This window comes from Gorilla gorilla, chromosome 16, assembly GCF_029281585.2.
Source record: "Gorilla gorilla gorilla isolate KB3781 chromosome 16, NHGRI_mGorGor1-v2.1_pri, whole genome shotgun sequence".
NCBI lineage: Eukaryota > Metazoa > Chordata > Mammalia > Primates > Hominidae > Gorilla > Gorilla gorilla.
The window spans coordinates 17,662,466-17,734,554 of NC_073240.2; the positions used below are offsets into that span (position 1 = coordinate 17,662,466).

The window sequence follows — 72,089 nt, forward strand, 5'->3', positions numbered from 1 at the left end:
CAGTATTAGCATGCGGATAAGTTCTAGGGTGAAATTTGAATGCAGATCCAGAGTGACTGTCTGCCTCTCAAAAGAATTCTGCTGAGATGTCCAGAAGTAAGTAGAGTAGCAAGCAAATATCTACAGCGCATGTCTCTTTTAAAGACAGAAAAACAAAGTGGTTTCTAAGGTGGGTGAATCTTGGCATTTCCAAGAAATATCAGAAGGCTCTTAAGGATAGAATGACCAAAACAATGAGGGCTGTGATAAAATAAATTGGGGGAGGTATGGAGAAGGATCCCATATTGTTGCTTTCACAAGCAATGACAAGGTTTTGGGTTTTACTTTGAGAAGGGGAACAATTAGAAAGCTATGAGCAAGACTGAAATTATTTGATTTATGTTTTATAATCATTCTGACTCCTGGCTGAAAAACAGCCTCTAGGAATGAAAGTGAGAGAAACAGGGTCATCATTTATGAAGCTATTCCAATGATCCAGTGCTTTGGCAGTTGCCTGGACATGGCTAGTAAGAGGTAAAAGTAATCTGATACATCTTAAAGGCAGGTGTTCATGGATTTGATATGGCAAATGAAAGAAGCCACTATGTGTTATATTCCTTGAGCCAAAATTGAGGTGTAAAATAAACATGTCCACATAAATGGTTGATTATGTTCTTAAATGAAGGAGAAAATAGTTGCAGTGATGTTAAGTCATCAACCATTTAAAAAGTTGCTTTTGAAAGAGATGAATCAAGGAAGGGATGGACATGAATTTTCCTTACCTAAAAAGCTAGTGAAAATTAACAGTGACATGAACAGGATTAAAACTTTATTTTATAGTGGTACTGAGATGAAACATCACACTATCTGACTTCATAGCTTAAAAATATAATCACCCCAACAACTTCTCACTCTTTTCAAGGATTTTGTGAGTAACCAGCTTTACTTTGGAAAACCTAGACTCCTACATACAGATTGTTGTTTGTGAGTATGATTATTTCTATCACTTTGTTTTACATTGTGCTTTATAATTCAATAATTAATATCTATCATTTTCCATTAACTAATTTATTTTATGAGCATTTATTATTATTATTACCCTATGGTAGTCAATAATTACTGATACATATTCCTTTGTTTTTTGGGATTTGATATAGAATCAGAGAAGTTTGTTGCCAACTCCGTTTTAGTTGAATATATATTGTTTTTGTCTTATATTTAGTTTTTGTAAAACTTCAGATTTTCCATCATGCCCCACTATTTATTGCTAAAAATCATATCCAAATATGACAAGGTTTAGGAACACACACAGTTAATGAACACATGTTAGAGTATAATAACACAGAATACATTTTTGAAAGTAAGTTTATTAAAATTAGCAATATATTTCTAGTTATATGCATAAGGATATACCAACATGGATTTTGCCTGCCCAATATTAATTTTCTCTTAATGTCTTACTCACAGAACTTCAATTTGGTCATGAGTCTAAGCCCCAAATTATGTTTGCTGTCATGTACTCATGACAGCTCTTTTTCTTGATTTTTCTAGCCTTTATCCATTTGGAAATGTGAACCACCTTTTATAGGTGACATACAATATAGCTGAACCCTTCTCTAAAGGTTTCTGTAAAAAAGCATAAATGTACAAGCCTATCATCCCGATTCTATTTAGTTTGCCTTGAATATGAATGTGATAAATGAAGTAAGATCTCACATCTTGCAACATGAAGTGGGAGAAGGGTCAACATAGAAGAAATGTCAGAAGAAATGAACCAGTAGAAAATTCCTCATTTGCTAAATTTTGTTAAAAGAAAAAAATAGATTTTAATATTAATCTGTTCTACACAGGCAAATGTTAACTGCAATGAAAATGTCTTTTAGATAATTCAGAACACTTTCCATCCTTGGTAAAAGTATTCATTTTACTGACTCACTATTATATATTTTGTTAAGTTAGAAACTCATATTCAATCAAAGGAAATAAAAGTTCCCCCTAATTTCTAGGAATATAAAAAAATAGGTACACATAGCTTAGATAATATTTTCTATATTTGTTCAAGTAAATCAGTTTAGTGATTGTTTGAAATACTTCCAATTGATATGAGTCCAATTTTAGAAGGAATTTTAGTTGGAAGTTTTATTCTCTTTATGAAGATGTAAATGGCTGTGTTTACTGGCCAATATTTACATACACATACAGTCAATGAATTTTAATTTGCACACAGTGGCATATATAATTAAAAGTTCATTTTATTAGTTAATTTAGATATGGTTCAATGAGAGTTTCAAACTGAAGGCATAGAGTCATATAACATACTCTAGAAGAACAACTTCTCACAAAAACTAAAATAAATTGCTTTACCACGTTTGCCTTTGTATTTCACTTTTTCTGTTCTGAAGAATGAGCATGGTAAAATTTACATATATCTAACACATATAATGGGTAATGTATGAATTATTTTACAAATTACTCATAACCAGAAGAGTTCTGTTGGATTTTACCGTATGGCCAGATTCATCTTGCCTTTCAAACTTATGTAAGTAATTTTTCCGAATCTCTTTTTTTCCCATAACATACATGCTGCTGAGTCCACTCCTCCAAACTAAGTAAAGATAGGAATGCTCAGGGCCAAATCATAAGTATAGAAATTGACTTTTGAACTGATGAAGACTTTCTTCTTGTCTACACTTTAGTCAGGCTTCTAGGAGCACTCTTTTTGATTCTACTTTGTCCTTGGGCCCTGTCTTTACACTGCCTAGTCCAGCTGTTGCAAGAATGCTGCTAAGTCAGTTTAGAGAGAATCTCCCACTCTTGATATCTGATCACTCTGGCTTGCCTTCAGCAAGAATCCTCTTACGTTAGCTAACAAGAAATCCCCTACCCTTGATGTCTCCTGTTAGTAATTTGTGTTCATCGACAACCCTTCACACTGCTCATTAGCTGCACTTCCCAGATATCTTTGCTGTGTTCAGAGTTGAACCTTATCTCTCTTCCCTATTAGAATCATCTTGATACCTATCATTTTAATCTTAAATAAAGTGATCCTTAACCATTTTAACAAGTGGTGGAAATTTTTTTATTCAGCAGAACTAACAAATTGTTTGTGAACTATTGAAATAGAACTATTCTATTATGGCTTGCAGATATTTTTCTCAATTATAATTCACTTTCATACCGTAAAAGTATCTTTGCTTTGTGTATATCTTTTTCATATAAAACCTTTTAATTTGGCAGGGAACAGTGGTTCATGCCTATAATCCCAGAACTTTGGGAGGCCCAGACAAGTGGATCACGTAGGTCAGGAGTTGAGACCAGCCTGGCCAACATGGCAAAACCCCATATCTACTAAAAGTACAAAAATTATCCGGGCATGTTTGTGGGCACCTGTATTCTCAGGTACTTGGGAGACTGAGACAGCAGAATCGCTTGAACCCAGGAAGCAGAGGTTGCAGTGAGCCAAGATCAGGCTGCTGCACTCTAGCCTGAGTGATAGAGTGAGTGAGACTCTGTCTCAAAAAACAAAAAACAAAAAAACCTTTCGATTTATTTTCCAGAGGTCTATTTTTAATTTAGTAACAAGATTTTTAAAAATATTTATAAAATTAAATAACAATAGAATGTTAGAACTAGGCCCTATAAAATATAGAATTGTCAAAATTGGTTAGCATGATTGTAGCTTCAAGGATCCTATTGTTAATGTGGCAACTTCTGAAACCAAACATCATCATGCTTGGCATCAAGAGCTAAAGTAGTCATGAGTTAATGGAGAAGAACAACTAAGGAATTGGCTGCTGAAGTAAAGTTTATGCTAAATTTAAATGAAATGAAATAACAAAGTAGTTTGAAATGAACATTCCATTGATTATTTTTAAAATTTTATTTATTAACAAAGTAGCTTATACTAACTGCCCACTGTCTATCCCAATAGTTACAGCAATAACATATAATTAACATTTGTAATTAAATATTTCATTTCATACAAATAGTATTTTAAAATTCAAGTGTTGATTTTTAAGCCTTTGAATGTTTGGCTGTTTAAAATTTAAGAGCATATAAAAATTGTAGAAAAGGGTCATTATTAATAAAATATTCAAAATATGGTAAATTTTGCATGATGATTTAATATATGCAAATTGACAAGTGATGTGAATAGTACATTTGAATAGAGAAAATATGTACATAAATGAATGGTATTTCAGAATCTAAGCAAATTGATGACTACATTGTGTACTTGTCCCCAATGTAAATGAAATATTAATTAGAAAACTTTTTTTTTCACTAAAGGGCTGAACATAAAGCGTGATGGCAAATTGGTGTGTTCTTGTATTTCTTGTCATTGGGTATTCTTTTCAGTATATTTTCACTTAATGTTTTAGCAACATTTTTCATCATTCTTTTACACTTATAGCTGGACTATGCTTAGTGATACAAAACAGTTATATAATGGGATTATACTTGGCCATATGAATTTGATGGTATGATTTAATCTGTGTTTCATCTTACTTGTGTCTACTTGTAAGTCATTGATGCTAATGTTATTAGTAATTTTTAGAGGGTAGAAATGTTTTCTATATGACATTTTTGAGAAAAGGAAGTCAATAAATCCCATTTGATATGCAACAGAAATAAAGATCTCTTATTTCAATTTTAAAATGCTTTATAAGTTACATTGCTTTGTTTTATGCATTATTTGTTTTGATCAGATGCAAAATGAGTCAGTAATGTCATCTAACCACAACTTTGATACATTTTTTTAAAGAAAAATTTCCAAAATACTATATCTGAGCAATAGGGTAATACTTCATAAATTAAAATATTTAAATATTCAATCTTTCTGAGTGGATATTTGTTGCATATCTGATAACTTGACCTAATTCTGTAATTGGGATGAGAACTGCCCAATTTTATTGGTAACCTCTTTTCTGCTCTGCAACTTTGGAAATACTATGGAGGACTCCAAATTCATTTGAGACAAAAATATTAAAAATGTAACCCCTGATTAGGATTTCAGTTCCAAAGCTCTCCTTGGAGGGATATAGAGCTGGAGAAAATCACATTTATTTTTGTCTCTTTAATATCGATATATAAAAGTCAGGTTAAAATTAGTATCAAAATGGGAAGCCTGCATTGTAAACCAGCTGGAATAATACACTCTGCAATATGAAGGAAAAAGGAAAAATTTAGTTGATTTATTTACCTAACTATAATTTTTTAAAGAATTTTGTTTCTAATAAATTTAACTTAAATTTTTAATTTTCTATCTTTCATTTAGTACCATCTATATAAACTTTTCCAGGCTACTTCTCTGAATCACCTGGCAAAATCTTATAATTTGCCACCTAATTGAATAAAACACACACACACAAAATAATCTATTTTGAATAATAAACATTATTTATAATTATCTTGTTGAGTTTGAGAGTAATCATCAGGTGTGGAAAAACTATTGAGGAAATTTTAACAATTTAAAACGTAATAATCTTTTTTGTATTATGTGTGCTTTATACTCAGAAGTGCATATGTTTTATAAAATTATGTGAATTTATAAATGTGGTCAATATTAATATTAAATTGTATCTTTTAATAGTATCTTCAATTATCTTTTTTTACTGCTAGATTCCATTTAGAAAAAAAAATGTTCTATATAGCAGTGTTGCTTTCTTTTTCTTTTCTTTTTGCTTTTCTTTCTTTTTTCTATTGATAAAGTATTTACTTGATCTTGGGGAAGAGGTATATAATCAAATGACCACATTTTTCTTTGTTACATATTATTAAAAATTTATAATCAATCTTTCCAAATTGTAATCGGTCTGAAACCCATTTGCTTTACTCAAATTATTTAGTGATTGTAAAAGTTTCAGAAACACATGAAAGTTACAGATTAGCTTTAAATGTGTCATGTTTAAAGCAGTTGTTTTAAAAGCTAAGTCATTATCCATTATTATGTAACTAGTATTCTAAATATCACATCTTTGCATTGTTTGACTTTTAAGGCATATGAAATGTTTTGGATCAGAAAAATCATTTGCTTCACATCCCTAAGAGACAGACTCTATGGGTACTGAGTCGTGCTAATAGTGGCAAAACCTGACAAACAATAAGCATCATTTTCAAATATTGTATACATTTCACATAAAAATTTACTTTTAGCATACATTGAAGCCATCAAGGAAGCCTAAAGTAAGGAAAACCTCAGTGAAATATGATGAAGTTAATAAAAAGAAATAGCCATCATTTTATTTGTTTAAATTGCCATTATCTCTCATATAATTATGTACAATATGTAACATAGGATAATTAAGTCAAACTGTGTACCTACAGATATGGAGAGCCTTTTATTTTAGGAAAAAGTAAAATGTAAATTAACTGGTAAAGATGAGATTTTCAATCTATAAGGCATAGACACTTTTCCTTGGTGGATTTGAAAAGGTTCTTATAAATCTGAAAATAGGATAGTTTTTCTATAATAAATGGTAAAAAACACTTTCACATCTTAACCTTATCATAGTATCACAATGCTGGAATGTTTTTACTAGGAAATAAGTAAGCTAATTCAATTATAAATTGCAGTAGAGGAAAGGATGAAGGTTAAAAAATACTATCTATTCAAATCCTTAGTCATGAGGTTGAATTCATTGAATCAGAGTGTGAATATATATCTATATTTGAGACAGAATGTGTATGTATGTGTGTGAGTGTGAGTGTGTGTGTACAGTCATTAGATATTTGCCTCATGGACAGCGGAGGAAAACATTTGCTGAGCTGCTTTCCTACCTTAAAGGTTTAGAACTGCACTGTTTTCAAGATATACTTTTTATATCTCAAATAATTTAATATATTATGTTTAGTTGTTGATATAACAAGATATCTGAATACACCATAATTGAAATTATACCTGGAAATAAATACTTGAAATACTTGCTTCAGTGACATTTGTGGAAGTATACATATTTAAGTTCAAATTATAGGTATATTGAACAAAATGATATTGGATTCTTCACTGGCTGCATACTTCTGAAACTTGTAAATAATTTGAAATTAGTTTCCAAGAACAGAAAGACAAATATTAGATAGGAAATACCAAATTCTTAAGATTCATACATATAAAAGTGAAATAAAAATCAAACTTAATCTTATCATGAATTTTCTACTGTGGCTTAATTTTAGAACTTGTTATAAAAATAGAATGCTATTAATTTAATTATATTTATTAAAATCTAAAAATAGGTGATTATAGCTAGGACATTGACAAGTGTAACTATACATGAGTAAATATAACTGAGGATAGCAGCACATGAAATATATCATAAAATTGAATTATTGTATAAATAGTATTACGTCTGTATTACTTGGAACTTGATTCCACTTAGAATGTCCCTGCTTTTATTTATTTATTTATTTTTGTAAACAAAATGAGCAAGAGGTTATTACACTTCATTCACTGCGAAAAGGTAACACTACATCAAAGATAACTCACATACTTGCAGAAATATGGAAGGTATTTCTTTCTTTTTTTTGTTAAGAAATAGGGTCTCACTATGTTGCCCAGGTTGTAGTGCAGTGACTATTCAAAGGGGTCATCCCACTACTGATAAGCAGAGGAGTTTTATTCTGCTCAGTTTTTGAGTTGACCACTCCTTAGGCAACCTGGTGGTCCTCTGCTCCCTGGAAGCTAACATATTGATGCCAAACTTAGTGCAGACACTTCATCAGCATAGTGCATACAACCCAGAACTCCTGGGCTCAAGTGTTCCTCCCACCACAGCATCCTGAGTAGCTGGGACAACAGGTTTGTGTCACCTGGCTGAAAGGTATTTTTAAATACAAATGTTGTCCAGGAGTGACAGAAGCTGGAGAATTGGACTACTTGATGGAGGCTTTGTACAAGCTTTGAACAATAATAACAACAAAATTGAAACGCCAAAAATATTGTTTAATTAGCAGTTAAACCAGCCATTTTGCACAGAGGATTTTGGTAATTGATTGTGTGATTCAAGGAAATAATATTATTAGGTGTGTATTAGTCCATTATTGCATTGCTATAAAGAAATACCTGAGATTGGGTAATTTATAAAGAAAAGAGGTTTAACTGACTCACAGTTCTGCATGCTGTACAGAAAGAATGTTGCATCTGCTGGGCATCTGGGGAGGCCTCATGAAATGTATAACCATGGTGGGAAAATGAAGAGGGAGCCGGTGCTTCCTATAGCTGGGAGCAGGAAGAAAAGTGAGAGGTGGGGAGGTGCTACACCCTTTTAACAACCAGATTTCATAATAACTCACTCACTCACTATCATAAGAATAGCACCAAGGAAATGGTATCAAACCATTAAAAAGAAACCACTCCACAATCCAATAACTTCCCATTAGGCCCCACCTCCAACACTGGGGATTACAATTTGACATGAGATTTGATTGGGGACATGGATCCAAACCATATGATTTTGCCCTAGTCCCTCCCAAATGTTATGTCTTTCTCAGTTTGCAAAATATAATCATGCCTTCCCATCAGTCCCCCAAAGTCTTAACTCACTTCAGCATTAACTCAAACATCCAAAGTCTAAAGTCTTATCTGAGATGAGGCAAGCCCCTTCTGCCTAAGACCCTGTAAGATTAAAAAAAAAAAAACTCCCAAGATATAATGTATAATGGGGGTATAGGGATTGGGTAAATACTACGATTTCAAAAGGGAGAAATTGGCCAAAAGTAAGGGGCTACAGGCCCCATGCAAGTCTGAAACCCAGTAGGAAAGTTATTAAGTCTTAAAGCTTAACAATCTCCTTTGACGCCATCCAGGGCATACCACTGCAAGGGGCGAGCTCCCAAAGCCTTGTGCTGCTCCACTCCTGTGACTTTGCAGGGTTCAGCTCCTACAGCTGCTCTCAAGGGCTGGTGTTGAGTGCTTGCACCATTTCCAGGCACACGGTACAAGTGCTGGTGGATCTACCATTCTGGGGTCTGGAAGATAGTGTCCCTCTTCTCATAGCTCCCCTAGATAGTGGTCCAGTAGGGACACTGTGTGGTGGCTCCAACCCCACCTTTCCCCTCTTCAGTGCCCTCGTAGAGATTCTCCATCAGGGCTCTGACCCTGCAGCAGATTTCTGACTGTACATCTAGGTTTGTTCATACATTCTCTGAAATCTAGCCTCAACTCTTATACTCTGTGCACCCTCAGGCTTAATGCCACATGGAAGCCATCAAGACTTATGGCTTGAACCCTCTGGAGCAGCATCCTGAGCTGTACCTGGGCCACTTGGAGCCATGGCTAGAGCTGCAACAGATGAGATGCATGTAGTAGTGTCCCAAGGCTGCATAGGGCAGTGGGGCCCTAGGCCTGGGCCATGAAACCATCCTTCCTTCATTGTCCTCTGAGCCTGTGATGGGAGGAGCTGACACAAAGGTCTCTGAAATGCCCTGGAGGGTATTCCTCATTTTCTTGGCTATCAGCATTTGCCTTCCTTTTAGTTAAGCAAGTTCCTGCCGCTTGCTTGAATTTCTCTCCTGAAAATGGGCTTTTTGTTCTACCACATGGCCAGGCTACAAATTTTTCAAGTTTCTACACTCTGCTTCCCTTCTAAATATAAGTTTCAGTTTGAGGTCATTTCTTTGCTCACACACATCAAAATAGTTTGTTAGAAGTAGTGAGATTACCTCCTGAATGCTTTGCTGCTTAGAAATTTTTTCCACCAGATACCCACCAGAACTTGAGATAATCTCAAGTTCAAAATTCCACAGATCCCTAGGGCAGGTGCACAGTGCAGCCAACCTTTTTGCTAATGCCTAACTAAAGTGACCTTTGCTCCAGTTCCCATTAAGTTCCTTATCTCCATCTGAGACCTCCTCAGCCTGGACTTCATTGTGTGTCTCTATCAGTAGCTTGGTCACAACAATGTAACAAGACTCTAGTAAGTTCAAAACTTGCCCTCATCTTCCTGTCTTCTTCTGATCTCTCCAAACCTTTCCAATCTCTGCCCACTATCCAGTTTCAAAGCCACTTTCACATTTTCTGGCATGTTTACAACAATATCATATTCCTCTACCAATTTTCTATATTAGTCATTTCTTACATTGCTCTAAAGAAATACCTGAGACTGGGTAATTTATAATGAAAAGCAGTTTAATTGGTTCATGGTTCTGCACGTTATACAGAAAGCATGATGCATCTGCTGGGCTTCTGCGGGGGCCTCAGTAAGCTTACAATCATGGCAGAAGGTGAAGGGGGAGCCAGCACTTCACATGGCTGGAAACAGGAAGAAGAGTGAGAGGTGGGGAGGTGCTATACACTTTTAACAACCAGACTCACAATAACTCACTCACTGTCACAAGAACAGCACCAAGGAGATGGTGCTAAACCATTTAAGAGAAACCGCCCAATGATCCAATTGCCTCCCAACAGGCCCCACCTCCAACAGTGGGACTTACAGTTTGACATGAGATTTGGGTGGGGACACAGACCCAAATGATATCAGTGTGTTAAAAGGAAAAGGAGATAGCAGTGGGAAATGGATATTCAACTTCAGTTTATGAGTTTTTATTTTAGAGTTCTAAAATTATGTCTTATACTACCTATACAAGTGCTAGAATAGTTTCTGTATTAAGTGGTAGATATTAATATCCAAATATCATACTTATTTCTTTGACCTTGCAGTTTAAGAGGGCATTTTAAGAAAGTAAACAAACACATTGATTTTTTTTAAAGGAGACATTTTTCAGTAAAGGATATAAGTATGTTAACATGAGAGATATAGAAAAATTATAGATGGACAGACAATCCTACATAGAAACTTAAGGAAGTATTTAACTCAGACACAGAGATTGAGAAGAGTAAAGTGGGTGAAATCTGGGAAAGAGTGCTTCCAGTAGAAGAAACAGAATATTGAAGGAACAGAGATTGATGTCAAGAGTTCAAGGAAACAAACCAGAATAAGAATGTTTAGACAAAAGGCTGATGGTAGAAGGACATTGAGACTGAAAGTTATAGAGAGCACAGGCTTACTCGAAAATTAGTAGACAAAAGAACATCTGTAAGTTCAATCATGAAAGAGTGCCAGAATTAAAGAGAAAATGAGGAAATAATAAAGAGAAAATAAGGAAATAATAAAGGGAATCTTTTGATGTGAGGAACCAATTGGGCTACCAACTCAGCCTGCCAGCCTGCCATTCCAGTGACAGTAGGAAATAAATGTTCTGTAAGTTATTTGGAAATTAGAGGACAAAGTAATTTTTTGTTCTATAGGTAGAGAAACATTTTTGTAAATGATAATACAGCTGTTTTACTGATTTCTCTTAATTTTCAAAATTTTTGAAGGGGTACACTACATTTTCATGATTTGTTCATTCTGATTTCCAACTCATATTTGTTCATCATTTTCTCTTTACTTTTTAAAAAGTTGAAAGACATTCGTATCACAAAATTTTCACAGGATAATTTTTCTAGTTGCAACTGTAGATTTATGTGGATATATACAAATCTCTCTAGTGACACATCTAAAGATTAATGTTATGTTCTATTCCATAGGGAGCAAACATATCACATGAAACATTGCAACTATGAATCTAACTAGACTGTATGGGAAACATATATTGAAAAATAAATTAAAATTATAAGTTCTATGAGAAAACACAAACATTTGAGTAAAAAAATGAGAAAGGTTTAGTGGTGCCTTCTTCCCATATTAGAAAAAAGGATTCATAACGAACAACTTTTTTTCATGTATTTCCCACAATTGAGTAAAATAATGGGACTAGGTAAGTTTTCTGGTTTGCATTTTTTCATCTAGGTCTGGTTTTTCATTTCAATTGTCAGCCATTGTATTAACTACTTTCACCATTCAAAGGAATGAATGATCTGCCATAGTATTTTCTGCAGTTCCATCTCTTGTTTTCAGTATCATTCCAATTCTGCATCTACCTAATTTTTATCTCTGTTCTATTTATTTTCCTGATTCATAACATTTTGCTTTGTGCTGAGCTCCTAATTGTCTCTCTGTCATTTTCAAAATTTTAGCCCTATGGTCTAAAAGATGCCCAAAAGAATGTAGCATATTCTAGTATATCAGTGGGACAACATAAACAACTTGCTTAATTGTTAATCTATTTAAAAATGAAACAGTGTTTTTCATTTTTTCAATCAATTTAATGCTGACTAGATCCTATAACTACATTCTACATTTTATAACTAAAGAACTCCAGAAAAATAAATGTAATACCTTTGCTGGAAAAGATTAACTTTACAATGCCTTCCTAATGACCTTACTTTTTTTTTTTTGAAAAGTGTTTTCTGGTATACAAAAATAATATTCTGAAATATCTCTCTGATATTTGATTGCCGGATTTAACCTACATGCCTCTGAACCTTGATTTTTCAGACATGCAAACTGCTTAACAAGTTCCAATGCATTAATCAATGCACCATTGCATAACTTAGAGTAAGAAAAGTTGGTAGATATTTCAGCAATGCCATAAAATATGCTTCCATTTAACACTTTGAGACAACCAATACACTATTTATATTATTGAGACAAAACAAACCTAACATCACAGAAAAATATTTATTTTAATAGAATGGTATTTAAGTAGATAGTTTTTTTGTTGTGTTTTTGTTTGTTTGTTTGTTTGTTTATGAGATGGAGTCTCCCTCTGTCGCCCAGGTTGGAGTTCAGTGGCCCAGTCTTGGCTCACTCTAACCTCCCCTTCCCAAGTTCAAGCAGTTCTCCCTGCCTCAGCCTCCTGAGTAGCTGAAATTACAGGCATGCACCACCACACCTGTTTAATTTTTGTGTTTTTAGTAAAGATGGGATGTCATTATGTTGGCCAGGCTCGCCTGGAACTCCTGACCTCAGGTGATCTGCCCACCTTGGCCTCCCAAAGTGTAAGTAGATAGTCTAAATGATTATGGGTTTCAATAGGTTTTATTAATTTGTTTTAGTTAACATACAAGAGCATTACAAAACCACATTATTTTATTTTAATTTTTATCAATAAACTTCATTATATTAAAGGCCATATTGCCCACTGAATATGATTTTGATATGCACAACTTCTATAATTTAGAACTTACTGTATATGGTCTAATATAAATTACATTTAGCTATCTTGAATAAAAGATACAAATCCCCAAAAACTTAATATATAAAATAATTTCTACAATCAATTAAGCCACATGGGGCCTGGTGTGCAAGGGCTGCAAACAGCAGCATCCTAGGTAGTGTACAGCAGCCTGTTCCTTGTGTACAACAGCCTTTGCCATTGGACATTTATGTCTTGGATCTAGTACTTTCCCTAGTCTAGGTTTAAGACCAGATGTAGTATGCCTTTGGAAAGCCTCAGGACCCAGAGGTCAGAGTTCACATTGGCCATGTTCATCCATACCAAGCTGCAAACCCTGGAGCATGTGACTGAGGCCTTATTTAGGGCCAAATTCAAGTTCAGTGAATGCCCAAAAAGCCACATCTCAAAGAAGTGCGATTTTACAAAGTTTAATGCATATACATTTTAAGACTTGGTGGCTGAGAAACAACTCATCCTGGATGGCTGTGGGGCCAAATATAGCCCTGGAATCATGGGCCCCTGGACAAGCAGCTAGCCCTGCATTAGAAAAGAGCTGCCCCCTCTTTACGCATGCCCACCAGTGAATTCTATTTCCTTGTACATCTAATAAATCTATCTATCTATCTATCTATCTATCTATCTATCTATCTATCTATCTATCTATCTATCATCTATCTATCTAAATAATTCAATAACATGCAGTAGATTAAAAAAATAAACACAACTTGATGTCTAAGTACTGTGGATATATTTTGTCAGTTATTAACATTCCCCTATCAGGTTAATATCAAGTCAACAAAAATTTGGAGTTCTCTTGACCCTTTCCCCAATGTGTAAATTAGTAATATGTCAATATTCAGACAGGCAAATAAACTAAGCTCCCTTCGATGAAAACGACATGCAGTAATGCTTCCCTACTGAGAATCATCTTAGTTTGTGAAATCATAATCTGGAATGGCTATATCTGCAAAATACATTAAAAGAAAGAAAATATGAAAAACATAATCTACAATACTTTTATGTATATCTAATCATTTTATATTTCTTTTTTATTATACTACCTGAAATACATACATAAAGGACAAAGAGTTTCAACAAATCTCAAAAAGGAAACCTAATTATGTAAAATAATCTGACTGATTTTGTTTGCTCACCAAATTGAAATTGAAAAGAAAAAATACAGCACTCTATAAAAAAAAATGATTTCAAAATATAATTATTGTCTCCCTTTGAAAATATAAATGTTTACATAATGGTGAAATAGAGAACATAAACATTCACAAATATTACATATCCATTCAACATTTTCAGGTATTATTTTGTTTTGTTCAAACCTCCCCTTCTGTCATTTTTCTCTCCTTTCTTTATCTGTAGCATAACTGAGCTGCTTTCCAAACATCTATAGTTATACCGGACATAGCATTTTCCAACATCAAACATGGTTTTTCTTAAACACCAGCTCCAAATATTAATTCCCAGGGAAAATGACATTTTCCATATATGAGAAATATTGGAACCAATACAACAAAACTCATTAACATTTATAACATTTGAAAATAATTTCACAAAAGTTTTATTTAAAAAAATTATATTGTAAATTTACGTAAGAAATTCTCTATCCATTATATGACTTGTATAACATCCACAGTATACTAAGAAAATATTTTTAAAATATAGGATAAGGTGTCTAAATAATAAATTTTTAAGACTGCTTAGAGCCACTATTAAAAATCTGAGAATAAGGCATGAATATTTTTTGATCTTTAGAGATTATATATCAGCATGCCGGCATTGGCTTTTATTACAGAATCAGCATTTTAATCTTCATTCACTCTCATCAATTCACTATAGAAAGCAGCTTAAAAAAAAAGACCATCACTTGTAGAAAACAGTTAGTATTTCGATGGTTTACCTGGAAGTTTACCGGGCATAAATTTATAAAATACATTTATGGATGGAAATAAACTGTTTTACTAAACAATATTACAGAATTCTGAATAGATGCTGATTAAGCAGCAAATCAACAAAACTGTTTATTTACCAGTTTGGTGGCTATTATGCTAATTAGATCATCTGTTTAAAATGTGTCCATATGGACAATTTTTCTGTAAATGTTTTCTTTATCTCCACATTGTGTGGTAGTATTTTCATAGAACCAAGTAGAAATTAAAAATTAGTTATTTAAAGATGACAATAGAAGGTTTTGAACTTTGAGTTCCAAAAGGCAAGCAAATATTTCTGAAATAAAATATATTATATATATTTAATTTCTAATTTAATTTACATATAAAATATTTTTAAAATTCATATGAATTTGAGATATTTTCACATTGGACTGTTTTTGTACCTCATTTTGCTTGGTCACACTAAAGTGAGGTTCATCATCTTGTGGCACCAAAGGAAAACTAGTGTGATTATAAGGAAATTATTATAGTTAGACAGCTGTGCATTAATTTCATCATTAAGGACCATACATGTATACAGATATAAATACTTTTCTTAATACATTACTTGCAACATATGCACAATTATGTAACAATTATGGTGAACTAAGTCTCCTAGAAATTTCCAAAATAATTTTTTTGCCTTTTTTTAACCTCTAAATCCATATAAATCAAGGGAAAATATTCTTGCACATATGTATATTTAAACATGAACCTAGCCAAAAGTAAGAGAAATTTAAAAAAGTATAACATACCAAAATGTGGAAATTTCTGTGTTTAGGGAAAAATCTATCCCATTAAGAGCTTGCATTAGAAAAGAAAAATTACCTTGAAATTATGATGAAAGCTTCCAACTTGTTATTATAAAAATGAGAACAAATTAATTCTGAAGCAATCAGAAAGAAGAAAATAATAAAGGTTAATGAAGAAATAAACAACATTAAACGGAGAAAAATTATATAGCTAAGTAAATTAAACTAAATTTAGATCTTTGAAGGGATCAATAAAATTGTTAAATCTCTGGCCAGACTAAGGAGAAAATAATAGGAAATAAATAATTGACAAATTTTAAGAATGATAGAAGTGGCTGGGGGTGGTGGCTCATGCCTGTAATCCCAGCACTTTGGGAGGCCGAGGCAGGCGGATCGTTTGAGGTCAGGAATTCCAGACCAGCCTGGCCAACATAGTGAAACCCTGTCTCTACTAAAAATACAAAAATTAGCCGAGCGTGATGGCGCATGCCTGTATTCCCAGCTACTCGGGAGGCTGAGGCACAAGAATTGCTTGAAGCTGAGAGGTGGAATTTGCAGTGAGTAGAGATCAGGCCACTGCACTCAAGCCCGGGCGACAGAACGGGACTCTGTCTCAAAACAAATAAACAAAAAAAAAAGAATGATAGAAGTAACATTTCCATTGTCCTACAACAGTTTAAGGGTAACTAAATGAATACCATGATGAAATTTACAAATGTAAATTAGTTAATTTAGATTGTGTATAAATCCCTCAAAAGATACAAACTACTAAGGCAAGCTCAAAAAGAAAGCAATAACATGAACATCCCTATATATATGTTTTAAATTTATTAATACCCACCTAGATAAATGAACTGACAAATTTTACTAATATTTAAGGAGATATAATTTATACTTTACACAAAAGTTTAAGAAATAAAAAAGAGGAAACACTTTTCAACATGTTTTATGAGTCTACCATTATCCCCATACCAAAACCATAAAAAAGACATTACAAGAAAATGTCCTGTAGACAAATATGTATTTAGATGATGAATTTAGATTTCAAAAACTTCAGCAAAATATTATCCAATTAAATCCTCTCATGTCTGTGTGTGTATGTGTGTGCATGCACGTGTGTTTGTAAAATATATCATTACTAATTGGCGTTTATCTTGGGAGTTCAAGATGGTTTCCATATTCAATCAACCCATCAATGTGGACTATGGTCACTTGAAAAGACCAGCAAATCCTCTACACAAAAGGCCACTAGAAATTCATTAAAACAGCCTTCCATCACTCTCTAAATTGACCAAAGCATTCAACTACCTGAGAAATATTTATGTTTGGAAAGCTATTGAAATGCAATTAAAAATATCAGGAAACCTGTTTTTACCTTTTGTCCTAATCTTGCTAAATCCTTCTTAATTTTATGAGACACTGCTTCTCCTTCCACTGTTCTTTTACTTTCTCCTTCCCCTTTGTTTTTGCCTCACCCTTCCTCTCCCTTTTCTACATTCCTTCTCTCTCCTAAATGCTGTATAAATTTCTACATATATAATCATATTATTTACAAATAGGAACAGTTTTACTTATTTCTTTCCAGTCTGCATTTATTTTATTCTTCCTTTTTTTCCTTACACACTGGATAGAACTCTAAGTATTATGTTGAAAAAGAGTGATAAAAGCAAACATCTTTGCTTTATTCCTGAGCATACATGTGGAAAACATTCAGTGTTCCACAGCTAAATATGATGGATTTTTTGTATGCTCTTTATCAAGATGAAGGAATTTTCTGCTATTTCTGGTTTGCTGAATTTTTATCACAAGTAACTGTTGAATAGTGTCTTTTTCCCCTGCATTTATTGAACTGATCGTGCATTTTCCTATTTTAGGATATTAATATGATGAACTATATTATTAGATTTTTTAAAATATTGCAACTGTCTTGCATTTCTGTGTCACTTTTTACATAGTGTGGTATTCAAGTTGTAGAGGATTTTGCATCTAGGGTATATTTGTAGATTTGCATCTAGGTTATGTTGGTCTAAAGTTTTGTTTGTTTGTTTGTTTTCCTTTTCTTTTTTTTATCATCTTTGTCTTCTTCTGTTTAAGTGTCAAGTTTGCTTCATAAAATGAATTGAGAAGCATTTCTTCCTCTTCTGTTTCTCGAAAATTGTAGAGAACTCTTGTTTTTTGTTGTTGTTTGTTTGTTGTTTTGTTTTTTCTTATTTTTATCCTCATACTGAGAACCAAACAGTCTGGAGTGTAAAACATGGTTCCTCATTCCAGTTAAATCTAGTATACAATGACAACAACCCTCTTGGGTTAAGCATTGGCCTACAAACAGAAAAAAACCTTCAGGGAGATAGATGCTGATCTAGGCATTGTGAGAAAAGCTGAATTCATTTTTAATCATGAATGGCTTTTAAGGAAAGAAGATTTATTAACTAAAATAAATAGATTAGAGGGAATTCTCATCTATGAGAGAGGAAGGGATGGGATTCAACCTGGAAAAAATGATGAAGTTTTAGTGAACTTGGTAAGGTAACTCAACAATTAATGATGGATAATGCTAGGACCCAACACTGGTAATGAGCTTGTATTATGACTCAATAGCATCACTTTATCACTTTAACACAGATGGAGGCCTAAATAACCATAGGGCAATGGTTCTTCTTAGATGCAGAAGGACACATTTATATAATCTTAGGGACCCCATCTCTGAGGTCACTCATAATTTATATTAATTCATTGTTATTGCCATTGTCCCAAGAATAGATAAGGATAAGACATCCTGTAGTACAGGTAGCAGAGATATTAACTATTCTTATTCTTGTGTCTTGTGTATAGGAAGGAAGTGTATCCTGGTGTATCACAGCATATAGTAGAGACCATTGTCAATTAGGGCCTGTGAACTGAGACAGGGTGACTGGCTAAGTCCACAACCCATCAGAAACCCAGAAATAATCAAATCATGCTGAGTAGTAATAACACTTATTTATAATACTATATGGTATAAAGACAAGAACCAATTACGTTGAGTAGCTGTAACAAATAGCTCCATCATTCTTAATAACTTTTTCTGTAATAAAACTGAATTGTAACATGATCATACTGCAATATGACATTACACTAGCATTGTTGGTAAGATTCAACTAGCTTATGTAGAGAAGTTATATAATGCTTATATTGATAATCAAATGTATTAAGATATTGAGTTAAAGCCTCTTCAGAATGTAATCTGGGTGAATAATAAATGGCCTGAGAAAACAGAATTTAGCTAACCATTATCTAATTTCAATGCTAAATAGTTCTGCACAGATTTATCAAAAAGTAAAAATAAAAGCAGATTGAGAGGAGGAATGAGCAATTTCATTTGTACAAAATATTAAATTGTATGTAATGGCCTTGTAGGATGCATTAGTAATTTTTAAAAATCAATCTTTACCCTACACTGTGTCCATAAAATTCTAGGCATATTCATGTTAATATTACTGTTGTTACTGTCATATAAATGCCATATTCAATGTAGATGCTCAGAAAAATATGATTGTTTTGCTACAGGAGAGATTAGACCAGGGACAATAAATATGGATTAGGCAAGAATGTGTTAACTCAGCAGGCCAGGGTTTCTTCAACCCTGCACATTCAAAGGTAAGGTTTGTTTTTAGGACTAGCTAGCCTCTGAGTTCTGGAAATAGTCTTACCGTGAAGAGTGTTTTTGTATATCTGAGGCCTTGCATTTATGGTGAATGACTGACTTTATATGCCTGAGGCCCTGAGCCATGCTGTATTTATTTGAACCATGTGGTATCAATTTAACCAGATACGTTTATTCTAAGATATGATTTATGCTGAATGCCTGGTTTTGTTCTAGAGGGATCATGGAAAGGAAGCTGAATTTGCTAAGTTTTGCCACGTGGGCATTGCATGCCTATGTGATTAACCACCAATAAAAACCTGGGACATCAAAGAATAAATAAGCTGCTCTAATTGCCAAGAATTCACATGTGGTTGTATGCAGCATTACTGGGAGATTGAAGTGTATCTGCATGTGATTCTGCTGTGATGGACACTTGTAAGTTTGTGCCTGGAGTCTCCTGGACTTTGCCCTAAGAATCTTTTTCCTTTGTTGATATGACTCTGCATCCTTTTGTTTTAATAAACTGTAAACATGAGTATAATTGCTTCTCTGAGTTCTGAGAGTTTTTTAAATAAATAATCAAAGCTGAAGAGCAATGGAGACCCCCACCAAAACATCTTCACACATTTCAATTTTGTATCGAAGTAAATTTTATTTTCTTTTTTATACCTCCCATATATATTCTATTGTTCTCATTGTTATTTATTTTATCCCAAATCTTTTATCTGTGATCATTTTCCTTTGTTTGAAATTTGTCTTTTGAGATTTCTTTGGAAGGTGCTTTCGGATGATAAATTTTCTGTTATTCTTTGTCTAAAATGTCATTATTTTGACTCATTTATAAAAGTAGTCTTTGTGTTTTATAAACCTCTAATGTATAGAAGTGTGTCTAAACTCATTGAGGATATTTTCCAAATTTTTTCCTACATTTATTGCTGTTGATAAGAAGTCAGTGTTGGTATTTTGACATTTAAGTTATGTGTCATTTCGTTGTGGTAGTTCTGAAGATCTTCCCTCTGTTTTATATTCTCCTTCACCTTTCATAAATGTACTTTATATTTATTTGGTAATAAATTTTGAACATATACTATGCTATAAAGATAATCTAGGCCCTTTGGTTACATCTTGTAAATAAAATCAACAAAATCTGTTTTGAGATTATATTGTAATATAAGATACCCAAAGTAAATAGGATGTGTACCATATGTTTGAAGGTGGTAAATACGATGAGAAAAATAGATCAGGTCAGGAAGAATGAAGATGATTGAAGGTACAGGTTATGATAAAAACTTAGGTGTGCCGAGGAATGAATTCATCTTATGTATCTTGAGTGTAATGTCTTATTTCTCCTGAATCCGATAATTTGATGTCTTTCATTAGGGATGTCAGTAAATCTCACTAATGAATATATTAGACTCCAGTTTAATATATGATAGTCATTTTCATTCTGTCTTTCATATCACTGAATCCTTTCTCTTTATTGTTCATTTTTATACAGCTCTTAATAGTCAAAGTGAATTTAACTATGTTTTACGTTATGTGGTTATTCTCACTTTAGCTATCTCTATTATGAATGTGTCAGTTGTGTGTTTACTATTGTTTGAATTAAACTTTTAAATCATTCATTTTAATTCTTACTTAATTCAAACTTGTTTGTTATACATTCTTGTAATTCCAGTATCTGGAGTCTTTCTTCATGTGATTCTTTTATCTCTCTGTTTTCCTCCTATATTCTTTTCATGCACCATCTTTCTCTGTGTGTTTTGCTTTGTTTTACTGTCAATTCCTAACTAATAGAAGTATATTTATGCAAATAATTTTAGGATAGAATTGAAATAGGGTTCCCAAAAGGATTATATAAATTTGTTTGTACCAAGGGCCCAGGGTTATAAACAGAATGAGATCACTTTAAATTTCTGTCTTGAGGATTTTCAAGTTACACAGGTCATATTAGTGAGAACCCCAGAAAAGGGCATTCTTTTTTTTTATATATTTCACTTTACGTCCTGGAATACATGTGCAGAACGTACAGGTTTGTTACATAGGTATACATGTGCCATGGTTGTTTGCTGCACCTATCAACCCATCATCTAGGTTTTAAGCCCCACATGCAGGTATTTGTCTTAATGCTCTCCCTCCCCTTGCCCTCCACCCCCAACAGGTCCCGGTGTGTAATGTTCCTCTCCCTGTGTCCATGTGCAGAACCTGCAGTTTTGTTACATAGGTATACATGTGCCATGGTGGTTTGCTTCACCCTTCAACTCGTCACCTACATTAGGTATTTCTCCTAATGTTATCCTTCCCCTAGGCCCCCACCCCCTACAGCCCCTCCCTGATGATCCCCTCCCTGTGACCATGTGTTCTCATTGTTCAACTCCCACTTATGAAAACATGTGGTGTTGGGTTTTCCTGTGTTAGTCTGCTGAGAGTGATGGCTTCCAGCTTCATCCATGTCCCTGCAAAGGACACAAACTCATCCTTTTTTATGGCTGCATAGTATTCCATGGTGTATATGTGCCACATTTTCTTTATCCAGTCTATCATTGATGGATATTTGGGTTGGTTCCAAGTCTTTGCTATTGTAAATAGTGCTGAAATAAACATACTTGTGCCTGTGTCTTTAGAGTAGAATAATTTATAATCCTTTGAGTATATACCCAGTAATAAGATTGCTGGCTCAAATGGTATTTCTAGTTCTAGATCCTTGAGGAATCACCATACTGTCTTCCACAAAGGTTGAACTAATTTACACTCCCACCAATAGTGTAAGAGTGTTCTCTTACTACACTTCCAATTTGGCTGGACTTTGAGCTTTGTCTCTGGTCCCACGCTTTTTACAGTCCCAAGAAACATGGCCTCATCCTTATCAGGACCAGAGAATGCTCTCAAGGTAAAACCTTAATTTTCATAAAATTGTTGTCTTCTTGCCTGGTCCTTGTGACACTAAAGCAAGATTTTTTTAATGTTTCATCCAACTTTTAAGAATTATTTTACTGGTAGGACTGAGCCAGGTTTCTAATCCACACTACTGCAGGTAAAAAAATGACGAAAGGTAACTTTCAAAAATAGAGGCCGGGAGTGGTGGCTCATGCCTGTAATCCCAGCACTTTGGGAGGCCAAGGCGGGCAGATCACGAGGTCAGGAAATTGAGACTATCCTGGCTAACACGGTGAAACCCCGCCTCTACTAAAAATACAAAAAAAATTAGCCGGGCGTGGTGTCGGGTGCCTGTAGTCCCAGCTACTCGGGAGGCTGAGGCAGGAGAATGGTGTGAACCCACGAGGTGGAGCTTGCAGTGAGCCAAGATCGCACCACAGGACTCCAGCATGGGCGACAGAGAGAGACTCCGTCTCAAAAAAAAAAAAATAGAAATTCATCTTTTTTTCATGAAAGATTTATTATACATTCTAAATAAAATGGAGATAGAAAGTTAGCATTTGAACTTTAAAGTTGTTAGCATAAGGAGCAATGAAAACTAAATTTCTCCTGGGAGTTACTCATTTTTCTGGGTTGTAAATGAATGCCATATTGTTTTTTGATGTTTAATGTAAAATATTATTGACTGTAATAATCCAATATGATCTAGGATATTCAGTCTTACACAACATAGGGATACAGTATAGGTTGATGTACATCCAAAATTGTAGACACTTTGTTCAAACACAATGCATATTACATTTTCCTGTAGCTCAAATCTGTGTTATCTGTATTATTAAGAGATATAAAGAGAGGATTCAAAATAACAGCTGAAGAATTCTCACTAATTTTATGAATCTAGTAGATCAAAATGTTACTCTACCATTAATAATTTCATAATACAGACTGTGAGGCTTACATAAATCTGTTTCAAAAAATGTATAGCATTCTTTAGCTTTCATGTTGTAAGACATTCAGAATATAATCCAAAATAAAGTTGTAATAAATTATCACATTTTAATGAGTATTTTAACATAAAATGTGAGTTTGTGATTATTATAAATCCAAAGACACATAAACTCAGTTTCTAAAAGATATGATTGAGGGGAAATCAGGATTTATTATATCTTCATTTTATCAAAAAAAGACACAGTTATTATTTATAATAAAAATCATTACAATGCACACATACTCTTTTGTGAGTTGCCACAGAATTTTCTATTACCAAAACCTGTCAAGTTCAACACATGTCTAGAATATGTATAAATAAAGGTTGATCTGTGATATTAGATATTATCAAATAAAAATATTCTTATTGAAAAAAATGTGATTCCTTATGATAACTTCAGGGCATCTTCTATTTGCCCCCTGTTATCAACAGGGGAGATTTTCTTTCCTACGTTTCTCACTAATCATTTCTGACAAGTAGTTGGCAAGCTTAACTATAAAGGGTCGTCCATAGGGTTCTAGGTCAACCTTACCCTTTGGGAAGAAAGTACACATGATGTCTATGGATAAATGCCCTCCAACAAAGGAAAAGGACAATGCTTTATATAGTGTGTGCATAATCATTTTTCAACATAATTAGCTTATCTATTTGTGACATGATTTTACTGTCATTGCAGGTGTTTGACATGACCCACGTTTTTTCTTTGTGCCAAGAAATACAATGGTTTTGTATTACATTAATACTTTAGATCATCTATAATATGAGTCAGGTTTGGTTAAAAAATATATAAAAATAAAAATCTCAGTTCTATTGGAAATACTAATGAAAGTGTCTTACCAAAGTAAGACATTAGCAATGCATTGTCTGTCACTTGGTATTTTGAGTGTTTGCTCATTTCAACAAGGGAAAGGGAATTAGAAAATTGGAAGAAAAATATTTAAGTAATTCTTGTAAAAGTAATATACATACTAAATATCATGAAGGGTAGAAACAGAGTTAACATTTAAAATGTTTATAACTAATGTGTAAATTTAATTGAAAGCCAACTGATTGCTCTGAATTTTTATGAGGAATAATCACAATTGTACAGAAAATAACTGACACCGAAAGTATCTACCTTTTCACATTTAAATGCAAGTGACTTTTTGTTCATTCATTCAAAAATTATGGATTATTATACTTTAGCTTAAATGTTTGTCTCCCCTCTAAAAGCCATTTTGAAACTTAATCCTCAATGCAATAGTATTAAGAAGTCAGGCCTTTAGGAGTAATTAGGCCATGAGGACTCTGTACTCATAGATGGGATTAGTGCATTACAAAAGGGCTGAAGGAACTAGCTAATGTAAGGACACAGCATTCAAGTTACCAATTTAGAAGCAGAAACTGGGACCTCACTTGATGCCAAACCTGCCAGAACCATGGTTTTGAACTTTTCAGCCTCCTGGACTGTGAGAAACAAGTTTCTGTTCTTATCAGTCTCACCTATTTTGTTACAGAAGCACAAGCAAACTGAGACCTGAGATGGGAGTGTTTATGTGTTAGGTATGGAGCTAATTTCTGAATAAATAAAGATGAATACATTCTATGACCTCATCATCTAGTGCCTGTTACAGTGACACAGTGGATATTTTTTCTTGCCTTCTTATTACTCATTTTTGCTCTCCTCACTAAATATTGAGGAAAACATGAATGCGTCATCAGTTTTTCCACTGGTACAACTGTTTAAGAAGTACATATGACATTATATTTTTTCTTTCTGTATTCTGTAGACTTACCTGTAAAGTGTAAGGCTAACATTGACTTTATGCTAATTAGTACTGTGATCATTTCAGATGTGTAATATGCCTTGTACAAATATAAATATATAAAACATTAAAGGTGCTACTACTCAAAACACACAGGGAATAAAATATTCTATTTGAAACATCAACATAGAGTTTACACTGAGGGAAAATTTTATTCATTAGTTTAAATGGGGCAAAAGACAATAAATATTATTTGGTTAAAATAGAGAAAGTTAAGTGGAAAGATGAAATGATGAAGAGCCCAGAGAAAATTGTTCAGTTTGCATACAAATTGGGAAATTAACACCTAACCTGCCTAGGTAGAATTTCATAGCGTTAACTAAAATAATTACTTAAACTTACAAGATTTATTAGAAAAATATGAATAGAAAAATAAAATGCATTGTTGCATTTTATGTAATTTTACTTGAACTTAGTTTATAACATGTACATAGATTAAGTTGATTTAAATATTTTATGTACAAAAAACTATATTGTTGAAGATTCTAAGAGCTTAAAACTAAAATACAAGATAAACATTTACTTTACAAAAAGAGTAAATAAGATGAAGAATTTGAAAGAATTTAAGAATTAATTTCAGTTTCTTTTCCAAAATGTATGTGGTTAGCCTACAATGCTTTTACAATCTGTTATTTTATGAGTATGAATATTGATTTTATTATTACCTAAACATGTATTATTTTTAAAATATGGCAAAATAATTAAAGTTCTATAGTTTGACAAAGCTGTAAAGCAGATCAATCCTTTGACAGCTTAATGAATAAAGCATGCATGTAGTTGACACTAATTCATTTAATAAACATTTGTAGAAATATATGTGTAAGAAATTGTGCTAAGGAGATGAATGGCACATTAAAATAAGAAGACAAGTTTCCAGATACTAAGGAGTTTATGTAACTGTAAGGTACATAAAACAATACAAATGAAAAGGTTAAAATAAATCAGAAAATGAAGGGAAGAAAACAAATATCCATATTAAGTATACATAATACTTCAAATATTCTTTAAGATGTCTTAAATAGATTTTAATATTTAATCCTAATGACAGAATAATCTGATTTATTACAGATGATATAATTGAGGCTAATACAAATCTGTTGACTTTAAATTTTCAAAGTCTTCCTGAATTATTTGACTGTATAATATTTTGGTAAGCATAAATAAGTGGATACTAATGCATTGAAACAGAAACAGAATACTGTTCAAGAAATAGAAAAAAATGAAACAATAGAAAAGATCGAATTTGTAGTATGACTACAATTTAAGATTTAAAAAAGACAAAAATAGAAACCAATATGTAGTTAGGAGGATAGAAAAAAGTACAGTGGACCCTCCATATCCATAGGTTCTGCATGTGTGGATTCAACCACCCATGGATCAGAAATATTTGGAAAAACATTTATGAAAAAGTGAACACATATGGAATTCTGCCTTGTCATTATCCCCTAAAGAACACACTACAACTACCCACATAACATTTACATTGTACTTGGTATCATAAGAAATCTAGAGATGATTTAAAGTATGTGACAGTGCGGATGTAGGTGTATAAAATACTATTATACATCATTTTATGGAAGGGTCTTGAGCATCTGTAGATTTTTGTGTCTGAGGGTTCCTAGAACCAGTACCCCACAAATACAGAGGAACAACTGTAATGAGTTCCTAGTAAACTAGGCTGAAGTATTATCACTGTACACAAAATAATTTAAGGCAGAATGATTAAATAATATATAGCAGTATGTATAAGAAGTGAAGATCATTGAAAATTAAATTGATAGGAAAGACATGACAAATATAATGAAATCAATGGAAAAGTTAAAACTTTAGCAAGATGTACAAGCAAGGATTGGGTAGATTTCATCTGAAAGATATAATTTCTAATGACAAAGTACTTTAATAGTCTAGCCTAATATTTTATTGTATCTTAAAACTTCCCTCTGGCTCATTCTGGTCTGATCACACCAGCTTTCTTATGGCTTCTTTTATCTGCCAAGAATTATGCTCTGGTCTAATTGACCTCCCCAAATTTGTATATTAAAATTCTCACCACCAAGGTGATAATATTAAAAAATGGGCAATTTGGTAGGTGACTGGATCATGGGAGTGTAGCCCTTATGAAAGGTGCCAGAGAGACCCCTCCCTCTTCCACCATGTGAGGTTAGACTGAGAAATACATCTCTGTGGTTTATAAGCTGCTCAGTCTATGGCATTTTGTTATAGCAGCCCATGCTAATGAATACAGATGACCGTGTGTCTGCAGACCTTCCTAGGAAATTTTGAGTCCTTCATTGAATACTAAACTGTGAATACATGAGAGAAAATAACTGAAGCCTGGGGTAAAATGCCAACACAAAGGGTTTGAAGAACAATTCTCAAAGCTCAGAAAGCTCTGCAAATATTATTGTTGCCACAAACCACAGTAGAAGACAGGGTAATATATGAGCTACTAGGTAGAATCTTTGGACGAATCCTGTTTTTGTGATGGAACTGACTCATTCCTAAACCTAAAGCAACTCTACATCTTCTCTAAGAAAATTTTATAGTAATCTCTAAAAGCATCAAACTGATTCCAAATAATTTAACTGTGTTTGAGAACAAAATACAAATATACAAAAGGAATTCAACAAAATCCATCACATAACAATATAGAATTCACAATACCTTGTTTTGATGAACATAATAATTAGTGTTGAAACATGTTAATTCAGGTGTTAAAAATATGCTTTATTTTTTCAAATAAGATGGGAAAATATGTATATTATGAGAAGATAAAAATGGAAGAAATAAAAACAAGCAGATTCCTAAAACAGAAAAAATAAGTATATTAGATTAAAAATGTATGAATAAATTTAACAGCACTTTAAGCATTGTAGAAAAAACACCAGTCATTTTGATAACATAGCAATATAAACTATCCAAAACAGAAAACATAGACACATTTGAAAAAACAACCACACTGTGTTGGACAATATCAAGCAGCATAATACAAGAAGAGATGGAGTCCCAGAAGAACACTGAGTGGTTGTATGTGTGTGAGTATGTGGTAGGGAAGAACAAAACCAAAAATTCGAAGAAACGATTGCCAAAATGTTATTAGAATCACAAATAAAGACAAAATGGCAAGGTAAACTATTGTCTAATTTCTGAAAATCAGTGATAAAGAGAAAAATCTTAAAAGGCATCAGAGATGAAAAAATAATCCACATCAAAAGAAATACACACACACACACACAAATACGGGCAATTTTCTTCAGAAACTATGAAAGCTTGGAGACAATGGAGCAATCATAAATAATTAAATAATAAAAAACAGCTTTATCTACATTTTTATAACAAGTAGAAAATTTTAAGCACTAAAGTAAAATACGGCTCGTTTATTTTTAGAAAATTAGAAATAGGTTTGGAACTAGGGTAAAGTAAATGACACAACTAGGTCCCAAAACCTAAAGAGCTACTCACTTTCAGAGTTATATGTTTGACATTGAGAGTGCAAGACTTGTGCCTTGTGTGACCCAAGAGAGTGCCTCATTAAGTTTTTCACCAGAGGTAATTTGCTCATCTCAACGTTGTCTCAGCACTGAACAAAATCTAAAGAATTTCATTGTCAGCCATCCTCCATTGTCATTTATAAGAAAGATTCCTGAGGCAGAAGTAAAATTTTATGAGATGTATATGTGTGTCTGCAGAAAAAAACTGGCAATGTATTATACTGCATATCAAGTGATATACTGTTATTTGAAAGTAGGCTGTGATGAGTTAAGTATTTATATTTTAAAACTTAAAGTAAAAGTATTTATATTTTAAACCTTAAAACAGAAGTATTTATATTTTAAACCTTAAAGCAGAACCTAAAAAAGAAGTACATTAGTAAACCAATAGTAGAAATAACATAAAATAATGAAGTACATATTTAACTGATCTACAAAATGTAAAAAAAGGATAAATAATTGAACAAGGAGCATATAAGATAAATAGAAAACATAGCAAGAAGGTATATTTAAACCTAAGCTTATTCATGATCACATTACATTACATGTAAATCATTCATACACATCACTGAAAAATCAGAAATCTAATTCTGTCTACTAAAATTCTACTATAAATATAAATACATAGGTATCTGTGTGTGTAGTACAAACATGAATTTATAGAAAACTAGAGTTACTATATTAATGTCAAACTAAATATATTTCAGAACAAAATATATTACCAGTGATAGAAAATATACTCACTGATTATAAAGGGGTCAATTTATTAAGATAACTAAACAATATTAACACAAAGAAACTATACATGTTAAGGTGATGAATATCAGAATCCTGATTTGATAATTTTACGTCATATGCTTGTATGCATATGTACCCCATACATATGTGCAACTATTATGTATCCATAATAATTAAAAATTTTTTAGAAAAAAAGAATTAGATAAATGTAATAGTGCCATGTGTTTATGTTAGAAAAGAAATAAGAATCTATTCAGTTCCTAAAGCAAATTAAACCCAAACAAAACAGAATGCTGTTGTCTGAATGTTTGTGTCTCCTCGAATTTCCTATGTAGAAATCCTCACTCCCAAACTTATGGTATTAGGAGATGGGGTCTTTTGGGAGATGCTTAGATCATGAAAGTAGAGATCTGGGGCTCTTTTATAAGGGTACTAAATTAGTACTACATTAAGGATAGTAAATGAGTAGTTTTCTTACAAAAGAGACCCCAGAGAGCTACCTTGCTCTTTCCGTTATGTGAAGATGCAGAGAGAAGGAACCCTCTATGAACCAGGAAATGGGCCCTCACCAGACATCAGATCTTTGAGTGCCTTGATTTCAGACCTCTCAGCCTCCAGAGCTATGAGAAGTAAATTTATAAGTTTATATTATTATAAATTATAAAATTATGTTGTTTATAAGCCACAACAAAAAGGTATTTTTCTATTGCAGTCGAAATGTACTAAGGTACAAAGAAATAATAAAATACATATAAGAACAAAAATCGATAAAAATTGAAAGAACACCAAAATGGAATATCAATAAAATAAAAAGCTAATTTATTAAAAAATGAAAAAATTCTAGCTATACTTAACAAAAAAGAGAAAAAATACTAAATACTAAAGCCGGTAATGAAAGACTGTCACTAAATATACTATAGGTTATAAAATGATAGTAAGCACACAATGTTTAAACTTTATGCAAATACATTTTAAAAGTTTGGTAAACGGACACATTACTTGAGAGAAAAGAGGTTACAAAATTCACTTAAAAATAAAGAGACACCATGAATAATCCTGCATCTATTAAATACATTAAATCTACAATTTGAAACTCACACACAAAATAATTCCAGGTCAGGAAGGTTTCACTCTTGTATTCTCACAATGTTTAAAGAATAAATAGTAACAATTCTATGCAAAGTCTTTCAGAAATAAAAGAGGAAGCAACCTTAACAGTACATTATATGAGGTACAGATTACCCTTAAAGGAAAAAAATAGGTAGAGACTAACAGAAAACTACAGACCTACAGTTTGATGTAAAATTTTTTTTTTCTTTTATTATTATACTTTAAGTTTTAGGGTACATGTGCACGTTGTGCAGGTGAGTTACATATGTATACATGTGCCATGCTGGTGCGCTGCACCCACTAACTCCTCATCTAGCATTAGGTATATCTCCCAATGCTATCCCTCACCCCTCCCCCCACCCCACAACAGTCCCCAGAGTGTGATGTTCCCCTTCCTGTGTCCACGTGATCTCATTGTTCAATTCCCACCTATGAGTGAGAATATGCGGTGTTTGGTTGTTTGTTCTTGCGATAGTTTACTGAGAATTATGATTTCCAATTTCATCCATTTCCCTACAAAGGACATGAACTCATCATTTTTCATGGCTGCATAGTATTCCATGGTGTATATGTGCCACATTTTCTTAATCCAGTCTATCATTGTTGGACATTTGGGTTGGTTCCAAGTCTTTGCTATTGTGAATAGTGCCGCAATAAACATACATGTGCATGTGTCTTTATAGCAGCATGATTTATAGCCCTTTGGGTATATACCCAGTAATGGGATGGCTGGGTCAAATGGTATTTCTAGTTCTAGATCCCTGAGGAATCGCCACACTGACTTCCACAATGGTTGAACTAGTTTACAGTCCCACCAACAGTGTAAAAATGTTCTTATTTCTCCACATCCTCTCCAGCGCCTGTTGTTTCCTGACTTTTTAATGATTGCCATTCTAACTGGTGTGAGATGGTATCTCATTGTGGTTTTGATTTGCATTTCTCCGATGGCCAGTGATGATAAGCATTTTTTCCTGTGTTTCTTGGCTGCATAAATGTCTTCTTTTGAGAAGTGTCTGTTAATGTCCTTTGCCCACTTTTTGATGGGGTTGTTTGTTTTTTTCTTGTCAATTTGTTTGGGTTCATGGTAGATTCTGGATATTAGCCCTTTGTCAGATGAGTAGGTTGCAAAAATTTTCTCCCATTGTGTAGGTTGCCTGTTCATTCTGATGGTAGTTTCTTTTGCTGTACAGAAGCTCTTGAGTTTAATTAGATCCCATTTGTCAATTTTGGCTTTTGTTGCCATTGCTTTTGGTGTTTTAGACATGAAGTCCTTGCCCATGCCTATGTCCTGAATGGTATTGCCTAGGTTTTCTTCTAGGGTTTTTATGATTTTAGGTCTAACGTTTAAGTCTTTAATCCATCTTGAATTGATTTTTGTATAAGGTGTAAGGAAGGGATCCAGTTTCAGCTTTCTACATATGGCTAGCCAGTTTTCCCAGCACCATTTATTAAATAGGGAATCCTTTCCCCATTGCTTGTTTTTCTCAGGTTTGTCAAAGATCAGATAGTTGTAGATATGCAGCCTTATTTCTGAGGGCTCTGTTCTGTTCCATTGATCTATATCTCTGTTTTGGTACCAGTAGCATGCTGTTTTGGTTACTGTAGCCTTGCAGTATAGTTTGAAGTCAGGTAGTGTGATGCCTCCAGCTTTGTTCTTTTGGCTTAGGATTGACTTGGCAATGCGGGCTCTTTTTTGGTTCCATATGAACTTTAAAGTAGTTTTTTCCAATTCTGTGAAGAAAGGCATTGGTAGCTTGATGGGGATGGCATTGAATCTGTACATTACCTTGGGCCGTATGGCCATTTTCATGATATTGATTCTTCCTACCCATGAGCATGGAATGTTCTTCCATTTGTTTGTATCCTCTTTTATTTCCTTGAGCAGTGGTTTGTAGTTCTCCTTGAAGAGGTCCTTCACATCCCTTGTAAGTTGGATTCCTAGGTATTTTATTCTCTTTGAAGCAATTGTGAATGGGAGTTCACTCATGATTTGGCTCTCGGTTTGTCTGTTATTGGTGTATAAGAATGCTTGTGATTTTTGTACATTGATTTTGTATCCTGAGACTTTGCTGAAGTTGCTTATCAGCTTAAGGAGATTTTGGGCTGAGACAATGGGGTTTTCTAGATATACAGTCATGTCATCTGCAAAGAGGGACAATTTGACTTCCTCTTTTCCTAATTGAATCCCCTTTATTTCCTTCTCCTGCCTGATTGCCCTGGCCAGAACTTCCAACACTATGTTGAATAGGAGTGGTGAGAGAGGGCATCCCTTTCTTGTGCCAGTTTTCAAAGGGAATGCTTCCAGTTTTTTCCCATTCAGTATGATATTGGCTGTGGGTTTGTCATAGATAGCTCCTATTATTTTGAAATACGTCTCATCAATACCTAATTTTTTGAGAGTTTTTAACATGAAGCGTTGTTGAATTTTGTCAAAGGCCTTTTCTGCATCTATTGAGATAATCATGTGGTTTTTGTCTTTGGCTCTGTTTATACGCTGGATTACATTTATTGATTTGCGTATATTGAACCAGCCTTGCATCCCAGGGATGAAGCCCACTTGATCATGGTGAATAAGCTTTTTGATGTGCTGCTGGATTCGGTTTGCCAGTATTTTATTGAGGATTTTTGCATCAATGTTCCTCAAGGATATTAAATTTTCATCGGATTATTTTATTAAAAGTAGAAAAGCATTTGATGACATTTTACACATACTCATAATAAAGACTTACAGAAAAGTAGGCAAGAGAAACAAATTATTTCAAAAGTAATAAACATATATAAAAATAGTTAATATAGTGAAATACCAAATGGTTCCTCCTACTATAAGAAAGAATGCAAAAATATCCACTATGAACCATTCTGTTGGATACTTAGAAAACTGCAATACAGTGCTGAGAGACATTAAGGCAGACCTAAATAAATGGAGAGATAAACCAAGTTCAATAATTTGAATGCTTTATAGTGTTAAGAAGGTAGTTCTACTAAATTGATTTCTAGATTAATTGCAATATCAGTCCAAATCTCAGTAGGCTTTTTATATAAATAACAAATATTTTTTCAAAATTACCATGTAATGTTATAAAATATTATAAATTAATATTGAAAGTATTTTACATGAAAGTTCAAATTTCTGGAGCCTTTTAAGATAAGAGGATGGCAGTGTTTCTATGGTATAAACACTAAGTATATAAAAACTGAAGACTTCTATTAATATCAGACAAAATGGGCCACAAATCAAGAAATATTTTTAGCAGGATAAAGATCAATATAATTGGTCCAATTCATCAAGAGAACCTGATAATGCAAAATGTTTTTTCACACATTAACAATTCTGCATTTAAAATACTCAAGCCAAAAACTTACAGAATTGAGAAGAAAAATATACAAATCCACAATATATTTAAAGATTTGAAAAATATTTTCTGATATTATTAAACAAGTAAATAAAAAACTTTAAAGAAAATATCTACAAATTTAATGACGTTATAGCCTAACAAGTTCTAGGATGCATGGAATATTATACTCATCACCAGCAAAAACTCATTTTATTTTCCATGTGCACTGATATTCATCACATGTTAGGCAACAAATAATAAAGTTTCAACAAATTTAACAGGATTAGATCATGGAGAGTATGTTCTCTGACCCAATAGAATTAAATTTAAAATAAAAAACAAAAACAAAACTACAATGAAATCCCCAAATATTTAGATATAATAAACTTCTAATGATGCCTTGTAGCAAATAGTAAATCAAAAGATAAATTAGAAAGTATTTTGGTCTGGATAAAAGTAAAAACACTACAACTTCAGGATTCCTTTGGATAAATATGAAGTTTTTAATGTTTGTATTAGAAAAAGGAGAAATGTCTAAAATTAATGACACAAATGTCTACCTGAAAAAGTGAAAAGAAAACCAAATTAAACAAGAAGTAGAAAGTAAAATATAGAGAAAAACTAAAATTTTATAAAGACATAACAGAAATACAAAAAGAAAAGATGAAATATAAAACTGATTCTTTGATAAAAGGAATAAAATGAATTAAACTCAAGATAGTCTGAGAAAGATACAAAGACAAAAATCTGTCAGCAACCACTTTCAGGAAATAAAGTGGGCAAGGTTGGGAAGACGGTGGGTGTTGTAAAGATACTACCAATATCAAAATGATAATAAATTATAAAATCTTTAGGCCAATAAATTTGATAATGGTTGAATAAATTGAATGGTTAGCAAAATAATCTTTACAATTACTCTAGAATAAATAAAATTTCTTCATATCTTTAGATTTATTAAAGATACTGAATTTTAATTTAATACCTTCTTAGGGGAAACAAATTCCAGACTCAGGTGCCTTCACTGTTAAATTTCATTCTTTTTAAATAGGTAAATATTACAGTGATTATTACTTAAGTGTATACCCTGAGAATTTTTACATTAATTTGTTACATAGATTAACTTTTTTTCTTCAAAATACAACTAATTTACTTATTATACTTTTTAGGTCTTCTATTAACATTATTAGCAAAATTTAGAAAATTTATTCATTTATATACAAAATTAATAGATACATTAAATACTCTGTGCCACCCAATGCCCAATTCACTGAGAGCATTTTACTGAATAAACAAAAACTTTTGACCCTTGATTACCTTATTGTTGGAGGTAACAAACCATAGAAGATAGACAATAGTCAATGTAAAAATAAATAAGTGGTTTTGACAATGGACAATAAGCAAAAATACCTGTTCACTTGTCGTATTGGTCCGTTCTCACACTGCTATAAAGAGCTGCTGGATGTTGGTTAATATATAAAGGAAAGAGGCTTAATTGACTCAGAATTCTGCAGGTCTGGGGAGGCCTCAGAAAACTTACAATCATGCCAGAAGGGGAAGCAAACCATGTCCTTCTGCACATTGTGGCAGGAAGGAAAATTGCAGAGTGAAGGGGGTAAAAGCTTTTTATAAAACCACCAAATCTCATGAGAACTCACTCACTATCACGAGAACAACATGGGAGAACCACCCCATGATCTAATCACCTCCCGGAGGTCCCTCCCCCAACACATGGGGATTATAAATCTGATTATAATTCAAGATGAGATTTTGTGTGGGAAAGGAGCCAAATCATATCACTAGAATAGATAATATATATAATACATAAGTAAATTTTATAGTATACTAGCAGATGGTTAATTCTACTAACAAATACAGAAAGGTAAAGGATGAAAGGGATCTCTTGCTTAAGAAAGGGATACACATTTATATGTATTGATTGTAAGGAATCAACAAGGAATGATTAGCAAGACTTGAAGAGAAACGAAAAGCCATGTGAGCCTCTGGGGTGGAATGTTACAGGCAAAGATAAAAGCCAGGAAAAAGCAGACACTTCCTATATTCCTGTATTCATCCATTTTTATGCTACTGATAAAGACATACCCCAGCCTGGGAAATTTACAAAAGAAAGAGGTTTAATGGACCTATGGTTCCACATGGCTGGGGAAACCTCACAATCATGGCAGATGGCCAGGAAGAGCAAGTCATATCTTACATGGATGGCGGCAGGCAAAGAGAGAGCTTGTTCAGAAAAACTCCCTCTTCTTTAACCATAAGATCTTGTGGGACTTATTCACTATCATGAAGATGGGATGGCCTGCCACCATGATTCAATTATCTCCCACCTGGTCCCTCCCACAACACATGGGAATTCAAGATGAGATGTGGGTGGGGACAAAGCCATACCATATCACCATCTCTGTACAAATGCTCTCTCCTATTTAGCTCTGCAATTCTAGCTAAATTTTCCTTTCTAAGCCCCAATCTTCAGTTTCTCAATATACAGGGAGAGTTATCCTTTCTTTGGATTATCCTTTCACTGTGTCTTCTGGAAACTGAGAGAAAGCTTGGGATAAGTCAGATTTTATTTTTTCTTTTATCGGGGATCAGCATCCTCAGCTTCTTGTCAATGGTTAAAAAATCACTGTTGATTATATTTTGTCTGCAGTTAGTTTTTATTTGTGTGTGTGTGTTTTTATTTTTTGTTTGTTTGTTTTGTAAAGAATTTAGTTTAGTTCCTCTTACTGTATCATGGCGAAGTACAGCTATCTTCAACCAATTTTTTCTGACCAATCTTTGTCTTTATATTGATTTAACATTACTTTTTAAATTTAGTCTTAAAATTCTTACTTTAAATAGTAGTTTTAGACTACTTATTTTTAATATTGTTATCTATATTTTGGCCTTAAATCTACTATCATAAAATTTATTTTCCATAAAATTTAGTCTGTTCTTTATTACTATTTTCCACTTTTGATGCTTTATCTTGGATTAAGTGTTCAATTTTGAATTTTATTTTATTTCAACTAATAAGATTATTAGTCATATGTTTTTGCTTATTTTATCCTGTTGGGTGTTCTAAGGTTTATACTATGTATATTAACTTCCCAATAACGTTAAGGTGACTGAATACTTTTGCCCTAATACCTAGAAAAAGACAAGCATGCTTGCTCTGATAAATTCTTTTGAAGCTTATATTACACGTCTTAGCAATGCAATGAGAGAGGTAAGAATACATACAATTTAGAAAGAAAGATGTCTTTCTTCACAGATATTATTATATTCTGTGCAGAAAATAAAAAAGATATTTGCAAAAAAGTTAGTAAAATTGTGTGTTTATCTAGATCACAGGATATAATAATAATATACAGAAATCCAGTATATTTTGATAGATTTGCCATGACCATTCATAATCTGAGATAAAAAAACAAGGAAAATAAGCGAGTGCTCAAATGCTAAGAGAGACATGTTAAAAGAGCTGAGAAACTTGAATAGTTCCTACTAGCAAAATTAGCAAAACTGAATCAATAAAATAAGTAAAGAAACAGATCATGGGCCACTGAAAGAAATAGGAATCCATGGGTCCACGTGAGATAAATCCATGAATTAATGAATGAATAAAAGAAGGAAACACTATTATTTTCCCGCAGAGTGCCAACCAATAAAAGGAAAAGGGTTGATATTGTATGTTAAAAAATTATCATTTGAAAATCTTCACATTGTATTTGATTGAGTGTTGAGGCATCAATGGATGCTAAACCTAGTGGGTAAATGTTGGAGAAGAAATAGGATATTTTCACAGTCTCAAAGTATCTCTCCACAAAACACTTAATTTTAGATTAATTACATGTATATAAACATGTATACGATAGATAGTCTGTATATAAAATATCATTTTATGTCGTTATATTAATATAAAGAAAATGAGGAGTACCTCTGCAATAGAGAAATCTGGAAGACATTACCTTTCAAATGATCAAAATTAAAATCACCACTGATGGGAAAAATTAATTTCATATATAACCTGAAGAAATATGATAAGAAAAGCATAGCATCATGTTGGTGATTTTATTGCCAATAATGCATGTCTTGACATCTCATTATGAGAAAACACCAGACAAATTGAAATTGGGAGACATTCTAAAAATAGAATCCATTGGAATATTACCTTCAAAAAATTTTTAGGATGCTATGAAGGTTGAAGAAGGACTATGGAATGCTTCTGATTTAAAGAAGTTAAAGAGACATAGAAACCAGGAACAACACATTATCCTGAAGTGGATTTTTTTTATAAAAAGCATCAGGGCAGTTTGTGAACTAGAATGGGTCCTCTCTTGGTGATTGTTACATGACAGCTGTTTGCATCACTTTAGCAACTTAAAGATAAATTGCTTAAAGATAAATTGGCGTCGTTTCATACAAACATTAAAGAAAATGGTAATGTCCAACAGGCACAGAGTGCCTGCCTAATTACTGTTCCAGGGGTCCTCAGAGGCTGTTTTGTTACTATCTTCTTGATTTTTAAAATATATTTTAGTTGATTAGTTTTATTCATGCCATAATTGGTGGAAATTAATCATTGATTCTATAAATTGTTACCTAGTCAGTTTCCAATGTTTTTTGTTTGTTTCTCTTTCCTTATTTATTTATGCTTTTCTTTTACTTTTTTTGTAAAGTGGAATAAGTTAGGAATGAATATATTATGACCAACTAAACTGAGTAGTTTTATGTCAAGTTGCAAATTACGTTAAGTATCAAATATTTGATTTTTCTTAGATTTCAAAATAGTCACGTTTTCAGAAAAAATCATTAGTAGTTTTCTAAAAATAAAATCCTCTTGATTCAACAAAACATACTTGATGTGGTTTTTCCTCCCAAAACAGGCTCCTCCTTGAGTTATTGGGAATAAGTAATGCTTCTCAATAAAGCTTCGTGTCAACAAATCTGAACATATGACATCTCAGCTAGAGCAAGTTACTAAAAATAGGCTCAATTTGTAGCTTGCAGTCATGCCTTCATAACCGCTCTTCAATTAATCCTGCTTAATTCAGAGAATGTATAAATATGTAATTTTGCATCACTTTTAAGGCAGCCATTTTATTTTGAAATGCAACTAACGTTATATGCATAAATTCAATAAATATAAAGCTGTTTTCAAAAATTGAATGTTTTTACTTGTAAGTTATTATTTCAATAATAATAAAGAGATGATCACTAGTCATTTTATTTTTCATAGTTGAATTGATTTAGTTGAGCTTCATTGGGTGTTCTTATGTTTTAGTCATGAGTCCATGCTCTTTAACAAGCTAAAGGAAACCATATTATATGCTAAAAGATGTCAGTTTGTGAACAATTTAATGAATATATAGAGTTACAACATTTTTCCCGATTGGATGTTGGGGTTTACTATAATTCTTTGTTACTTTATATGTGAATATACTCACTACTCACTATGTTTATGTAGGAAACATGCTAGTGATGAAAATTCAAGCAGTTATTACCCTGGTTTTCTTTCATTAACAAAATACAGAATAGAAATTATCTACTTATTCTTGGAGGTCTTAAAATATCTTTTCAGTTGACTGATAATTCTGCTATCAAGAGCTACAAGTAGGTGCTCTGGCCGTCTATATCTGTATTTCCATATATTCAATTCCTTACTATATATTTCTCATTTGATATTCTATACCCAATTCAAACAAAACCATTTCATGTATACAATGTACTTTTATTTATGCTTTTCTCTATCATTAAGTAGAAAGCCATTTGCACCTTAGTCTAAATCTGAAATGTGCCTCTACCTAACCTTTCTAATATATTTTCACTATTTCTTAGTTATTAGAATAAATTTGCATAATTTCTGAAACAACTTTCTCTATGGAGTATTCCCTTTAGTTTCTTTTCCCTTCCAAACAATTTAATGAATTACAAATATGGGGGAGATATTTTTTCAATGGGTAAGACTTGACTTCTACAAATACATGTTTAATTCCTTCTCAAAATTATTTCTACTTCCTTTTATTCAACACTGTGCTAGATTTTAGGGATATATAATAAGACAATATATGAGGTCCTTGCTGTTGTGAAAGGTACATTCTTATCTTTGGCAAATTGTAGAATCTTTAGCTTTGGTATGCAAGGGCATTGGTGTTTGGTACATGCTTGGCTCTTTGCCTTAAGAATTGCCTCTTTCCACCATGCATATTTCACTTGTGTGGGAATTCTTGCAGATGTCTATATTATTGATAGCCATTTTGCTCCGACATTTTATACAAAGCTGAATCAGCAACAGTATGACTAAACACAACCAAAAAAGAAAGCTAGAAAGATTATATTAGACACTTATGTGTATGGATCATTATGGTGAGGACTGCTAAAAAAAAAAAAAAAAAACCTTCAGCCAAAATAAATTTACAGTTTAATTGAGTAATGAATGATTCATAAATTGGAAAGCCCCCACAATCACAGCACACAGCAGATTCAGAGAGACTCCAGGGGTGTCTCATGGTCAGAATGAATTTATAGACAATACAAAGTAAAGTGACGTATAGAAATCAGAAGTGAGGTACAGAAACAGCTGGATTGGTTACAGCTTGGCACTTGCCTTATTTGAACACTCAGCTGTATGCGACTAGTTGAAGTATGGCTGCTGGAATTGGCCAAGACTCAGCGATTGTTACAGGCGCATATTCCTAAGTTAGGTTTTAGTCTTGTGTACCTATTGAGTTAGGTTGCAGTTCATTCACAAGGACTGAAATATAGAAGTATGGCGTTTTCCTCAGGCCATATTTAATCTGATTTAACAGGACTTTGGGTATTTCATTGTATTTTACTAATATATTTTACAAACACCCCATGTTATCTTAATCTATTTAAGTTCACACTTTTTAATCAAATTTTACTTTAAATGTATCTAACCTCCTAAATTTCTGCCTTTGTGAACCAATAATACTTTTTCCAAATTCTTATTCTAGCACATATCAGACTATATAGCTACAGACACTTTGGCATCATTGTTTTCCCATACAAAACACAATACATTTAATGAATTAATGAATGATGCATCAGCAAAGAAGGTTTTACTGAAAGTAAGAAAAATTATAAGCCAGTTTGGGTTTCCCAAGAATCAGACACCAAGATGGAATTACACATATAAGAGAGTAACCAGAGAAAACGCCTTTGAAGAATAAAAAGAAGATAGAGCAAAAGGAGGCTGCAAGAGCCTCCAGATCATGATGCAAGCCTGGCACCTCAAAAGAAGAGAGAGCATGAAAGATAATTGGAAAGGAGGAGCCTCAGAGAAGAGTGCAGATCTGAGAAATTGTCAGCCATACTGAAAGAGCACCAAAGTGAACTTTGACCTTTAGATGAGTCCATGTGGGACAAGAATGAAAAGCCCTATAATATCTTCCTTGCTCAGCACTGACAGGGAGCAACCTAAGGAGAGCATGGCACCTGCATGTAAGCCACAAATAAAATTCAATGTCCGTTAACCAACTAAATGAGCCCTTTATCTTGGCCAAGGGCATTTTAAACTAAACCTGAAACAGTAATGGAGGCCATGGTGGAAACGGGTGGTTGAACATGCCTCGTTATTTACTTTCATCCTTTCGGAATTCATGCATAGCTGAACAGTGTTAACATTAAAGTAGAGACTTAAGAATGACACAACAGACTCTTCGTAGCAATAAGATATCAACATGACAGATAGCAGGCCTTGAAAGAAATCAAAGTATTTCACCAAAAAAACACATTTCTTTGACATATTTTGAAATGGCCCTACAAGGCTGTTTCTGTGGGGAAAATCTCCATTTTGTAGAGAATCCCCTTCTCTTTCCAAGTCTTTTTCCTGATTTTTCCTGATTCCAAGTCCTTTTTCCTTTTTATGTCTGATAAAAATCACTTACGATCTATTCTCAGTGAAGCCTGCTACCTGCAAGCTTCATCTGCATAAGAACCTCGGTCTCTAAAACACCTTATCTTAACCCATACACTCCTGTCTATTGATTCCGGTCTTTAGATAAATTATTTTAGCCAGTTGTCAAATGCCAATCAGAAAATCTTCGAATTCCCCTTTAACCTGGAAGCCTTCACCCACCCCACCCCCACCTGCTTTCCCGATTTTACCAATGTATATCTTAGGTGTACTGATTGATGTCTTATGTCTCCCTCACATGTATAAATCCAAGCTGTAGCCCAACAACCTTGGCACATGTTCTCAGGATCTCCTGGGCTGTGTGACAGGCCGAGGTCACTCATATTTGCCTCAGAATAAATCTCTTCAAATATTTCACAGAGTTTGACTCTTTTCTTCAACACGCATTACTACTGTAGTAGCTCTGAAGTGGTTGAGTTGGAGGTAACCCACCAACAACCCTCCTCATGGAAATTTCTCTTGAATGAAAATATGGGAGGAGTAAATTCTTCACTGCCAAATACTATTTCAAATTCTTTCAAGCATAAGGTAAATTCATTATTTAACATAAAAGTCAATCAAGAGGTAAAAAGAGGTCACAGTTTGCTTACGTATTTTCTGGCACTTCTTTGCTATTGGCTGTGTCACTTTTACCCTTAACATTGCTGCAAAAATGTCTGCAGACATTTAGGGTCATCATATTCAGATACAACCCTACCCAGAAGACCAAGAAAGAGACACCAAGAGAAACATTTATTTTAAAAACTCTTGAGGTAATTTGCCCTGATTTGCCTTTGTACTGAATTGGGTCATATGCATATTTTTGTTCTTATTTTTGGCAAAGAATCAGGCTATACTTAGAATAATCACATCATACCTGAATCTGAAGACGAGACAGTAAACTTAGAGAAATACTGAAGCCTTGGAAGCCTTGGATATATTGAATATGTTCTATCTTAGAAAGAAAAGGTGAGATAATGTATGCTGGCAGTCAACCAACAGCATATGCTCCTAATGAACAACTCGAGAGTCATTTAAGTTCAATGTTGGGGATTTTATTAGCAACTGTAAGATGAACACACAATTCATTTTCTCTTTCCTTGTTAAGTTGGACAATATTTGCTATATTCGCCTATATTTTGGCATAGAAATTTAGGTTCTAAGTATATAGTAGTGATGTAGCCTTCTTACAGGGTCACATAGACCCACAATTAATAATTTTTAATACTCTTTTTATTCTCTCTGGTTGGCTAACATTAAAACAGTCCACAGGAAACCCCCAAGAGCTATGTATTGAGGATAGCAAAACCACAGATAGGAAAATAATAAATCTTTGAATGACCCTGCAGGAAATCACAGATAGCATTCCTATTATTTAAGCAAGCAATAACTTTTATTGTTTTAAGAGTTGGAGGTTTAATTGTTTCAGCATTACTGTTACCACAATTATTACAGGAAATGAAACCAGTAAAAAAAAATAGAGGGAACAAGGTTTATTGACGTCTATGAGGCATTTTCTTTCCCCTAATATTACATACTCTAGATTTTATTTCTGTACAAAAAATATTCTCTGTCTAGCCTAAAGAACTATGTCTTATTCATATTTATATTCTTCATAGATCAAAAGTGTGCTTAAAATACTGTACATTTAATGAGTTATTTTTGAATGTAAGCAACTTTGAATTCATCTTTGCAGTTTTAATCTTATGTTTCTATTAAATGTATTATTAAATTCTACTAACACTTTCCTCAAAATAATTCTCAATATTTTGGTTTTTAATTTTTTACTGCCTTTGCATTCTCCTGGCAGAGACCCATTTCGCCTCTCCTATAGATTATTTCATAAAGATTTTATCATCTGTATCATATATATTTACAATATTAAAAGTTATCTGTAGCACGCTCTCATTGTTGCTTATAGATTAGGTTTGCTTCTCTATCTACTACTCTGGTAGGCAGTGGTTAAATATACTGCTTTAAGCCTTTTCACAGTACCATCTATAATATCATCATGCACAATTTTAGGCACACAGCAGAAAATCAATGAAATATTTAATTGACTAAAAATTTAAAAACATTGGTATATATGTAGGACAGATACTGATATGTTTATAAGCCCAACTCTGAAATGGTGATGCATAAAAAGTTGATAATTCTTTTTAGCAGAAACTGTTAATAGTCATTTTTCAACATAATGTAAAATATATTTGAGATTGATAAATATTTTAGAACTCAAGTGTAAGAAAGCCATTAAGGGAATCCCACAATTTTCGTTGTTTCTAAAACCTAATATAATTTAAGATTAAGAACAGCCTTCTTTCTCAGCAGAAAAACATATCACCAACCCACTACATTAAAAAAATGCATTATTCCAATCAATCTTGTTAATATACCATAGAATATTGAATTTTTTAAAAAAATTCAGAACTTTAAAAATAAATACTAACCATAATAGCTCAATTAAAATTATCTCTATATTCTTAGAGGTTTTCAAATGCCATATCTAAAAATAGGATATAGTAAGGTATATCCAGGGATAAACTAGCTGTTAAAAAATAATTGATTGAGACCTGTTATTATTGGCTAAGTAAACTTCTCTTACCTTCCAAAACATGTTCCATTATTTCATAAGATCTAGAAACGATATCACTTTTGAAATTTGTTGAAATGTTTTCCTATTGACCTACTTATAAATGGGTTATTTACATATTCAGGGTAATTACTTGTACTTAAAACCGTTTTCAAGATAAATTTGAACTGTGTCATTGTTCATATAAAAGAAAGATGCTTCTTTTCAATTAATTTCTATTAGTTAATAATTCTACAAATTGTGTTTATTTCAATGGAGATTAAAGAATATAAAAATAATAATGTTTCTGTTTTAGACTATACATTTTAGTAAACCACTTGGGGGGGTGGGGCAATGAGGATAAACTCCATCAAAGGAACATAAGTTAGAAAAGTTGTAACATAAACTTAGGTTATAAGTCTGAATTACCCTAGACAGTTAGTCTATGGAATATGAGACTGTTTGCAGCCTCAGCTGGAAGCACTGCCCTTAAGCAAAGACCATGAAAGAGATGCTGAAATAATTATTCAGGCAGAAATTTAGTATAACATTTCTTTGGGAATGTTCTCCGATAGTTGGAAGTCAAAATAACAAGTAATTCTCACTTCCATTCTTTGTCTTCTCAATATACATCCCTATATCTTGCAAGGCATTTAGCAAATTAAAGTACATTTACCAGCCTCCTTGCACTTTGATGAGGCAATGTAACTAATTTTTGGATGATAACGTGTGAACAGAAGCAATATTTGCAGCGTCTAAAAGAAATGTGTGTGACCTTTTACCCCTGTTACCATGCTTTAGAATTCATAGCTGTTTTCAGCTATTTTATATATAAAATAAGCATATAAAAGCAACAAAATAAATCAACATCATAGAGCTATCGTGACATCACTGGACTTCTCCTAAAAGTTTTACATGAAACATATGTGAATTATTTCAAGCTGCTCTACTTGTTTTTCACAGACTCTGTCATTAATTAATTTTTTATGTACCACTAAAAAGCATTTTAAAATGCCTCTAAACTATGGCATACTGCTAAATATTTTCTAGATGCCTCAAAAAAGTTTTTATATGCAGTAATTTTGTTTTACATACACATGCACACTTACTGATTTCAAGTTTTTTCAACTTTCATACGAAATTGAAAGTTGAAAAGGCACATGAAATGTCTTTCTGAAATTCCTAACTCAATTTAATTTTTTTTTTACATTTAGGTTTACCATATTGTTTTAACAAAATGCTCTGTATTTATTCTAATATTTAAAAAACTTTAGGAATAAATTAATATTTTGGATTGTTCTACAGTATTGTATCCTGAACTGGAACTTTTTTTACTGATTTATTAATTGAAATATGAAATATGATATGCACATGTGAAAGACACAGATCTTGAGCATATAGCATTAAACATTTTTAGAATGTAAAACACTAATGTCATCACAACCTACATGAATATGAATTGAGTATTACTAGAATCCAGGAGTCTCTATTGTGAACCTCCAATCATTACTAAAGGCAACCACTGTTCTTACTTTTATCTTTATAAATTACATTTGCTTGACATTGAACTTCACAGAAATTGAACCATACAATAGATATTAATTTCAATCTGGTTCAGAAAAACACAACCAACAGTGTGGGTGTCAGTGTGGTATTCTGGACTGCTTCTCAGCTGAATCAATGGTGCTGACAGCTGCAATAGCAACAGCAGTGTCTTCAGAAGTTTTACTGAGAGTTTGGAGTCCAGAGTTTCTGCCTAACAGCAGCTGCACTCAAATAGGGCCAATGGTCAGTCTGGAATCATGGGACCCAGAATGCACCACCTTCCCCTACTCATTTTTCGCAGTTAAGGATGGAAGTGGCTTCCTTCATTTGCTCATCATCTGGAGTAGCAGGCCTCTTTTGCTCTTTCAGTGTTTCTAATATTGTTGTAACCATGCCCCCAACCCCTGTATTATATTGTCTATGCTTTAAAAACTATTTTGTGGACTTGAATAAAATTTATTTTCCCGTTCCTGATATAAAATAATTGGGTCATTCTTTACTCATGTATCAATTCAAATTTCTAAGACTCTATTTATCTCTTCTCCTCAATAATGTTTCTTTTTTCTTTTGCTTTTTTGTAGACAGGGTCTTGTGCTCTCACCCAGGCTGGAGTGCAGTGGCTGGAACACAGCTCACTACAGCCTTGACCTCTTGAATTCAAGTGATCCTCACACTTCAGCCTCCAGAGTAGCTTTGATGACAGGTGTGTGCCACCAGGCCCAGCTACTTTTCTTTACTTTTTGTAGAGACATGGTCTTGCCATATTACCCAGGCTAGTCTCAGATCCCTGGGCTCAAGTATCCTCCTGCCTCCACCTCCCAAAGTGCAGGGATTATAGGCGTAAGCCACCATGCCCAGCTAATGTTTTCTATTTACCATAGCTTTTCGCATATACATGTTATTATATATGTTATATATATATATATATAAAATATAGTATGGATGTGTATATACTATATTATTAACAATTAGATCTAAAATATAGAAAGAATTTTAATACCTTTATTTTCTGTACCTTCATAGTTAATCTCATATTTTCCAAATCTGTTAATGTGGCACTGGTCAGAGTTATAGCTCCAAAGAATGAGCATCTGCTTAGTCTCATAACCAGGACCCAATCTGCAACATTAGTGTTACAAATTAATTCCTAATTCCAGTGATGAAAGAGTGAGCTCTTTCATCACCAGTTCTATCTCTGCACACTTACTAATCCCAATTATTTTAAAGCAAGTTGCTTAACCTGCTGTGGCAGTTTTCCCCTCTCCTTCAACTTTCTCTCTCTTTTTTTTTCTCCTAATAATATCTGCCATGTAAGAATCCCTTTCATTACATACATCAAATAGCCACTTCTTCCAACAATTTTATTCAACCTAAGTATTCAACCTAAGGGCTTAGATTCATGGTCTGTCCTTACAATGCCGTTCCATCTTTTTAAAGCTAATTGCAATGCACTTAGTCATTTTTATTGCACACTATGTATGATAGCCAAGATACAGAATAAGCCTAAGTGTCTGGCAACAGATGAATGCAAAAAGAAAATGCACTATCTGTATACAATGAAGTACCCTTTAGCCATAAAAAATAAAATCTTGCCATTTATGACAATATGGATGAATCTAGAGGACATCGTGGTAAGTGAAATAAGCCAGACACAGAAAGACAAGCACAGCATGATCTCACTCATAAGTGGAGTCTAAAAAGAAAAAGAAAATACAAACATTTAAAAAGTTAATAGCATAGAAGCAGAGAGTAGAAAAATGTTACCAGAGACTAAAGACAGGAGGACGAAAAGAAGGATGAGGAAACTTTGATTGATGGTATAAAATTACAACTAGATAAGAGCAATAAATTCTGGTGTTCTGTTGCATGTAGAGCAAGTATGGTTAACAGTGAAATATCGTATATTACAAAATAGCTTGAAGAGTTGTCTTCGAATGTTCTCACCACAAATAAATGACAAATATGTAAGATAATAGATTCACTCTGAATGGATCTTTATACAACATGGATAGGTATCCAGGTATCAAATTGTACCCCATGAATATGTACAATTATTACATGTCAATTAATAAATAAATAATAAGATCACTAGATTTAATCAAGAGACTCTTATTAACTTGTTCTCATTTTAGAATTTTAAAACTAGTCTGCCCTATTGCAAACTACCTATTTTTAAAACTACTCTTCTCCTGCACAAAAATCTCTCAAAGTCTCCTTTCTCCTGAAAGAAAAATGACCTATTTAATTTACAAATATTTCAAAAATTAGTACACAACATTTTATATATGAAAATAATGCTGTAGACTGACTTGCAAATAACATTCTAAGATTCCCATTACCTTTAAGAGGAGTCAGTTATCATTTTGGAAAAATTAAGATTTCAACAACTTTACACATATTACGAAAATATTTTTGATAAAGAAAAATGTTCAATCTTAAATCGTGTAAATAAGTAAATAGAGAGGTAAAATAAAGAGCTTAATGTGTATGTGATATTGAGAAAAAATCTTTTTTAAAAATAAAATACAGATTAAAATACAACTTGGTGCTTTAACTGAAGGGTGTCCCTACTCCCTGATGTGTTTGAGACTGTCACAAACGTGAACCCATTTGGACAATACATCAAATAATCATTTTGCATCATTTCACTATTGGGGAAATGATAACTTCTTACATTAAATGAAAAAAAAACTGAAAAAGTAGTATTACTTTGTCTTTTAAGTGGCAAGATAGGGTTGATATGATGCCGAAGTACAAACAGTAAGGACTAAGTGAGGATGGAGGATATATGAATAAATGTATCAAAAGTCAAGAGAAATGATAAAACAGACAATTCTGGGGAACAGTAGTAGAAGCTATGCATGGAATAAGGTCAGACAGACAGTGATATTTACTTTTGAGTTTTGCTTATATATTTCTAACATTTCTTGATAGGACTGGCATTGTAACAGTTATTCTTATTGTTATAAATTATTTTAAAAATACTTTTTCTCCAAACATCTCAGTTCAAATTATAGAGTTAAAGGAAACTATAGTAATAAAATAAAATATTAATTATTTCAAAAGAAAAAGAGAAAAATTTGTACACTTAATTTAAAATTGTTTTCAGTCTTATTTTTGCAAGCAATTTACCAATAGATTTGTAATGCACAGTAATGTCGAATGGGTTTTGAAGCTATTGAAATACAGAAGTAAGTCAGTTTTTCATTATGCTGTGAGTGATGTCCTGAAATACATTAACTTGATATTTTATCTATTGTTTAATATCATTCCCCATGAATTACATATAATAGTAATAGATTAATATCTTTGGAAGTACTGTAAATAATTATATAATTCAGCCAGGAATTACCTTGTTCATTTGCTAACATTGTTATATTCTTTCAAAATCAAATAGCAAAAATAATTTTCAACTGACATACATATGGAATACTTACTCTTCAGCTATCTCAAAATGCCCAGATTTTCTCAATAACTTTCCTATTGATTTAATTATAGGCATTAGAAATGAGTATTCTAGTACAAGAATAGTGTTGTCTCTCCTTCATCCCCCAGTACTCCTAAATATTTACTAAAAATCTCAATGCTAATCAATAGTGGAAGTATTTGGTGCCTAATGATGGCATTCCATTCCTTCCTTGAAGTCCAACACACAGAGCAATAGAAATCTCATGAATGTGATTGTGTGAGGTTGCTCATAATACTTGGATCTATAGAGAGAATCACTTAACAGACATTAGTTGAATCAGAAACTACTTCTCATTTCATTGAGTTCTATGTAGTCCCCAACCTTTGTGGCACCAGGGACTGGTTTTGTGGAAGACAATATTTCCACGGACAGGAGAGCAGAGGATGGTTTCAGGATTGTAATGGTTAATAATAGGTGTCAACTTAATTGGATTGAAGGATGCCTAGATAATTGGTAAAGAATAGTTTCTGGGTGTGTCAGTGAGGGTGTTGCTGGAGGAGATTAACATTTGAGTTGGACTGGGAGAGGAAGACCCATCCTCAATGTGGGTGGACACCATCCAATTGACTGTCAGCTTGGCTAGAACAAAGCTGGTGGAAGAAGGTGGGATAAGCTGACTTAACGAGTCTTCTGGCTTTCATCATTGTGCAGTGCTGGATGCTTCCTGCCCTTGGACATCAGACTCCAGGTTCTTTAGGCTTTGAACACTTGAACTTACAGCAGTGGTTTTCCAGGGGCTTTCAGGCCCTTGGCCACAGACTAAATGTTGCACTGCCAGCTTTCCTACTTTTGAGGCTTTTGTAGTTGAACTAAGCTTTTGTTGGCTTCCTTGCCCCTCAGCTTGCAGACAGCCTATCATGGGACTTCACCTTGTGATCGTATAGTCAATTCTCGTTAATAAACTCTTTTTCATATATACATATATCTTATAAGTTCTGTCCCTCTGGAGAACCCTGACTAATACAGGGATGAAACTGTTCCACCTCAGATCATCGGGCATTAGATTCTCATAAGGTATGCACAACCTAGATCCCTTGCATGCTCAGTTCATAATAGGGTTCACACTCCTATAAGAATCTAATGCTGTAGCTGATTCGACAGGAGGCAGAGCTCAGGTGGTAATTCTCACTCACCTGCCGCTCACCTCCTGCTGTATGATCTGATTCCTAACAAGCCATAGCTCATTACCAAGGGTTGATGGACCACTGTGTTAAAAGATAAACTAAGGCACAATAAAATTTTAAATATGTTATTTACACAATGATTTATGACTCAGGCAGCTCCAAACCATAAAAGTGGCTTAAGAGCGCCACTGAGGGATCACAGGGGGAGGCTTTTAGAGGACAGACACAGAAGAAAACTAAAGATAATATTTGACTATTTATAGTTGTACAGTTATTTGTACCTTATTTGGTACCAAAGTTGTACGTTATTAGGTCTATCCCACTGGAAAGTCTTCTGTTGTATGATTATGTGTGTTGGCTACTTCTGATTGGTTGAACTTAAGTTCTGTTTTTCTTTAATATAGAAATTGATAAGAATAGCTCAAGTTTCCCTTATATCTGTAGATCAAACAACGTTTAGATCACTTATGATGCCTAACTGGTTTTGTCTGCTCAGAAATTCTTCAGGCCTGGACTCCATTTTAATTTACTTTAATGATTGTTACTTTAAATTTGGATTAAACAGTGGATTCATACGTACTGAGTGAAAAAAATGGAAATAGATGTTATAAAATTTATTTGAAATCATTCAGCCAGGACGTTTTATACAGCATAAATTTGCAGAATTACCAAAAACACATTTTGAAAAAACCTTGAAGCAATTTTAATGTATTGCAAAATGTGAAGGAGACTAGTAGGACAAAAACTTAAAGGTTGAGTTTGAGATATGATACAGGGTTTTTTGCTCCTTAGCCCAGCTAGGCCTAAGTTCTGAAGAAGTAGGCACATGGACACTCAAAGAGTAAGTGTAGTAGAATTTATTTAGTGAAAGGAAAGCTCTCAGCAAAGAGAGGGGTCCTGACATCAAGTTCTTGGTTGCCCCCTTAACGGTTGAATACAAGGGCATTTTTTTTCTTGAGACAGAGCCTCATTCTGTTGCCGAGGCTGGAGTGCAATGGCGTGATCTTGGCTCACTATAACCTCTGCCTTCCAGGTTCAAGCGATTCTCCTGCCTCAGCCTCCTGAGTAGCTGGGATTACTGGCACATGTCACCAGGCCCGGATAATTTTCCATGTTGGTCAGGCTGGTCTCCAACTCCTGCTCTGGTGATCTGCCCACCTCCGCCTCCCGAAGTGTTCGGATTATAGGTGTGAGCTACTGCACCCAGCAACAAGGACATTTTTATACAAGCTGATAGGGCTGTGAATTCCTGGTTGTATGAGACATGAATTCCTGGTTGCTCCACTCCATCTTTCCAGTGAGTTATGTGGGCCCTTAGTCTGTGCCACTCCATATTGATTTATTTCCCTTAATGCACATATGTTAAGGAATGAAATTTTCCACTATGGGCATGTTTAGGCAAGCTCCCTTAGCAAGTATGCTTATCCGCACAAAATACTTGGTATAAACACCTAGGGTGTGGGTAGGAGGTTCTCCAGGTTCTCTTTCCTGCCTGTCTCCCTAAAGCAAGTTGGCTGACTCCTTTCATTCCTCCCTTCAGGAGTGGAGACCCCAAATTCTGTTGGGGAAAGTGTACAACGACTGCTCTTAACTGCTTCCTGCTGACAAGGGGTGCTGTTTTGGGAAAGTGGCAGTTAAGGCTCCTCCTGAGGTCAGTTTAAGGGTACCCAAAGAGAACGGTGTGTTCATGAGTGGTTCTGTTTGCATCACCATTTGATGTTGAACGGCCTTTAAGTGAGAAGAAACAATTTGGGTTATTAGAAGACATATTCAAAACGAAACAAAGGGATAAGGACAGCTCAAAACAAAACAAAACAAAATCTCAAGGCTGCCAATACAGCCAGATAACTCGTGGCTATAGTTATGCCTGCTAAGGTTTGTATTCATGGGGCTTGGCTTTGATTAGCTCCCTTGGTCTTATTTTCCCAAACAAAGAAATCTCTGGGTTATGGGCACCGATTTACTCCGATCACCTGGAAGGATTTGCAGGATAATTGTTCAGAATTAAAATACTGATCCAGATTTTTTATATTACTCATCCCTTTGGTTCTTTTGAGCTGCAGCCGTACATTGCTGGTTGGTCCACAGGAATAAGCAGGGTAGTCTAAAATGTAGGCAAAAACTTAAAAACAACTAATGGGATTATAATGTAATGACAAACGTAGAATAAGTTTTGAAACATAATTTCTCTCTCTCCAGTCCTCGTTTTTGTCAAAAACAGATCATGATAGGACTCAGTTGTTTGAAAAAATAAACTTTAGCCTTATACTTGTCTTATTTGCATAAAGTGCAAAAAGAATAATTATTTTTCCCATAGGCTTTTAAATTGGCTTTGATAGAACTCTGTTCCATAAGGAATCTCAGTTAAGACCTTTTAAGGCCAAGCCCAGCCACGGGTTTCCACCCTCAAATATCTACAAGTTTGGTAAATCATTCTCTTCTTGATGTCCCAAGAACAAGCTTTTTAACAGGCCCAGGAGCTTTTTAACAGGCTCCTAAGCCTGTTAAAAAGTGACATGCTTTACTCCCCATGGGTTAGGAACCTTGTACAAGGACTGTGTTGACAAGGTATGTAGCCAGTTTTCCCAAGGGACTTTTATTGGCAAGTCCAGCTTAATTACTTAAAGGAACATATACCCTTCCAGTAAAAGCCTTGGTAAAACCACCAGTTTCTTCAATTGTGTCCTGTTGCAAAATAAAATGTATTCTTATTGCACTGATGAAAATAACCTTTGTCACAAATTAAATATTCTCACAAATAGTTTCCAAATTCTGGCAAAGCCAGGCAGAGAGAAACAAACATCCTTCAGATTTTGTTCACAGGCGTATAGTTTACTCAATTATTAAAAGCTTTAAATAGTTCAAAATAAGTATCCTTGATTCAGAAAAACAAAGCAAGGATCACCAAAGTTTTAAGCAAAAAGGTTAAAAATAGTACTTGTTTTCTATTAGTTCAATCCATTCTGTTCTCTTGTTCTGCTTGATATTCATGAACATTTCAGTTCTTCATGAGTACTGTATTTTTTTCAATGTCATAATCTCCAGAGTTAATGGAATCTTGCATTTGAGAGCACTTGTCAAAATCCTATAGCTGATTATAAATCATCTTTTGAGTAGGATCAAAACAAGACATTTGTCTGTGAATGATGAAATGTCCAGGGTAGTTACTGTCAAGAATACAATTGACAAAGAAATTTAGTTATTTCTAGGGTTTACAATAACTAAACATAATAACCTTAATTATGATTGATAGCATATACTCAGACATTAGAATTTTAGAAATCTCATATAATTTTGAAACATATTAATATTATCCACTAAAATATAACCTAAAGCAGATTAAATATAACTTTGGAAATACCATATAACTAAACATTTCAAAAAACCCAGTTTTCTTCTGTTTTGGATGTTCCAGGGACCAGGAAAGACAATTTTGAAACTGAAGTTTGATTTTGGGAAGACTGTTAATTATGTTGGAGGTTCAAAGCACTTGATATTATAAAACAGAATTCCAAGTTACCATATGTCATTTATTTTAGCCAAAATGATGACTCAAACATTTTAAAACAATGCAAAAGCATATTCACAGGAAGAGGGAAAACTTAGCTTTCCAAACAATCTGTTGTTAATTTTACAGGGAAATGCTGTTCAAGTGAAAGCCTAATTTCATCCTTGCATTAGTCTACTGTTGATGTCAACCCCAATTTTTTTAATGAAAACTTATAGATAATTATATCTAATCTTATCTAGTTTGACCATGAGGTGAGATTTTTTTAAACTTTTATAACCCTTTACACATTGTTGTTAAAGAGCACATCAGCGCCTTTAGAAAACCTTCTTGTGCTTTTATTTCAATGCTCAATTTACAAAAACAAAATACTTTTTTTGAAATTAGTCAATATGTTCACACAATTTCTTTTGCAAGATTAATTTTTACAAACTTTTCACCATTTGTTTAAACCTTCAGCTTTATCTTATCTAATTCAAAACAATCCTTTAACCCAAGGCAAAAATTTACATTTTCATGCATTCTTATAATCTTTTACTAAAAACATATTTTACTTTCCTTACTTACCTTATATGTAAATCTATTTTCATTGTCTCAATTACAGGTTATTATGGTAACTCCTAGCAATTTTTAACTTTAATGTAAAACCTGGAAAGTTGCTTTAATTATGTAGTAGCCATAAATAAAGTCTGATTCCTTCCTGCATAATTAAGGGTGTGGTTAATTCCATATGTCCCTGGACTTATTAATTGTGAAGCAGGCAAATTGAATAGTGTATTAGTCAATTTTCATGCTGCTGATAAAGACAATCTTGAGACTGGGCAATTTACAAAAGAAAGAGGTTTAATTGGACTTACAGTTCCACATGGCTGAGGAGGCCTCACAATCATGGCAGAAGGTAAGGGGGAGCAAGTGACATCTTATGTGGATGGTGGCAAACCAAAAAAGAGAGCTTGTGCAGAGAAACTCTCATTTTTAAAACCATCAGATCCATGAAACCCATTACTATCATGAGAACGGCATAAAAAGACCCACCCTCATGATTCAATCATCTCCCACTGGGTCCCTGCCACAACACATGGAAATTACGGGAGCTACAAGATGAGATTTGGGTGGGGACACAAAGCCAAACTTTATCAAATAGTTCTTAAAAGCCAAAGAAGCAGTTAATAACTTTGAAGCATTTAGCTAACCTAGTATCTGACCTACATGATTCAGCCCACATATTTACATTTTAAAGACATTTGTATTTTACCAATTATTTTTAAAACAGCCTTTATTTCTTAAAGATTATAGTCATGTGAACTGAAAAGGTATTACAGCTTTCATTTTTCTTCAAAAAATATTTGCTCTAAGTGCTTATTTTCCTAGAGCTTTTTTATATAAACTTCACGCCCATAAGAAATATAAAATAACACAGATGAACAAAAGCAAATTCAGTACTTGTAAGATTTTTCATTTGCCAATCTTCTGAATAGATTATTGGCCTCTGGGTGAAGCCCTTCAAGAGCAGGGTCTAGGACAGCATACAGTTTCTAGGGCCTAATAAACAGGCATAGCTGGAAGACAGAGACAGATTTTGAGAAGGAACTATCCACTTTTAATTCCTGGGGTTTCATGAGGAAAACAGAGGGTGTTTTTCTCCCAAAATGGGGTCTGCGGCACCTTCTTTGTTTTTTCCCAGGAGCCCCGGGCTATCAGAAGTTATCTTAGAGCCTCTCATGTATGCACTGAATGACAAGACAAAATGGGAAAAAAAAAATCATTCAACAGAGAAAGAACCTTTTTCCAGAAAAACAAGATCCATGCAGAGAAAAATTTAAAGGCCTTTAAATATACCTATAACTTGGATATCCACTTTTAATTCAGCTGTGCTCTAAGAAAATCGTTTCATATCTATTACCCAACTTTAGCCATGCCGAGCAGCCAATATTTCTGGCTTTTGAACTTTATTAAAAATAACCTCACAGGTGAAACCAACAAGCCTCAACTAAGGTTATGACTTAACTGTAAGTGTAAAAGTTATTTTCAAAGAGGTGCTCAGCAGTTTTTACAGAATCTAAGATCTTTAAAGTTGGTTCAGACAAAGGAAGATTTAAGAAAGGAAGCTAGAAGTTGTTTACAGAGGGGAAGAGAATCAGCAAATGGTAAAAGTCACACAGATATTAGCCAAAATATACTCATTCCCTAAGCCAGGATTAAACCCAGGCCACCATTGTAAAATGGCAGAGGCCAAAAGAAAGTATTATCAAGTGGTTACAAGGTCAGGCTCCTAAGGACAAAAAACAAGATGAAGAACTGTAGCAAGGTTTGTTACTGACCAGTTTGCCAGGCTGGTTTGATCAGCAAACTTTTGGGGTCCTAGGCCTGCATTCTATCCTAAGGTACCCCTCTTTATGACAGAACTATACAGAAAGACACACAAAGCACACTACATTGGCTACAGCTTAAGACTAGCCTCATAAATCCTTTTTTTCTATTTATCAGAACTTCAGAGAGGATATAAACAGTGATTTAAACAGGGATTTTATCATTTATTCAACTGGTTTGCACAGGGAGAGGGAGGCCAGAAGTCTGACTGGTAAGAACTATTTTTTTTTTTTGAGGCAGAGTCTCCCTCTGTCCCCAGGCTGGAGTGCAGTGGTGTGATCTCGGCTCACTGCAAGCTCCATCCCCCAGGTTCACGCCATTCTCCTGCCTCAGCCTCCGGAGTAGCTGGGACTACAGGTGCCCGCTACCACGCCCGGCTAATTTTTTGTTGTTGTTGTCGTTGTTATTTTTAGTAGAGATGGGGTTTCACCGTGTCAGCCAGGATGGTCTCCATCTCCCGACCTCGTGATCCGCCTGCCTTGGCCTCCCAAAATGCTGGGATTACAGGCGTGAGCCACTGCACCTGGCCCTGGTAAGAACTTTTACCCTTTTGCTGGCTTACCAGGCTTCTGAGTTGCCCTTTTTCGTGCTCAGTTTTGAGCCAAGCAGTTTAAGGTTTGGAGAAATTAACTTTTCCCAGTTTAAGGGATGCATCCAAAGGGAGTGTCCTGTGGTACAGCGACACAATGACCCACCCACAAAGAGAGGACAGAGGAGGAAAAAGGAAAAAGGAGGTGTGTTTTCAGAAGAGTCCTAGTGATTCAGGAGGCAATCAAGAGAAATATGGGCTGCAGATGATTGGTTACTCACCTAAGAAGAGGGGAGCAAGGCAACCCTAGTTTCTTCTTTTTCCTAGTAAATACCTGAGGTACATGAGGGAGAGGAGAAAAGTGTCCTCTTTCTTTCTTCTGTTCTTATATCCCTGAGTCCTGGTGATCTTGGCAGGTTAACACCCATGGGTGCCAATGCAGCTTTCACCTATGTTAACAGGGGGCTTACAGGGTGCGAGTTATCCACCATTACCCATGCGCTGCTTGTCCCACTGTTGTCGATAACCTTTGAGTTCTCTAGATTTCATGCATGCCATGGATACTAGAATGACCTCTATCCACGAGATGGAAGGGGGCCTAATCGGCAGCAATTAGTCATGCTAACCTAAAGCTTTGGAGCTGGGTCTTCCTTAAACAAGGGAGAGAAAAGGCTGTCTTGGGAATTGGGGTCCTGGCCTAATAAGAAAAAAAAAAAAAAAAACAAACAAACAAAAAACCTCTCATAAAAGTTAACTCCTTATAAAGTGGAGAAAAGAAAAAATAAAACAAAATAAAACAGCTTAAGTGCAGGGTGGGGAAGATGCCTGGAGGAGAAACCTTTTATTCTTATGCAAATGAGTTCCTCCAATAGGGAGAGAATATTTTAATTGCTGTCTCCTCCTTTCTGGCTCAGCCAGGGGAGGAAAGACACTGTGGGTGCATGGGGAGAGGGAAGAGTGAGCAGGAAATGCTGGCCACCTAGCCAAGTGGGGCCCTTGGGCTATGTGCCCCAGCCGGGAGGGGAGGGAGGTTGGGAGTTGCCACTCTCCCATTTGTCTCACATGTGTACCTGTGGCCGTTGGAGGTTGGGGTAAGGGACATGTCTCTAAAAACGGAGGGAGAGCACATTGTTCTGAATTGTATAGAATTTATTAAGTTAAAGGAAAGCTCTCAGCAAAGAGAGGATTCCTGAAAGTAGGTTCCTGATTGCCCTCTTCACAGGTGAATACAAAAGCATTTTTATATAAGCTGATGGGGCTGAGTTCCCTATTTGTATAAGGCATGAATTCCTGTAGGCTCCACTGCATCCTTCCAGAGTGCATGCAGACCCTTAGTCTGAGACATTCCATATTGATTTATTTTTCTTACTGCCCAGGTGTTAAGAAACAAAATTTTCCACTGCGGGCATGTTTAGGCAAGCCCCCGGAGCAAGTACCCTTATCTGCACAAAACATCTGGTATAAACACTTGTGGAGCAGGTAGGAGGTTCTCTGGGGGACCCTTCCCTTACTGTCTGCCTAAAGCAAGCTGGCTAACTTTTCAGAAAGAGACAGAGAAAATGAAGTAGCTACCAAAGTATTCTAGGTCTACAAGTGATATTATTTTCAACAAGTATTCAAATGCCATTCTAGTCTAAACTAATTCATTATAAATCAGCTAATATTAAGTAAATATTTTACAAATTAAAAACTAGTTACATAATGTAGAGACCTCAAAGAAAGGCAGAAATGAGGCAAATAGGAAAAAATTATGGTGACTTAAAGCCTATATATTGTGATCTGGAGAATTAGAATTTAATTTGTCTATACAAAGTAGGTCATGATCCTGATAAGTTTAGCAATTAGAGTATTTATAAAAAGTAAGAGCTAAATAATTTGTTTCAGGGATGCACTTTTATTTCAATTATCTAGACCTGAAATTATATTTTTTGAGATCGTTCAGGAAGAAGAAATTACATGAGGAGAACTTTCTAATCAGTATGCTTAGTGTAAATATATCTGATGAGTTCATAAGTCTGTTTCATTTATTATTCTTCAGTATACGTCTGTAGCATGACACTAACAATTCCTGATGACTTCAACTACCTTTTTAAGGAAGGTAGACTTGCTCCATCCCCTATCTTCTATTTTGCATCTGAAAGAAGATCATACTCCTCTTTAAGTAAACTTTATTAATGTTTTTCAAAATATTTCTTCTCTTGCCAATATAAAATAATGAAATTGTAGTACAATGAGGATTGTCTTCCTCAAGATGAGTAATTTTTCATGAACAATTTATTTAATTATTTCAATAATTATTCAAAAATGATTTCAAATTATTTCAACAATTTATCGTATGAACATTTATTTCATTATTTATTCACACCATCAAATAATATTTTACATTGAGTCCAAATTTTTTGCATTGCTGTTCATGTCAGGTTTATATTGGAATTAATTCTCTGTGACCTCCTTTTTAAGCACTGCTAAATAGATAGTAATCTTTCTTTCTATAACAGTTGAGTTTAAATTGCTTTTCTTAATTTTCTCTGACAGAGAACATTACTTTTTATTGTTGTAAACAAGCTATATTCTACATATTTAATTATTTGGAATTTGATTTGTGTATATTTTTCAGTGGAAGCTAACTTCTTCCTAATGTCTCCATCTACATTTCATATTTATTCATCCATTCACATATTCAACAAAATTTGAGAACCTGTTTTTGGGCTTTTAATACTCATCTTATTCATTTTACTATTTATGTATTTATTTCCTTATTTATTTAGAAACTGGTTCTCACTTAGTTGCCCACGTTAGAGTGTAGTGATGCCATCATAGCTCATGGCAGCCTCAAACTCCTGGGCTCAAGTTTGTTAATTTTATTTTAAATGTCCACACAGTGTTCTCAGTCAGAAACAGATTTCTTAATAATGTATGTTGGCTGCTCCTTTTCCCAGTTCTTATCTTTGGACAGTATAAAGAGATCCAGATCATCCTAGTGAGAGGCCAGACTCTCTGAAAGCAAGAAATTAAGAACAATGGTTTTTTTCCTTGTCTTTGTTTTTATACTTGTAATAGGATGGAAACGGCTGTTTTTCTGTCCTTCTAAGAGGATATCCTCTTTATTCCAAACTTTTGGAATGTTGTAAAATCTCTCCTGGAACCAAATAACCCTGTGTCTCCAAGTTTTATGAACTATAGCTGTCTCCAAATTCTGGAACATCATATCTTTTGACATATGAATACAAAAACCTAGTCTTCCTCTTACCCTAGTACTTAACCTAGGAACCTAGTAATCTAAGGATTTTAAAAATTTGACCCTCTTAGGGGAGTAAAAGAAGTTTTCCTATTGTTTCAAATCAAAGAAATTAACTGGACAAAGGGCTACAGATCTAATTCTCTCAGTGTGTGAAGAGTCTCAAGAAGCTAGTGCTTTGAGAGAATCCATGAGAAACCCAGGGACCTTTAATATCTCCTCATTATTATTTGCATAGCATACTACCAGGGGAGATGGAGAATTAAAACAATAATATATTTTTAATAACTTTAAGTTCTCTTAAATCATATGGTTTTTAAGGATTAAAAAAAATATCCTGGATATCTATGGCTATACTTAGACATATGTAATATACATATATAACACAATAGCTTTTGGGGAACAAGTGGTTTTTGGTTACAGAGTGGTAAAGTCTGAGATTTTGGTGCCCTTGTCACCCAAGTAGTGTACATTGTCCCCAATATGTAGTGTTTTATCCCTCACCCACCTCCTACTCTGCCCATTAGTGGTCTCCAATGTCCATTATACCACTCTGTATGCATACCCATGGCTTAGCTACCACTTAAAAGTGAGAATATATGATATTTGGTTTTCCATTCCTGAGTTACTTCACTTAGAATAATGGCCTCCAGCTCCAGTTGGAGTTGCTGCAAATGACATTATTTCATTCTTTTTAAGGCTGAGTAGTATGTCATGGTGTATGTTTACCACATTTCTTTATCCACTCATTGGTTGAGGAGCACTTAGGTTGGTTCTGTATCTTTGTAATTGTGAATTGTACTGCAATAAACATATACATGCAGGTGTATTTTTGATACAATGACTTTTTTTAATTTGGGTAGATAACCAGTAGTGGGATTGATGGACTGAATGCTAGATCTACTTTTAGTTACTTCAAAAATCTCCATAGTGCTTTACATAAAGGATGTACTAATTTACATTCCAACCAGCAGTGTATAAGCATGCCCTTTTCACCACATTCATGCCAAAATCTGTTTGTTTGTTTTTTTTTTGACTTTTTAATAATGCGTATTATGCTGGGAAAAGATGGTATCTCACTGTGGTTTTAATTTGCATTTCTTTGATGATTAGTGATGCTGAGAATTTTTTATATGTTTGTTGGTCATTTGTATATCTTCTTTTGAGAAATGTCTATTCATGTCTTTTTTTTCACTTTCTGATGGGATTATTTTTTCTTGTTGATTTGTTTTCCTTGTTAATTCTAGATATTAATTATTTGCTAGATGCATACTTTGTAAATATTTTCTTCTATTCTCTGAGTTATCTGTTTACTGTGATGATTATTTCTTTTGCTGTGAAGGTTTTTAGTTTACTTATGTCCTTTTTATTTATTTATTTTTTTGTTGCATTTACTTTTGGAGTCTTAGTCATAAAGTCTTGGCTTAGGTAAATATCCAGATGTGTTTTTCTTAGTTTTTTTTCTAGAATTTTTATGGTTTGGGGTTTTATATTTAAGTCTGATCCATCTTCCAATTTTTGTGGATGGTGAGAAAGAGTGATCCAGTTTCATTCTTCTACATGTGGCTATCCTGTTTTCCCTGCATCATTTATTGAATAGGGTGTCCTTTCCTATTTATGTTTTTGAATGCTCTGTGGAAGATCAGTTGGTTGTATACATTTGGCTTTATTTCTGGTTTCTCTATTCCTTTCCTTTGGTTTATTTATCTACCTTTATACCAGTACCATGCATGCTGTTTTGATTACTAAAACCTTGTTTTATAACTTGAAGTCTCTTAACACTATGCCTCCGAATTTGTTCTTTTTGCTTAGAGTTGCTTTTTTAATTCAAGCTCATTTCTGGTTTCATAAGAATTTAGAATTGCTTTCTCTAATTCTATGAAAAATGATGTCAGTATTTTGATAGGAATTGCATTGAATCTGTAGATTGCTTTTAGCAGTAAGGTCATTTTCACAAATATGATTCTTCCTATCCATGAGCATGAGATGTATTTCCATTTGTTTATATCATCTCTAATTTATTTCAGCAGTTTTTGTAGCTCTCCTTATGGAGATCTTTCACTTATTTGGTTAAGTGTATTTCAATTTTTTTTCTGCTGCTATTGTAAAAGAAATTGAGTTCTTGATTTGATTCTCAGCTTGATCATTGTTGGTGCTATGCAGTAGTACTAATTTGTGTACATTCATTTTGTAACCTAAGATTTTATGAATTCATTCATCAAATGGAAGAGTCTTTTGGTGGAATTCTTAGGCTTATCTAAGTATATGCTTAAATCATCAGCAAAGAGAAATGATTTGACTTCCTCTTTTCCAGTTTGGATGCCCTTTATTTCTTCCTCTTGCTTGATTGCTCTGGGTAGGACTTCCAGTACTATGTTAAGTAGAAGTGGTGAAAACGGGCATCCTTAACTTGTTCTAGCCCTCAGTGGGAAGAATTTCAACTTTTCCCCATTCAATATGATGTTGGCCATGGGTATGTCATATATAGCTTTTATTATTTTGAGATATGTTTATTCTATGTCTAGTTTGTTTAGGGTTTTTATCATAAAGCAATGCTGGATTTTACTGTATGTTTTTATGCATCTATTGAGATGATCATATGTATTTGGTTTTTAATTCAGCTTATGAAATACATCACATTTATTACCTTGTGTATGTTGAGTCATCCTTGCCTCCCTGGGATGAGACTCACTTGATTATAGTGAATTGTCTTTTAGATATGCTTTTGGATTTGATTTGCCAGTATCTGTTAAGAATTTTTGCATATGTCTTTATCAGAGATGTTCATTTGTAGTTTTCTTTTTTTATGATATGCCTTTTTCTGGTTTTGGTATCAGGGTGATACTGGCTTCATAGAATGAGTTAAGGAGGATTCCCTTTTTCTCAGTCTTTTAGAGTAGTTTCAGTAGGCTTGGTACCAGTTCTTCTTTGAATGTCTGATAGAATTTGGCTGTGATCTGTCTGGGTTTTTTAGTCGGCATTTTTTTTTTCTTACTTATACAATCTCACTGCTTGTTATTGGTCTGTAAGGATACCTATTTCTTCCTGGTTTAAGCTAGTAGGGTTGTATGTTTCCCGGAATCTATCTATTTTCTTTACTTTTATTTTTATGTGCATAGAGGTTACATAGTAGTCTCAAATGATCTTTTATATTTCTGTGATATTGGTTAAAATGTTTCCATTTTCATTTCTAATTGAGCTAATTTAAACTTCTATCTTCTTAATTGTTCTAATTAATGTTCTAATTGTTAGAACAATTCTTAATCGTTCTAACAATCTTAATTATTCTAACTAATGATCTATTTTATTTCTATTTTCAAATAATCAAATTTTGTTTCATTAAACTTTTGTATTTTTATTTCAATTTCATTTAGTTCTGCTTTAATCTTTCTTTTCTTCTCCTGGCTTTAAGTTTGATTTGTTGTTTCTATAGTTTCTTGAGGTATGACATTATGTTGTGAATTTGTAATCTTTCAGACTTTTTAATGTAGGTGTTCAGTGCTAGAAACTTTCCTTTTAGCATTGTTTTTGCTATGTCCCAGAGGTTCTGATAACTTGTGTCACTATAATCATCCATTTAAAGAATTTTTTAATTTCTTTCTTCATTTCATTGTTAACCCAGTAATCATTAAGAAGCAGATTGTTCAATTTTCAGGTAATTGTATAGTTTTAAGGGTTCCTTTTGGAGCTCATTTCTAGTTTTATTTCTCTGTGACCTGAGAAGATACTTTATATAATTTTGACTTTTTAAAATTTATTGAGATTTGTTTTTGTGGCCTATCCTATGGTCTGTCTTGGAGGCTGTTCTATGTGTTGATGAGAAGAATGTGAATTCTGCAGTTTTTGGGTACAATGTTCTGTAAACATCTGTTAGGTCCATTTCTTCTGGACTGCAACTTAAGTCCAGTGTTTTGTTGTTGTTGTTGTTGACTTCCTGCTTCAGTGATCTGTCTAGTGCTGTCAGTGGAGTGTTAGAGTTCCTCACTATTATTGTGTTGCTGTCTATTCCTTTTCTTAGGTCTAGTAGTAATTGTTTTATAAATGTAGGAGCTCCAGTGTTATGTGCATACTTATGTAGAATTATTACATTTTGTTGAATTAATTATTTAATTATTATGTAATGACTTTCTTTGTTTTGTTTTTTTACTATTGTTGCTTTAAAGTCTACTTTATCTGACATAACTACACCTGCTTGCTTTTGGTTTCCATTTGCATTGAATATCTTTCTCCACCCCTTACCTTGAGTCTATGAGAATCTTTGAATGTTAGGTTCTGATGCAGCTCAACCTTTTGTTTCAAGATTTAGCATTTCTTGTAGGACTGGTCTGATAGGGACAGATTCCCTCAGCATTTGCTTGTCTGAGGAAGACATTATTTCTCTTTCGTTTATGAGACTCAGTTTTGCTGGATACAAAATTTTTGACTAATAGTTATTTTGTCTGAGGATATTAAAGGTAAGCCTAAAGATACAGTGAACTTCTGGCCTGTAAGATTTCTGCTGAGAAGTCTACTGTTAGTCTAATAGGTTTTCCTTTATAGGTTACTTGATGCTTTTGTCTCACTGTTCTTAGAATTCATTTCTTCATGTTGACTTTAGATAGCCTGATTACTATATGGCTTTGTAATGTCAGTTTTGCAGTGAACCTCCCCAGAGCTCTTTGAGTTTCTTGTATTTGGACATCTAGATATCTAGCAAGGCTAGCAAAGTTTTCTTCAATTATGCCCTCAAATAAGTATTCAAAAGGTTTTGCTGTTTCTTCTCCCTCAGGAACAGCAATTGCTATATTTGGCCATTTTACATAATCACCTATTTCTAAGAGACTTTGCTTATTTCTTTGAATTCTTTTCCTGGCATTTCAAAGATTTCATCTTGGTTGGGATCCATTGCTGGGGACTTAGTGTGTTCTTTTTGAGGTGTTATAGAACCCTATTTTGTCCTATTGCCAGAATTATTTTTCTGGTTTCTTCTCATTTGGGTAGAGTATATCTTCTAATTACTTTTGAAACTATATCTTCTAATTATTTTTGAATTTATTTTTTGATTTGACTGTGATTTTTCACTTTTTTTTCACCTTGAGGATGTGACTTTAATGTTTATAGTTTATTGTAAACTAATTCAGCTCTGGGTGCTTTCAGGGGTGAAGACTGTATAAGTTCCCTGGTTATTTAAAATCTTTGTATGTTGGCTTTCTCAGATGCTAGTTGTGGTAACATTATGCTCAGTGTGTGTGTGGAGGTTCACTGTTTCCTGTGGGTAGCAATGGCAGAGGTCTCATGAAGCTTATCTAGTTCCCAAGTGGTGTGCACTTTTTTGCCTTTTTTTTTTCTCCCAGTGTTTTCTTTACCTGGCTGAATAATTCAGATTTCAGGCCAGTAGGGGAGGTGTCCCTGAGTGAAAACCAGCAGATTGGTAAATGCAATACCCAATGGTGGGAAGAAGTCCAAGCCTTGACCGAGGCATCTGTGGGAGCTCTTAGTGAAATGCACCGAGGTTTTTTCACGGTGAAGGGAGGGAGCCACTTCAGCTCCCTTGCCAGGCCCCCAGGAAAGCAGTTCACACTCTTAAATACAGTTCTAGCTATTCAGATTAACAGGCCCTTTTTATTTGTAGGAATTCTGACGTTCCAAATAGAGAGAGATTGTGATTCTATGCCTTATGCAAATCTGAATCTGGAGGGGACTCCTCCTCTGGGGACGCAGTTAACTTGAAGTTTTCCAGAAAGGCTATCTACAGGTACACTCATGCTAAATTCCCGTAAGAGAAGCACCAGCTGTGTCTGCAGTGGTGAATGAGGGTGGAAAGTCTTTTTCTTCAAGACCCTTCTGCAGATTTTCCCAAGTCCAGCACTGTACCTGTGCCTCTACTGATAGAAACTTTCCACAGGTGGGAAGTTCTGGACTTAAGGCCTGCCATCTAGATTCTTTTTTCCATGGGGTGTGCCACTGATGTGCACTCCGCCTTATCCTAAGAGTAGGAGTCCCTGAGGGCCAGACTAGTATGAATGCTGCTACTTCTCTGGCTCTAGCCACCTAGTGGGACTGCCACACTCCAGGTTGGTGCTGGGGAATGTCTACAAGGGGTCCAGTGATGTGACCTGTTCTGAAGACTCAGTAGTGAGTAGCAACAACAGCTCTCATGGGGGTGACAGGAGAATGACATAGACTCTGTGAGATTTCTTGATTATAAGTAGTCTTGGTGCCTTGGTTTTTCTGTAATGCCAACTGTAGTAGTAATGAACTGGTCACATGTACAGACTCAGGACCTCCTAGTTAGCCAAGGTTATATAGGCAAAGGTGATAGCTTAGGTCACACACAAGTTTTCTCTTTCCTGTGCACTGTTATTGTGCCTGCAGATGCTGTAATGGATTGTGTCAGGAGGCGTTGTCTGAGGAAGACATTATTTCTCTTTTTGATCTAATTTCTAAAGTGATCTTTATGGGGTGTCTTGCCTAAAAATTTGCCTATACTTATAAATGCATTTTCACTTACTACAATCTCATTTTTTACTGTACTGTAGATGTACAGTTAGTTGAATGCATACATAATAATTTTGAGAATATATGAGGTTTTACATAAGAAGAATCATATTGAAGTGGTTATCTAGCATATCTAAAGAGGAAACAACAGAGAAGCAAGCTGGAAACAATATGTAGACATCAGTAATTATTTTAATTTCACAAGACAAACATTTATCAATCCTGTATTCAAAACCTACATATATGCTACTTAGGATGCAGAAATAGCTATGTATATTCATTGCCACCATGGCATTTATGATCCAATTGAAGGGCAAATACAAACACAAAACATCTATTTGTTATTTATTAATTCAAGTTAATATCTTTAAAACCTATTCATTTTATATTTGTCTGAGAGCTATGATTTTAAGCTTCTAAAAATTATATTTTAATAGAAATCAGGGACTAGTTACGTTTAATCTGGGGGAGATACTACATATTTTAAAGCCTGAAGTCAATGTCTAGACAAATTTTCTGCTTAACATCAAAGGGTATGCAACATTTGCTGTGGCTCTCAAATATTAAGAAAGGAAAACACAACTGGGAATTTGTCACTAGCACTTTATTCTTTACTCAGGATTGAAGTAGAATTTTATAACGCCAATATTTTTCAGAAATTTTAAACATTAGAAATAAAATAAAAACTAGCCCAATTCCAATATTCCCCATGGATTTCCTAGCAGAAGAAATGTGAAACTCTTACGGAGAAATAATCCAATATTGCAAACACAAGGATTTGCCACTACAGAAACTAACAAGTTAAATTGAAAACTATATTAAAAATAAATTCACGAACAAAAATTACAAAATACACAATGAAAAATAATATACATGCCAGGCGCGGTGGCTCACGCCCATAATCCCAACAATTTCGAAGGCTGAGGCGGGTGGATCACCTGAGGTCAGGAGTTCAAGACCAGCCAGACCAACATGGCAAAACCCCATCTCTACTAAAAGTACAAAAAATTAGCCAGGCATGGTGGCAGGCGCCTATAATCCCAGATATTCGGGAGGCTGAAATAGGAGAATTGCTTGAACCTGGGAGGCGGAAGTTGCAGCGAGCTGATATTGCACCATTGCAACCCAGCTTGGGCAACAAAATGAGACTCTGTCTCAAAAAAAAAAAAAAAACAAAACCAGCAATAAGAGTCAGCAGATGTAAAGCAGCAGAATTAAAAGTATGTGTAAAAATAGATGAATAATTTGAAAAAAATTATAAAATTAATAATACGTAATGAACATATATAAACACTAAAGACATTTAAAAAGAAATGAAGAGCAGATTAGGCAAAGGATATCCAAAAATAAAAATACAGTAATTGAATTTAAAAACCTATGAGATATGGATGATTAAAATTAATATAATAAATATATATCACAGAGAAATAAAGTTATCAATATAGAGCAAGATGGACAAAAAATATTATTATATTAGATAATTTGGGTGCATTTAAGATGGTATTGAGGCAATATCTAGAGGTAATAACTGGAAATTTTCTATAAGTCATTAAAGAAAAACAATTTTCACATTCAGGAATTGAACAATTTCTGAACAGAATTGATAAAAATAAATCCAAACTAGAAAGAACACTGATTTGGTGAATATTTTAAAAAGAAGCTAGTTCACTGAAAAACTAATACAATAATGCAATGGCATACCAAGTTCCAAATGCAAAATATGCAGTGCAAGATAGAATAATATACACAGCGCTGAGACTTTTTGGGTCTACCAAATTTTAAGAAAGCACACTCATGGATTCATTGAACAACTGTTTTTAAAGTAACAAAGAAAGAAAAAAGAAAACACTAAAAAAGACAAGTGTGAGAAGCAAGTGGCAACTGTAAACCTGTTAAATGTAAGGGTAAATCTAAATAAGCATTAATTATTTAAAAATGTGAGGCCAGGAGTCCAGTCCAACCTGGGTAACAAAGTGAGGCATGAGTTACAATTAAAATACTAGAAAAGTATTGACCATTTCAATTAAATGTTCCTTTCAAATCACTAATTATTTTCATGTTCCAAAATATAAAGGTTAATTTTTTATTCTCATTTTATTGATCTATCAGTAGTCTCTTTTTCTTTAATTAAAAAACAAACAAAAACACATAAACAAACAAACAAAAAAAACCAGTTTTTTTTCTTTGGCTTCCAGAACACGTCCTCTTGGCTTTCTTCTTGTGTCTTTGTATGCTATTTCTTAGTCTTTGGAACACTTCTGTGTCCACCCCCACTCCCTGGATGAGTTCTCACAGAGCCATGGTTTACAATATTGTTTATGCTAAGAACTTGCAAATTTGTACCTCTACCTCTTACTTCTCTGCTAAATGCCAGGCTCTTACATCCAACTTCTTATGCTGTCTTCTTTTGAGAAGCTAATAAACATCTCAACTTTGAAATGCACATTCTCACTGACGACCATTTGTCTCAGAGCAAAAATCTTAGAGTCAATCCTACTCATTTTCTTTGTCAAGAATTGCACATCCAACCTTTCAGCGAGTCTTGCTGCTTGCTCTACCTTCAGAATCTATCCATAGTCACTCTCTTAGTCTCTCCCAGAAACAGATCCTAGTAAAAACATTCAATCAGAAGTAATTTGGGATGTAGAGAAAAACTGTATTCTTTTTCTTCCCTCAGCCTTTTGATGTGTTTATTTCAATGCTATTTTTACAATGTTACTTACTGAATACATTAATTAAAATTGTAATCTGCCACTATTACTGTGTATCCTGCCTTACTTTATTTTCTTCACAAAATATATAACTTTTCAACACCTGTCTATATTTTATTTCTTTTGTGTCATCCTATATCTGACTGTAATCTTTACAAAGGCAAGGATTTTTTTCTTTAATATCCTAAATGTAGATGTTTGTCTCTAGTAGATTCAATGGTGCCTCCCAAAATATGATAAATATGCACATATCTTTCCATATGCTAGCCCACAGAAACTGTAGATGTGACCTGATTTTTTTGTATATATTAATAAGGATCTTGAGATGACATCATACTGGATGATCCTAGTGCACCCTAAATCCAATAAGTGTTCTTATGAAAGACAGAAGAGGAGAAGATACAGAAAATAGAGGAAGGCTATTTGAGGATGGAAGCAGAGCTTGGAGTTATGCAGCTACAAACCAAAGAATGCCTTGAGCCACCAGCAGCTGAAAGAGGTAAAGTAGGATCCACCCATAAACACTTGAGAAGGAAAGTGGGCCTACCTATACCTTGATTTCAGATTTCTGCCCTACAGAACTGTAAGAGAATATATTTCTGTTGCTTTAAACATTTATGTTTGTGGTAATTTGTAATGACAGATCCAGCAAACATATACTGGCACTGAGCAGATATTCAATAAGAATTGATTATGAATTATAGTCATTATGATAGTGTGGCATTGACTCAGAGATGAACAATTTGTTCACTGGACTATAGCAGGAAATTCAAAAATTCATGGAAGACTTTCGATATTTTACATATGAATTGTCATATCACCCAGAAAAATGAATAACTATTCATAAAATAGCAGTGATGCATTTGATTAACATATAGAAAAATTGTAAATTGTATTCTAACATCACATTAACTTCAAATGTGAAAGACATCTTGTATCACTTTTAAAGAAAATATAAAATATATTTTATTTAGTAAAATTGAATTTATAGAATGATGACTTTTTTTTACTTTACTGCTTAATACTTGAGAAATTTTCCTCTTTGCTGAGGCTATTAGAAAACAGGAACTCTAACAATTATATAGTGGGAAGATACATTCATACAACGACTTTGGAAAGCTACTTGACAATGTAAGGATGAAAGTGCCCAAAGGTGTAAAATTTCCCTGCTCTATGTCTATCCTATGAAAATTCTAATATATATAAACAACAAAACCATAAATATTTATTGTAGCATTGTTTTTAACATTTACAATGGTAAATATAAAAATGCCAATATTTCCTGAAATGAAAATTGATAGCTTTATATTATATATATAATGAAATCCCATTCGAAATTAAACAAAAACAGATACCCAAGTATCAGCTGGAATGGTTCTCAAAAATATCATAGTGAGATTATAAAGCATGTGTTGAAATAATACAGAGAAAACAATAACATCTTATTTAAATTTGAAGATACAAACACTACCGTATGCGGTATAAAATATTCTATACACAGACCTGTACTTAAAAATAGAGAAATATACAAGGGGATGCTAAACAATTTTAGCCTGTAGTTATCCCTTGTAGAATTTCTTATAATCTTGTTTCTGGTTATGTTGCTGTATCAATTATTTTTCAGTTTTGGGTATGTGTGAAATATTTCATAAAAGGAAGTTGGACGTTTTAATAATACATTGACTTTAAGAGGAGGAAGAATAGGTGATTGGGGTATTTTGTTATATACCAACACATGACTGAAATAATCATCTATTCTAATTCTGTTCAGTTCAGTGGACAGTCTTTGAAGGTTTTTTAACAGAGTTGCAGTTTGTCATATCTTTGAGAACATTGTGTTAGATTAAGTGGAACAGGAATGCTTAGAGGGAAGGAGATTAAAATAATGTGTTGTATGGATATTTGAGGTGACATACAATAGAACTGGAAAATAGAGAAACTTCATGAAAAATAGTATAAAAAGAGACATAAATGACTTACCAATTGACTCTGCTGTGTTTGAAAGATGGGAATTGTAGTCGTAACATTGGATGAAATAGGAAAGACAGACTAGTAGAGCTCTTTGGAGGCAAATTCTATAAGTTCTTTTTACATTTTGAGTGGAAGTTTTCACTTTTAAATGAAATGCATATGGATAAAAAATAAAGGTAAATATAGCCATTATGAAATTGTCTACATAAAATGAGAGTTGATGCATAAAAATGAATAGACTGGAAAAACGGAACTTTTTAAATATAAAAAAAATTTGCTCTTTTCTGATAGTATTCTTTCTTCTTAAACTTCATGATTATTCCTGGAAATTAAAGTGAAAAAAAACTATCATAAAACTATGACTCTATCATACTGTAACATTTCAGGGCCCACATTATTATACCTCCTCTCTCCATCTTGCATGACTGTTTAAAATGGTTCTGTTTGATACACTGACATTCAATTTCTTTTTATATGGAATGTAATTTGGGAGATTCTCTAAACAATCTGTATAATGGCAGACATGGAGTATAACTGAAATTAGAAATATTCTGTTGTAGTTTCCATTCTTTCTTAAAGGTTTTAACATTTTGTTATGAACATGACAAGCCTTATTTTTTTTTCCACACATAGAAGGAACACGAATTATAAATAGAACAAAACACTGTGAAATACTGCAAATGTAGAATAATTATTTGATCTCATGCACACACCTCGGTAATTTAAATTAAATTCTATAAGTAAATGACTAAATATTTTAAAATTAACTACTTTAAATTAAGATGTATTTAGAAATAATTTTAATGTTATTGAAATTTTTTTAAAAACCTATTTTAATATAAGAAATCATGATAAAATGCAAATACTACATATTTTCAGAAAATTTGGTAATGAATGTCATCTCCCAAAAAACCATCTTAGTCATTGCATAAAATTCTACAAATGATATCTGATTTTAGAGGAAAGTACA

The 72,089-nt window shown here is 33.7% G+C and overlaps 1 pseudogene; it reads left to right on the forward strand.

Moving 5' to 3' along the window:
* The first annotated feature begins 13,125 nt into the window (after positions 1-13,125).
* On the forward strand, positions 13,126-13,220 carry LOC129527328 (uncharacterized; annotated as a pseudogene).
* Positions 13,221-72,089: the final 58,869 nt, after the last annotated feature.